Raw genomic sequence first — 71640 nt, 5'->3', positions numbered from 1 at the left:
GCTCGGTGGTAGTACAGCATTGTTTTACAGATAAGGAAACTGAGGTTTGAGGAGCCTTGTTCTAGGTCATAGAACTTGGAAGTCAGGACCATAAAGAGCCGTGGATTTGGAATCCAAGTCCCAGATCCATTCCTTACTGCTGGAAAGAACTGGACAAATTATTTTTTTTCCTCTCTATACCTCATTCCTTTCATCTATTAAATAGGAAGGTTTAAATAGATTAATTCAAGATTTCTTCCAGCTTTAAAGTTATTGGTCTGAATCTCTTCCATTTCTCGTCTGTAAAATTAAATGATTGGACATATTGATCTCTAAAATCTCTTTGGATTATATATTTTCAGATCTTTATCATGACGCCATATTCCCTCCCCGTAGTAAATAGGGCTGGGCAGAGATCTTAGAGAAGTTCTATATATAGTAACCCCAGCCCCCCTCATTTCATAGAGGAGTAAACAGAAACCTGTGGAATGTTCCTGATTTGTCCCAAGTCACACAATCACACTCAGTGACAGAGCCTAGCCTCACACTCAGACCTGGAGGCAGAATTTTTTCTCTCTCTCAATAGTATTCTATTTTTCCAACTATATGTAAAGATAGTTTTCAACATTCACTTTTTAAAATAAAAATAAAAATGGGGGGGGCAGGGCAATTGAAGTTAAGTGATTTGCCCAAAGTCACACAACTAATAAGTGTTAAATGTCTGAAGCTAAATTTGAACCCAAGTTCTGCTGACTCCAGGATGACTGTTCCATTTAGCTATCCTTCATCATTCATTTTTTAAGTTTTTGAGTTCCAAATTTTTTCTTTCTTCCTCTCTTACCTTCTTAAGATAAGCAATCTTACATAGGTTATACATGTACAATTATTTTAAACATATTTACATATTAGCCATGTTATAAAAGAAAATCAGAACAAAAGGGGAAAATCAAGAGAAAGAAAAAGTAAATAAAAAAGGTGTGTGTGTGGAAATAATATGTTCCAATTCACATTTGATCTCCATAATTCTCTCTCTGGATGCAGATGGCATTTTTCATTGGAATTATTTTAGGTTAAGTCTATCATAGTTAATCATCACACAATCTTGCTATTACTGATACAATGATCTCCTGGTTCTGCTCACTTCACTCAGCATCAGGTCATGTAAATCTTTCCAGGCTTTTCTGAAATCTGCCTGCTCATTATTTCTCACAGAACAATAATATTCCATTACATTCATATACCACAACTTATTCAGCCATTCTCCAGCTGATGGACATCCACTCAATTTCCAGTTCTTTGCACCACAAAAGCAAGCATGATTTTTTTCTCCAAATCTATCTTTCCACTCAACATAGTAAACATTTGCTGGTTTTATTTATTAGGTTAATGGTTCCAGAGTTCCTATCCGGCTTATGGGGAGCATCCATTCTACTACCAGACAGACACGGGGTGACTATAAAAGGTTGCCCAAACTCAGAAGTGATGATGACTTCCTCCCACTGGAGCCCTTTGTCAGCTTGTAAAATGGAAAGATAATTCCTCTCTGCAAGCCTCTCAAGGTGAGGGCAGACTCTGGGATGTCTGAAATGTGTAGAACAAGGATGTGCTAGATAGAGTGGGTCAGTTACTTGGAAGACCTGATTACAAACTTAAGTTTTATTATGACTAGTTTCATGATTTTATGGCCTTTTCTCAATTACTTTTGTCCTTCTTGACTTCTTAGTAGCCTCCGACACCATTGGCCACCCTCTTCTGGATACTACTTTCCAGACTTCCATGATCCTCCTCTTGCCTAGTTCTTCTTTAGTTCTTCTTCTTGTCTGATTCTTGTCATATATTTAATCATTTATATGAAAATTTATTTTTGAGAGGTAATGCTATTTTTGATATCCTAAGGGTATCCACAAGGGTTTATCCTAAATAATGTGAAATTTCAGTAAAAGCTGAAAGTTTGCATACAATAAAAACTTCACCTCAAGTGGTTTTGCATGTGGCTTGCTGTCCCCAGGACTTATGGGGCCCTGTCTAGCGGTGAAGGTAAAAATGGAAAATGTATTCCAGTCTTTCTATGAGAGACATTTGAGAAAAAATCCATTGCAGCTCATAAAAGAACTTGGACTAAGTGATGAACATTATCTGTATCTGGACTGAAGTAGAGTAAGCCTGAAGTTTACTAAGGAAATTGTAGGTATTAACCAGGAAGTGGACCCTATGGCATGTCCATACCCAGAGGTCATTTCTGTATCAATACTGATTAAGACCAACTCCAGTTCATACTGGCCATATATTGTAAGCAGTCAAGTCCACAAGCAATTATTAAGCACCTACTATGTTCCAGACATTGTGTTAAGTCTGGGGATAAAAAAAAAAAAAGGTGAGTTCCTGTTCTTAAAGAACTCCCAGTTAAAAGGGAAGACTAGCAAGAGTGGACTCAGTATTTGACCATTACACTTGTGCAAAAAGGAAGATAGAAGCAGGTGGTGAGAGCAAATGATCCCTGATTTCTCCAGTGCCAGAATAGAACCCCAGAAATTCCCACTGGGGGCCAGGCAAGCCTAAAGGATGACATGAAGGGAGCAGCTGGGGAAGTGACCAAAGTCTGTTCTCTACATGAGCTACCCAAGTGAGGTGTGGGACTGGCCTGAGAAGCAGTGCTGTGGAACAATGAAAGAATCCACTTCGGGGACTCTTTTTCAAGAGAGGTCATACAGTCAATCAAGCAGCATTATTAAGTGCCTACTTGTTAGGCCCTGTGGTAAATCTGGGGATACAAAGAGGCAAAAGAGACCCAGTCCTTGGGAGCTTAGACACTCACGGAGGAAATAAGATGGCCACAAATGGATACAAAGTAGCAGGGTCATTGAAGAATTCTCTGAGAGCTCGCTGACGTCATCTGAGAAGGGCTCATCAGTGGCTCATTTGCATCACTACTTAAGTGACCCAAGATTAGATCCAGATATGTGCAGACCCCTTATAAATCCATCACTTCTCTTTCCGGAGGGGGTAGCTTGTTTCCTCAGGATCCTCCAGTAAGGTGTAGTTGATTATTGTGTGGATCGGAATTCCTAAGCCATTCAAAGTTAAAAAGCCTTTCTATTTGATAGTAAATCCATTGACTCTGTCTGTAATACTTGAGATAAGTTTTCTTTCTCAAGGCGTGCTCCAGCAGCTGCAAGGTGAACTGCCCGCCGCCCTCGTGTCCAGCCAGAGGCTCAGCACAAAACTACAACTCCCGGCATGCCAAGGGATGCAGGTGTGGAGAACGACTTCACCCGCCTTCTCCCCGGGCCGCTTCCTCTTTGGGACCTTTTACGCTCGCTGATTGGTCCTAAGGACTGTCTATCGGTGACGAAACTGGTCAGGATTGGTCCGGGAGGCCGGGCTATGGCGCGGAGACCTCGCTGGAGCCGGAGAGTCATTTAAAGGTCCCGGTGGGGTTCGGGGTCCGTCCTGTCCTAGGGTCCGGTCCGGCTTGTGGAGGGGCTGCCTTCGCCGCCAGGATGGTGAGGTTGGGGCTCGGGGAGGGATAAAAGCAGGACACTCCTACCCCGAAGGCGAGGAGGGGAGGAGGGAGACCTCCGGTCGATGATAATTATGATAATTAATATTAATAATCATCTTGCTAGTCGCTGACATTTACATAACGCTTTAAACTGGCTGAGACTTCTCGTCCGCTAGCTCTCAACCACTCCATGGGTAGGTGGCGCTGTCGGGAGGAGGGTAATGATGATTAGTCCCATTTTACAGATGAGGAAACTGAAGTTCGAGAGGTTAGAGGTGCCTTCCTTGGGTCACCCAGCAGCTGGCAAGTCTCTGAACCCCAGTCCAGGAGAAGGTTCTCTGCACCAACCCCAAACCCCCTCTCAGCCTCCCCCTCCCCGCCCCCATTCAGGGGGTCCCCACCAAGAGAGGGGCTGCACTTGGAGTCGGAAGCCCGTAGGAGCAGAGTGACCCAAGAAAGGTGGCACCTCCCCGCAGTACCCGCTCAGGAGGGGTTGTGCGGACCCCGGGGGTGCTATTATTATCATTACTAATTTTACCACCTAGACCAGCAATTTTCTAACTTTGTGTTCTCAAGACTCCTTTTCACTCTTAAAAATTGAGGACCCCCCCAAGAGATTTTGTTTGTGTGTTTCATCTGTTCACATTTACTTTGTTAGGAGTTAAAACCACTTAATATTATAATGAAAAGTTTTGACGTGAGGGACCCCCTGAAAGGATCCTAGGCTAGAGACGGGGTCCCCCAGGCCACCCTCCTGGGGAGCCTCCCAGTCCAGAAGAGCATTTTCAAGTTCTGTCTGGATGGTCTCCGTTGAGTGCTCCTGGAAAAGTCACCTAACCTCTCTCCGAGGTGTCTCAAATATCCATGAAATCGCAGATAAGGGAAGAAGGAAGGAAAGAAGGAGAGAAGAGAGAGGGAGGAAGGAAAGAGGGAGGAAAGGAAGGGTTTTAGGCAAGAGGAGGGATTTATTAAAATGAATAGAGGTTAGCTTTATAGAATGGAGAAAGGGGTTGGAGCAGGTTTGGGGCCAGCAGTGTTCCTAGCCCGTGGTTGCCCAAAATGCCAATCCAAACTTTTTGTGTGTTAACTTTGGCTGAAAAAAATATTACAAAGTAGAATTGGAAACCCAGTCACCCTGTTGCCTAGACTGAGCTGAATTTGGGGGTGAGAGGAAAGGAGTAAGGAGCCCTTTGACCAGGAGGCTGGAGATTCCTACACCCCCTCCTGCGGCTCTCCCCAAAACTGAACTCCTGCTGGAGTCACAAGTCACAAGTCACCCCCTAATCTGTTGTGCTGCAGGTTTTCAAGACAAAAGGGCCAGGCTAGGAGGGAATAAGCGGGGGGGTTTTCATCTGGCCCCCTGGCTTATACAGTCATCATACTCATTGGGGTGCAATGGCTCGGGGTGGGGTCTGGCACTGTTCAAACATCTCACTTCTGGAGGTCCTGGTTCGTAGCCCAATGACTTCTTTCTCCTCCTCCACCTCTTTACCGCTGGGGGCCATCTCTAGCCCTCCTACAGCTGGGACTGTCTGTGGCTTGGCTTCCCTGAGTCCTTAATCTGGCCCAGGCTTCACTGGGCCCAGAGGCTCTATTAATAGTCCACCCCAAGGCTGAAAGCAGGAGCAGCCAGGGCAGGCAGATCTGGTTTCTTGGGTAGTCAGTTCTGCAGCGTAGCTTTTGTTTCCCTACTAACATAGGGCTTCCTCCCCCAGGCGGTCATGGGCGTCCAGCTGGTCGTGAGCCTTCTCACGGCTAGCCTCATGCACAGAATGGCCCCACATTTCTCCTTTGCCCGATGGCTGCTCTGCAATGGGAGGTGAGACCCCTGTTTCCTTTCCTCCTTCTTGAGGTCTCCCCCACATCTGATGTTCCCTCCTGGCCGCTAAGGCTTCTGAACCCTGCCTCCTTCCCCACTGGGTGCCCAGCCCTCCTCCTGCTAGCCCTCCTTTGGGTCCTGAGCCTGTCTCTCTGAACCCTTCTGGATGCGGTGCCCACTGCCCTGTCCGAGTTCAGTCCTCTCAGCATCTCTCCATCCCCTGCCCATGTCTAGCTTGTTCCGCTACAAACACCCGACTGACGAGGAGCTTCGGGCTCTGGCGGGGAAACCGAAGCCAAAAAACAAGAAGGAAAGGTGAGCGGCTTTTTTCTGTCCCTGCCACCCTGGCCCCAGTCAGCCTCCGGGTCAGCCATCCAGGACTGTCCTGAGGAAGCAGCGTGCCTTGTGCGGGGAGGAGGGTCAGTAATCTGTGGTGGGGGATCCCGAGGGGCCTGAGCCGTCCTTCTCTCTGGCTCAGGAGGGCCAACGGCCTCAGTGAGGAGAAGCCTCTGTCTGTGCCCCGAGACATCAACCTTCAGCTGGAGACGAGTCCCATCACAGCCATCGATGCACTTGGTACTCACAGCCACATCTGCCCCCAAACTCTGAGTGTGGGAGGGGGCACCCCCTTTTTGGATTCCCTTCTAACCTTTGAGGGGGGTGGGCTCACTGAATGACGGGATGAATGGATGAGCATCTACTGAGTGCTTACTGTGTGCCCGAACTTCCCTGAGTGCTAGAGCTCATGTTCCAGATCTTGCTTTAGCAAGAAGGGGCCTCGGAGACCAAGGCCCAACCCCCTCATTTTTGCAGTTGGTGAAATTGAGAGTCAGGGAGACCATGCAGCGCCTGACTGATAAGCAGGTTTTGAACCCAGGTCCTGTGACTCTGGAGCCAGGGTTCTCTGCATTGTACTGTGTTGCCCCTAATGATCCCTTGAGTCCTTGACAGCAACAGAGCCTGTCTGCCCCTTCCTGTTCTTTCCATGGGGTTTGGGGTGAGCGGGAGAATGGGGAGCCTGCTGGCCTGGATCCCTTGCCCAGCCGTCAGCCAGCCTCCCTCCTGACTCCTGCCCCAGTGCTGAGATACTTTTCTGAGTATCAGTGGTTCGTGGACTTCGCACTCTATGCCTGTGGCGTCTACCTCTTCACCGAGGCCTATTACTGCGTGGTGGACCCTGCCAAGGAGGCCAACATCGGGGTGCTCTGGTGTCTTCTCACCATCATCTTCTCTGTGTATCCTATGGCTCGGGGAGGGGGCAGAGAGGGAGCATGGCAGGTAAAGTCGAGAAGTACAGAACCCCAAAGCAGAGAGAGTGTCAGCAGGAGGGCCCTTAGAACCCAGGAGGTCAGAGCTGGGAGGGCCCTTAGAGCCCAGGAGATCAGAGCTGGGAGGGCCCTTAGAACCCAGGAAGTCAGGGCTGGGAGGGCCCTTAGAACCCAGGAAGTCAAGGATGGGAGGGCCCTTAGAATCCAGGAGGTCAGAGCTGGGAGGGCCCTTAGAGCCCAGGAGGTCAGAGCTGGGAGGCCCTTAGAACCCGGATGTCAGAGCTGGGAGGGCCCTTAGAGCCCAGGAGGTCAGAGCTGGGAGGGCCCTTAGAACCCAGGAGGTCAGAGCTGGGAGGGCCCTTAGAACCCAGGAGGTCAGAGCTGGGAGGGCCCTTAGAACCTGGGATGTCAAAGCTGAGAGAGTCCTTAGAACTCAGGATGTCAGGGCTAGGAGAGCCCTTAGAACCCAGGAGGTCATACCCTCATCTCTGACCTCCTGGGTTCTAAGCATCAGACACCTATACCCAGGTCTCCTGAGTGTTACGTCCAGGCTTTCCCCCAGCTTCTTGAGGGGTGCACTGATATCTCACTTGGAATCAGGTAGAGTAGGAAGTAGTCTACCTCTGGCAGCCTCCCAATCCCCATTGCTCACCCCCATCTCTAGACCTGCTCCCTGTGTTCCTCCACCCCACTGTCCATCAGACAGCCTGAGCAAATCCTTAGCTGTTGTCCCCAGCAAGGTGTTCCTGACCGTGATGCGCCTGTACTTCTCCTCAGAGGAGGGGGGAGAGCGCTCTGTCTGCCTTGCCTTTGCCTTCATCTTCCTGCTTCTGGCCATGCTGGTGCTGGTGGTCCGGGAAGACATCCTGGAGTTTGGACTGGAGCCAGGTCTGTGGGGGCCATAGGGGCCATGGGGCTGGGCCAGGGGAATCTGAGGTGGAAGGGACTTCCAAAGGCCTCAGGTGCTGTCTGTACCCCTGGGCAATCCTCCTCTAGTATCCTGAGGAGGAGTCATCCTGCCATTGCTTGGAGCCCACCACAGAGGTAAACCACAAAGGAGCCTTTCCCCTTCATAATGGCTACACTAGAAAGCTAACATGTCATGTTCCCCCCACGTCCCCCTGCTCCATTAATCCAGCTTCTGCCCCCCAGAACCTAAGAAAGTACCTGCCCATTCACTAAGGCGGCTCTCACGCTCCCGCCAGAAGTGGGGAGCTGCACCATGATGGGCATGTGCGCCATGAAAGATTAAGAGGAAGCATTTTGTATGTTAAGCCAGGAAAGGCTTCCAGGAGAAGATAGTCCTTGAGGAGGGAGCGTCAGAGGGAGAGAGATGAAGGGCCTTCTGGGGATGTGGGACGTGGGATGGTAGGAACCCTGTCCCGGCTCAGCCTGGTCCCTCCAACTGGCAGTTGTTGATGTTAGCTCTTTCCCATTCCATGACAGGACTGGCCAGCATCACCCAAAAGTTAGAGCCCGTGCTGAAGAAACATGGCTGGGACTGGTGGTAAGTAGGTGAGCCGGGAGGGAGGCTGGATTAGGGGAACCTCACATGTTGGGATTTCCTGATACTTCGGGTCCCTTCCAAAAGGCCCAAGGAACAAGTGTCCTAGAGTGCCAGAGCTGGGAGGGGTTGGTTTAATTCAATAAGAATTCACTGGGGGCTAGATGGAACAGTGGATAGAGCACCGGCCTTGAAGTCAGGAGGACCTGAGTTCAAATGTGACCTCAGACACAACATTTCCTGGCTGTGTGACCCTGGGCAAGTCACTTAACCCCAATTACCTCAGGCCCCTTCCCCCTTAAAAAAACATTTATTAATGAGTTAAGGAAAAACTATTTGTTAGGTTAAGTGCCGGAGATGTAAATAGAAAAATAAACTTAGTGAATGGGCAGGTGCTCTCTTAGGTTCTGGGGGGCAGGAAAGTGACAAGGTCCAGTGGACTTGAAAGAATAGAAAGGTAGGCACAGTGCCATGCTCACTGGATCTCTCAAACACAGCTGGGTTACATGCTAAAAGCTTAGCACGTAGTAGGCACTTAAAAAACATTGACTGACCAACCTCGCTGTATTCAAGAGGTGTGAACACTGCTTTGTGAGGTCTGATGAGGAACATTGCTTTCAGCTGGGGAAGATCAAGGAAGGCTTCCCGGAGATGGCATTTAGGGCATGATTTGGAATTCTGAAAGTGAAGAATGGGGGGAGAGAGGGCTTCCCTAGCATAGGAAACAGTATGGGTCAAGGAATGGAGGTGGGAGGTTTTCGGAGGGGAGAGTTTGCAGTGTGGCTGAGGGAATAAAGTGAGGCAAAACTAAAAAGTACCAGTGTACCAGTGTATCAGGCCTTGAATGCTAGGTAGGGGAGTATGAAATCATTTCTAGGGAGTCAGGATCCTCTGAAGATAATTTAAGCAGAGGAACAGCATGATTGGTTTCAGGCCCAAGAATGGCTAGGAGGGGGAGGGGGCTCAGGACAGACCCTGGGGTGGCTCTCCCTCCATTGAGTCATGGAGAAGATAAAGAACAGCTCAGATTGGTGGCAAGGGAGAGACTGAAGAGGCACGAGAGAGAGGGGATGATGGCTGGGGCAAGGTCTTGGAGGATACGAGGGTCAAGAGCACAGGTAGAGGGATTAAATGCAAGCCTAGGGATGTCTTCTGTGGCCAGAGGGAAGCAGGAGAGAGAAGTAATAGTGAGAAATTTGGAGGAATGGAATAGAGGGAGGGCCCTTAGAACCCAGAGTGTCAGAGCTGGGAGAGTCCTTAGAACCCAGGATTTCAGAGCTGGGAGGGCCCTTAGAACCCAGATATCAGAGCTGGGAGGGCCCTTAGAACTCAGGAGGTCAGAGCTGGGAGGGCCCTTAGAACCCAGGAGGTCAGAGCTGGGAGGGCCCTTAGAACCCAGGAGGTCAGAGCTGGGAGGGCCCTTAGAACCCAGGAGGTCAGAGCTGGGAGGGCCCTTAGAACCCAGGAGGTCAGAGCTGGGAGGGCCCTTAGAACTCAGGATGTCAGAGCTGGGAGGGCCCTTAGAACCCAGGATTTCAGAACTGGGAGGGCCCTTAGAACCCAGGAGGTCAGAGCTGGGAGGGCCCTTAGAACCCAGGAGGTCAGAGCTGGGAGGGCCCTTAGAACCCAGGAGGTCAGAGTTGGGAGGGCCCTTAGAACCCAGGATTTCAGAACTGGGAGGGCCCTTAGAACTCAGGAGGTCAGAGCTGGGACAGCTTTTACATCATAAAATGTGGAAGCTAAAAGGGATCTTGGGAATCACCTCATCCTCCCTATTTGTACTTGAGGCTGGGGATGTGGAGTGACCTGCACTGTCGCAGTTCATGGGTGGCAGGACCTCAGGCTCAGGGCTCTTTCCCCTGCCCCGTGTCCTTTGATGACTGCGTGCTGTATTCTTCCTGCAGGATCCCCCTTACCAAGCTGACCTTCCGCCTGGCCCTGGTTGCTGTGTGCTCTGTCCTGGGGGCCTGCCTCACATTCCCCGGCCTGCGCCTGGCTCAGACCCACCTAGACGCGCTGCATCTGGCAGCTGATCGACCCCTGCTCCAGTTATGTGGCTTGGGGGAGGATGGAGCTTCACAGGGTCTGGGGGAGCATGGGAAGAGTGGCCCCAGGAGGGCAGGCCCCCCATTGCTTTGGGGATCAGGGAGGTTCCCCCCTGCTTACCTTTCCTGCCTCTCCCTGGAACTGCAGGCTCGCCCTCCATACGAGTTTCCTGGCTCCGGTGCTGATTTTGTGTCTGTGGATCAAACCCATTGCCCGGGACTTCCTCCTGCAAGCTCCTGTGGGAAAGACAGCCCCCATCCAGCTGTGTGTATCCTGGGCTGGGATGGTGGGCCAGGCTCTGGGGACCACAGGAGGAAGGGAGGGTTGGCAGGGTCTCCTCAGGGGCTTTGGGACACAACCAAAGTGCACTCTGCTGCCAGAGCCCCCGGATCCGCCGCCCAGTGCTTGGGTGACTTTGTCCGTGTCACTTTTATTCTCTAGGTTTGGGTCTCCTGTCAGTTCTCTATAAGTCCTGAGAGGAGGCAGATGCTGGAGGCTTTGCCCTAGTCAGGGTGGGCTGGGCTGGGGACCTTCGGCTGGAGCCCAGCCCTTCCAGGTGCCTGTGGAGAGGCTGGCTCTGGGGCCCCCCTGACGCCCTCCTTCTCCTTGCAGACTGTCTGACTCTAACTTTGACTCAGTCCGCCTATGGCTGGTGCTGGCCCTGTGCCTTCTGCGGCTGGCCGTGACCAGGCCCCACCTGCAGGCCTACCTGTGCCTGGCGCAGCGCTGGGTAGAACAGATGAGGAAGGAGGCCGGGCGCATCGGTGCCCTGGAGATCCAGCGCAGGGTAGGGGGGCCCTGGGGCAGCCCGTGGGGCATCCAAGTGCACGTCCCATCTAGGAGAGAGCTGGGGGGTCAGGTGCACGGGCTGGGCAGATTCCAGTTTTGCTTTAGGCCCCTCTTCTGGCCATGCTATCTCCTTTCTATTGAGTGTGATTTAAAATGACAATAACTGGCATTCATTCAGGTAGTTGGGGTCTCAGGGGATAGAAAGCTGGACTCGACGTCAGGAAGAGCTGAGTTGAAAAACTATCTCAGTAGCTGTGTGATCCTGGACAAGTTTCTTAACCCCTATCTGCCTCAGTTTCTCCATCTGTAAAATTGGGACAATCCCAGGGAAACAACCGATAGAAAAATTGTACAGAACTTTGGAAACTCAGATGATTTCATGTAGCATTGAAAAGCTTGCCATGACCTCATCTGATGCTCACAAGAGCCCCATGAAGGAGGTTTTTATCATTGTCAAACCCTTAGTGCATTGGAGTCACTTAGATGAGCTTTGTCTGAGGCAGGATTGGAACTCTCTGGCCCCAAGTTCAGCGCTCTGTCCGCATCTGACAGATGAATTCCCTTCGCTTGGTTGAGAATGGGAAATGATGAGCGAATGATTCAAATGCGTGGTTCAGACTTGGCGAGTCTCAGGGGGATTCGGAGGAGGATTTGGGCTTGGCCCAGTTTGGATCTGGGTGGTAATGGAGAGCTTCTTGGGGAAGCTGGGAGTAGAATTGGAGAGAATGAAGAGGAGGCGACATGAGGGTATATGAAAGGGTGGGAGGTTTGGAGCTTTCAGAGGTTGCTAGGGACAGCCATTGCAGGGTTTGAAAGGGCCGGCTGAGAGATGCATATTTTCTCCTTGGAGTCCAGGGGAGCCCTAGCAGATGTGTGAGCAGGAGAGAGGGAATGTAGGAGCAGAGGAGTTGGGCTTTGGGAAGATGCCCCTGGGAGCGTGGGCAAGAGTGTGGAAGTGGGGAGGCTGTTTAGGATCCAGCGTCGTCCAAGTGAGAGACCAGGAGTGGAGTTGGGTCTCGGGATCCATGGAGATGGAGAAGACTTGGGATGCAGTGATAGCTATCACTTTCATATCACTTCAAGCTCCCTTACTTTCTTCTGGTCGGCCCTTTCATCCCTCAGTCATAGTTTTCTGCTCTGGAGTCCCTCAACTCTTTGCCCCATCACCTCTTGCCAAACCTGGGTTCTGGGTTCCTCCCGCCATCTGCCTCCTCCTCTTCTCGTGGGCTCTGAGCAGAAATGGAGAACGTGGCAGAACTTTGCTGACTGGTGATTATCGGTTAATGTTCCCCAACTCCAGCCGGGCCCCGCTGCAGAGGACAGTCCTTCGGTTGCTCCTGACTGATCCCCATCTCACTGTTCCAAAAGACTGAGGCTAGAGCTTACTTTTCTTCCAGTCTTTTCACCACAAAGCTCCACCACCACCATCTCCTCTTCTTGTCTCCTTTCCCTCACACTGTCAGAGAAATGGCCCTTCCCCTCACCCAGGCCACCCCCCCACTTCTGATCCCATTCCCTCCTGTCTTTCTGAGCAGATTACATCCCCCCACCCCAACTCTTTGTAAAAATGTGCCTAAGTCGTGCCCCTAATGACCTTTGCTAGTTGGGGCATTCTGGAGCTGTTGTCCTGTATCTCTTCCCTTTGTCAACTGTCTAGTCTTGCTTTCTAGGGGGGAAAAACTCCTATTTGCTGTTTTCACTTACTCCCACTTATTTTATCCTGTCTTTATCTTTGCCCTCCCCCCGGATTCTCTCTTGTCCCTGGTTTTTCCCATCATCCTTTCCTGATCCCCTCTTAGCTGCTGAGACACTCCTCGGTCCTCCTTGCTGCCTCTTCAGGCTGTCCCAGCCCCCCATATTCTGCCCTCGACCCCTCCTTTTCCCTCTCTGTTATCTCACCGGCTCCTGTGGGGTTAGCCCACAGATGGCTCTCAGCTTCAGTCTCTCTGCTCACCTACAATTTTGCATTTCCAGTGGCCTCCTGCATGTCTCCAAGGAGTCCCAAGCTCCCCCCTTTGTCGGCTCCCTTCCTTCCAGCCCAAGTGGTAGTGGAATCAGCCTGCCAACCTCCCCACTGCCCCTGACTCCTCACTCTCTGGAGCCGATCTGTGTCTGCTGCTCTCCTACCTCTCTCCTCTCCATGGAAGTCCAGACCCTCCCACCTCTCACCTGATGATTGCGGCAGCTTCCTACTCGCTCTTCTGCCTCGGGTCTCTTCCCACCCTCCTCTTCCTATTCCCTGCTTCTGCCAAAGGAACTCTTCTGAAGGGCAGATCTGCCCAAACAACTCTAAGTGACTTCCTCTTGTCCCTAGGACGAAATGTCAGCTGCCTTGTTTAGCTTTGAAAGCCCTTCATCGCGTGGCCCCCACCCGTCCAGTTTCTGGGTATTGCTTCCCTCCCTGCCGTAAAGATCCAACCAGAGGCGACTCCTCTCTGTTCCTCTCCCACGACGCCCTCTCTCCCATCTCTGCAGTGGTGGGCCCCATGCTGTCTCCATGATGCCTTTCTTGTCCCCTTCTCCTACCCACCTGCCCAAGCTCTCTTTCATTGAACCACTTTAGATTTTGTTCTAGAGACATTTATGTAGGTACTGGTCGTCTCCCCCATTAGAAGGTCGGCTCCTTGGGAGAGAAGTTAGTTCATTTTACTCCATTTATCCCAGTATCCAGCACAAGGCCTGGCTTATAGAGTAGACTGTACAAACTTACCAGGGATCTTTCTGTGTGCCCTTTGATTCTATTCCCTTGTGGGCAATCCCCTAAATGATTGATTTCCCTGTGAAATAGAATTATCTCCACTTTATAGCAGAGGAAACTGAAGTGACTGGCTTGAAAGGTCACGTTCTTGGTCACATACCCATCAATCTGTTGGTCAGGCATCCACACCTACTGTGCGCCAGGTCTGGGCCAGGGGCTGGCAACACAAACTCAAAGCTTAAAGCCCCTGTCTTCTGGGAGCCTACATGCCCTTCTATTAGGGGAGACATACATATGTGTGTGAATACATACAAACTCACACATATACATGTATGTGGGGGGGGGGAGCGTGCACTCCAGTCATGGGGAATGGACAGGTGGGAGGAGATGTAGAAAAAAGGCCCGCCGGGAAGGGTAGAGAGGCTGGAGGGCTGGATCCAAACTGTGAAGAGCCTGAGGAATTAGAATTTGGCCTTCAAGGTAATAGGGAGCCACTGGTGTTGCTTGAGTAGGGGAGAAGCCCACTCTGACTTGTATTTTGGGAGCTCTGGGGAGGAGGGCCTGAGCTGGGAAAGGATGTGAGGTAGGGAGGCCATTTAGTGAGGGTGGGATCCCAATCCAGGACTTGGGAGTCTGGTTCATTTCCCCATTCCCCATTTTCGGGACCTTGAGGCAGCACAGTGTAGCATAGATAAAAATGTATTTGGAATCAGAAACTTGGGTTCAAATCCTGGCTCCATCACTGGAGCAGCTTTGGGACCTTGAACAAGTCATGGATGTCCGAACCTCAGTTTTTCCATATGGTCCAGAAATGTCCTCCTTACCTCAGGGGGCTGCCATGCTTTATCAGACTGAAAAGTGGGAGCTGTACTTCTTACTATTGTCACCGTCCCTGAGCTTTCCCCTCACCTTTCTGCCTGTTGTGGGCCTCCCCTGGAGGCCTGGCCAGCAGCAGCGGCCTCTGGGACCAGGTGGAAACACCTTGACCCTTGCTCCCCCTCCCCCAGATCACCCGGATTTACTGCTACGTCTCGGTGGTGAGCTTGCAGTACCTGGCCCCCATCATCCTCACGCTGCACCTCACGCTGTTACTGAAGACTCTAGGTAAGGCTGGGGGTGACTGGGGGCCGGAGCAGACTGGTCCCCGGCTCCGTGCCCTCACCACCCACTACCCGTCTCCACAGGTGGCTACTCCTGGGGCCTGGGGCCCTCCAGCCATCCCTCCAGGCCGGCCCCCGCGCCAGCCCCAGCCTCCCCCCCTGGAGATGACGAGGTGCAAGCCACGGTCTCCCAGATCCTGGGTGCCCTGAGTGGGCTCTTCTGCCCTGCCTTCTGTCGGGGCCTCCTGGCCTTCCTCACCTGGTGGGCAGCTGCCTGCCAGCTGCTCACCAGCCTCTTCGGCCTCTACTTTCACCAGCGCCTTGCGTCTTCCTAGGCTCCCTCGGGGAGGGCCGGGCTCCTGTGCCTGTTCAGCCTTCCTCTCCAGGTCTGCCGGGTCTGCCACTTGGCCCAGTGTGCACCAGGGCAGACAGGGAGCCTCGGCCTTTCGGCATTGAGTGGGGCTGAGGGGAGAGGGTGGCCGCCACCTCTGCTCAGGACTCCCCCTGCACAGCCACCAGTTTCACCCACAGTGCCTGAGATCATGGCCCCCCAGAGCTGCTGCCCTGGCTCAGACCCCACCTCTTCTCCCTCCTTTGACCTCTGCTGACTCCTGGAAGCTGGGCTGGTCTCTTGGACCTTTGACCAGGGTGGTGAGAAAAGGGGTCACGATGAATTAGCCTTCCCAGAAGAGGGACCGTTGGATGGGGGTTAGAGCTGGGGGAGATGAGAAACCCCCATTTCTGGCTCAGAAATGGAGGGAAGGAGGGAAAGACTGACAGACAGAAGAGTCTCCTTGGCATGTGGAGGGTAGCTGAAGTGTTCTCCTCCTTCCTCGGCTGAGTTTGCTCCTTATTTTAATTTAGGGGCTCGTAACCATTTATTGTATCCCGGACCTCTTTGGCATTCTGGTGAAATCTATGCACCCCTTTCTCAGAGTAAAGTTTTTAAATGCATAAAATAAAATACATAAGATTACAAAGGAAATTAATTATATTGAAATAGTAATCAGAATTTTTTTTTTAAGTTCATGAACCCTTGGTTATGGGCCCATTTTAGTTCAAGAAAGGAGAATAATGGTTGCTGTGTAGAAGGTTGTCAAGGCCATCATTCCTTGGGTCAGGAGGGTCTGCCCTGCCTCTGGGAGTGCAGTGAGTCTGAGGCTTATTGTAACAACATTTATATATTATCACATATATATAAATATATATATATATTCATATATATATATCAAAATATGTCTAATAATAATTAGATTGTCCCTTTGCTTATTATTGTCCCTTTGCAGTAATTCCCTCCCTTCCATCTGTAGCCTGCTCCTGGTTCCTCCAACTTAGGACATCTGGAACCTTAGATTTAAGAGCTGAAAGATGGGATTTAAGGGAGGGGTTTGGGGGCTGGGGTCCTCTTGAGGCAAGAAGGTCCCTGGCTTTTGTCCTGATTCAAGCCGCATAGGGCTGAATCCCATCCAACATGGCTTTGGACTGCGTAGGGTCAGTCAGAAAGGCTGGAAGCGGGGGGTATCCTGAGCTTCCCCCTACATTCTCTGCAGGTCCTCCTTTCTGTGCCTCTCTTTGGGGACACTCTGGTCTGATCCACTCATGAACCTGCTTGGCACCTGCTGCCTCGGGCTAGAGATCCCCTCCTCAGCCCCCACTGCCCCTGAGAGCTCTGCACCCTCATCTGCAGCTCTGCAACCTCAGGGGTCTTCCACAACCAACGGCCCACTCTAGTGGGCAGGCCATCTTTTGTTGGTTGCACCCCTGAAACAGGAGGAAAGGTTTGCTTCCCACTTGTCCCTCCCTAAGCCCAGAGTACGCTGTGCTCTCTAGGTCTGGCCTGGCTGCCATAGATCTGTGGTACTGGAAGAAACTGTAGGATCATCTAGTGACCCATTTTACAGAGCAAGAAACAGGCTCACAGCTTAAAGATCATACAGGTATCAAAGAGAAGGGCCTTTGGACTTCCCAAGGAGGAAGGGCTAAAGGGGACTAACGAGTCAAGAGTTCGGCAGCATCAGTGCCTATTGGAGCATCCCTTCAGAGGAACCCTGGCAAACTGGGTGGAGAAGGGGCTGGAGCCAGGCCACGTGGGGATCAGCTCGGGGGAGGGGGATAATGGAGGAGCAGAGGGGCCCGAGGTGTCACTTTTGGCCCCAGAAGGCTGCCCTAGGAACAGCGAAGCCGGACTGATTGGAGCTCTGGAGAGTGGGCTGGGCTGCTTCAGGAGGTGGCGAGTTCCCGTCACTGTCAGAGAGGTTGAAAAAGGAGCATCCCTTTCAGGGTGGGTCAGACCAGATGCCCTCGGAGGTCCCTTCCCTCCACCTCCCTGGGAAGGGACAGGCCTGATGGCTTCTATATCTAATTCCCCTCGTTACCCACGGCCCTGGGAGGACAGACAAGGCCAGGGGCCAGACCCGTTGCCAGGAGCCTTGTCTGCACTGCCCAGCTATGCAGACAACTGTTCTCCTGGGGCTGCCCAGACATGACCTCTGGGGCCCACACAGTGCCTGGATAGAGAATGGGGGAAGAAAATTTCACTCAGACTGTAATTAGACCATGAGGATGGACAAAGACAATGGGGTGGGGATGGGGAAAGGAACAGAGGAGGGAAGAGAGCAGGGGGCTGGAGCCAGGGACTGCCCGTACCGGGGCCTCCTGAGCTCAGCCCTGGGACAAACCTGCCGGCAGCTGGCCCAGCACCGCCCCCATCCAGCTGCCCCCTGTCATTTGCTGCTAACGTCACCCTGGCTGAGAGCTGGGAACTCCCTGGCTCCAGACAAAGACAACTAGAGGATGCAAAGTTGTCTCTGCTGCCAGGAAACCAAGTGAGATTCGGTACCCAGGTGTCTGGGCCAACTTCATCGCTTCTTCCCCCATATCAACGTGCCATTACCATTTTTTTTCAGGGCTCTCAGGTTTTAGGAGCACGTCTCTCACTTCCTTTCCCCTGTGACTATAAATGGTACATACAAACTCTGTTAGTCTCATTCTATACAATGCAGGAAACTCAGACTCCTGAAATACAACAACTTTCTCAGGACCAGTGTGTTTTTAATACACATTGTTTTATGAATTATGGGGAAAAAAATCAGAGCAGAAAGAAAAACAAAACAGAAAAAAGAAGTGAACACAGCATGTGTTGATTTCCATTCAGTCTCCTTCATTCTTTCTCTGGTTGCAGAAGGCATTTTCTGTCCAAACTCTATTGGGATTCCTTTGGATCACTGAACCACAGTTGCTCATCGCACATTCTTGCTGTTACGTACACAATGTATTCCAGGTTCTGCTTGTTTCGCTCAGCATCAGTTCGTGTAAATCTTTCCAGGCCTTTCTAAAATCAGCTTCTTCATCATTTTTCATACAATTTCCATTCTCTTCATAAAACATAGCTTGTTCAGACAGTCCCCAAATTGATGGGCAACCACTCCTTTTCCTTCTTTGCCACCACAAAAAGAACTGCTACAAACATTTTTGCCCATGTGGGTTCTTTTCCCTCCTTTATTTCTTTGGGAAACAGACCTAGTAATGATATTGCTCGCTCAGAGGGCATGCACAGTTTGATAACTGGGCATAGTTCCAAATTGCTCTCCAGAATGGCTGGATTCTTTCACAACTCCACCAACAATGTATCAGTGTCCCAGTTTTCCCACAGCCCCTCCAACATTCATCATTATTTGTTCCTGTCATCTTAGCCAATCTGACAGGTGTGTAGTGGTATCTCAGAGTTGTTTTAATTTGCATTTCTCTGATCAGTAGTGATTTAGAGCACTACACACACACACACACACACACACACACACACACACTCACACACAGATATATATTTAACTACAAATGGCTTTAATTTCATCATCCAGAAATTATCTGTTCATAACCTTTGACCATTTATCAATTCGGGAATGATGTGTATTCTTCTCAGGACCAGTTTCTAAAAGGACTCTCAAACTAGAGAACTCTTTGCTGACTTCCTCTTCTAACTTAAATTGTCCTGTTTTATCTTGAAATCATTTTGGCTTCTATGAGACCCACTCCACCCCAGCCTATTTTACCATCTATAAAGGAGGGCTGGTAGGAGATTACCTTTCCCTCCTCTGCCATGTTTGTCCTTAGGACTTGCTATGATGTTTTTGGTCCTCTTGGAAAGAACATTAGATTAGCAACCAGAGGACCTGTGTTCAAACCCTAGCTTCAGGATCACTGGGTCTTTTCTTGGGCCTCTGAGGATCTTTAGGGTGGATGCCTGGAATGGTGGGTATGAACTAAGCACTTTATAGATACTGGCTATGAACACCTGTTCTAGAAGGTGCTGCAAAGCACGTGGTGAATGACTATCCCCACTACCTAGAACAATGCCTTGTCCATTGTACACTTACTAGTGTTTGTTGTCAAATTAGGTTCATGGAATCATAGGTTCAAACCCGGAAGGAACTTTAGAGGTAGAATCCAGGTTCTGCTATTATGGTCTCCATTTTATAGTAGGGGAGAATGAGGCAGACTGGTTACAGAGAGACTCACAGCTAATAAGGTTCTGAGACTGGATTTAAACTCAATTCTGCTGATCCAAGACTCAGCCTCCTCCTGGAGACACCTAAGCTGCCCCTGGGAAGTACATTTTTTGGTTCTAAAAAACTCCTCCCAGAGAGGGGTGGACTTCTGCCCAGCTTATTGGAAAATAGGGGGTGGGGGAGACCCAAAAATAGTCCGGCAGTGCTCCATCAGCTACTGTCTAGGACACCCCAGGCTCAAGCATCCCTTAGATATTCGGGGCCTCAAACCTTTGGTCAGATGACAGACTCAGCAGCCCCCACAAGCCTGGCTGCCTTCCCTCGTTTTGGGAGAGGGACAGAGAAACAATCCATTTCTAAGGCTAGTGTAGGAAGGAGAACTAACAAAGTCAGGCAGGGCAGAGATGAACAAATAACATGGCTTACTGGGGACAAGGACAGAATATCTCTCCCCAAGAGATGGGGAGCAGAGTCGAATCCTGCCTTTGCTACTAACTTCCTGGCTCAGCTTGGCTTGTTTTAGGGAAGTCCTTCCCTGCCCTTCCTTTATCTATAAAATGAAAGCATTTAGACTCACTCTTCCAGCTTTAAAACTATGGCTCCATGACCTCCGATTCATCAGTCACACATTTATTCTTCCCCCCCCCTACATTTTCAATAGTGTTTTATTTTCCAAATACATGTGAAGATAGTTTTCAAACCACACGTTTATTAAGTTACTCTTTACAAGGCACTGGGCTAGGTGCTGGATATACAAAGAGGGAAGAGATACAACACATGAAATTGGATTCAACAAGTGCCTGCTGTTCACCAGTTCTGGCTCCTACCTCAAGGTGCTTCCTGATTTGGGGGAAAGAGAGGAAGCAAGAGGCTGAGTCCGGGTTCCTGAATCCAAGTCATTTTTGGCGCCTTCCCCAATTAGGGCACGGTAGAAACAATATACACACAGAGAAGTAAAGGTAGAAGGGAGTGGGAATTAGAAAGGGCTGTATGGGAGGTGCTGCCCCAGCAGAATTCTTGAAGAAAAGGAGGAATTCTGAGAGGTTTGCCCCCCGATTTAGGCACTGGGAGCGTGGGGATGGGGAGATGGTTGGATGGACATTGTGTGCAAGCACAGGCCAGGGCGATGGAGGTCGTGTGGAGTTCTTGTACTTTTCTCTCATCCTAGGACCATCCTTGACAGATAAGAGGTGCCTCGGTGGAGGTGGCCCAGGGGCTCACCAAGGGGTCGGGCTCAGCAGGGCGCTAACGCCTCCTCGTTGCCATGAATAGCTATTAGAAGCATCGCCCTCTGGCGGCCAAGGGCCTGACCTCCCACAAAGCTGCACCTCCTGATGTCGAACAACTTTTTCTAATTCATGTTAAAGTTTAAAGTTAAAGTAAAGTGGGATTTCCACATGTCTTTGGATAGTTGAAGTATTATTATCCCTGTTTTAAAGAAAAGGAAATAGGAATTCAGAGAAGGTAGATGATTTGGCCAGAGACATAGCAGATAGATTCTTCCTCCATAAAATGGGATTAGAACAGATGCTTTTCATGATCGTCATGGTCAGTAAATGGTAGTGCCCCTTAAACTAAAATGACTTAGAAATCATAGGATGAAGGGATTTTTAGAATTCACTTTGGAAATTTCCACATTTTATAGGTAGGGATACTGGGGGCTAGTGGGAAAGCTGGTCTAAGTTTTGGGGGCACCTTTGACCATAAAGACCATTGCTCTTTCCCCTGACTAAAGACTTTCGTATTACTCTTTTCATTTTTGTATTTGCATCTATTCCTAGGCCAGGAATGATCTGCAGTCCAAGAACTGGTCTTAATCTGCTGACCAAAGATTTCCAGGGTTGCATGATTAGATTTCAAGGATGTCTATTAACTTGGATAGAAAGTTACATTTTTATCGTCACTCATCTGTAACTGAAATGGAGCCTTTTAAAAATTATATTCTAAAGTCTTATAGGTTTCCCACAGTACAGAGCTGAAAGGGTGCAGGACCAAAAGGCTTAACAACTAGCCCATCACCTTAAATAGAAGTGCTTAATAAATGCCTATGGAATATTTACAAATCTTCATCAGGCAAAACCACACTTACTCACCTAATGGCTTCAGGTACTGGGGCTTAGGAAGCATATTGCCAATATAGAAACCAAATAGCTGAGACAATGCAAGCTTTAATGACATTTTCCATGTGTGATACACCGAGAAAATGCTAAATCTGTTAATAGAAAACTCAAGTATGAAAACTACTTTTGCCATTCTAACCTCAAGCAAGACGCTTTTCTATCTATTATTTCCAGAAAGAAAGGTGCTGGACTAGGATCTTTTAAGTCTTTTGCAGTTCTAAAATTCTTCGCTGAGCCTTCAGATTAAAATTGCTCTAAGACACCGTCCCCAATTGCATTTTAAATCTTTTGTGCAGATTTCTAGAATTGACCTTTAGGTTTATTTACATCTCATTTCTAGATTATAAATTATGTTTTGTGAGGATGGATTTTAAATTGAGTTAGTGCTCAAAGGGATCATAGTTCACTACTGCATTTTTCAGTTAAAGAAAAGATAAAAGATGAGTTCCCAGTGACATTGTATGACTTGTTCACTTGACTTGTTTATTCTGGTTAGATCAGGCTCTCCCCTAAAGAGGAAGGAGTGGGTACATGTAGACAGAAACAGCTGTAAAAACAGAATCCATTAAGTAAATCTGGGCCTACCCAATAAAGGAATTCTACCAATCCTAGTTCATTCAAAAGTGTCCTAGGGCCATTGTCCAATTGATAAAAGATCAAAGGATACGAACAGGCAAAGTCTCAAGGGAAGGAAGCCAAGGCATCTATGGCTTTATGAAAAAAATGCTTTGAATCACAAATAGTGAGAAATGCAAATGAAAACAATTGAATTTGGGCAGAATTGACCATAGAGGTAAATTACAAATGCTGGAGAAGCTGCATAAAAAGGCACACTGATATACTTGGAGCTGCAAATTGATCCAGTTATTCTGGGAAGCCATTTGGAATTATGCTTCAAACTATGTACTGAATTGCACATGGGCTTTAACCCATCAATACTATTATACCTGTTGCATCCTACCCCATTCCACCACCACCATTACTCCAATCCCAAAGGAAGGAAAAGGTTCTACATGTACAAAGATATCTGTGGTGGCAAGGAACTGGAAATTAAGAGAGTGCACATCAACTGGAGAATGGCTAAGCAAATTATGATATATGAAGGTAATGGATGGACTGGTTTCAGAAAAATATGGAAAAACTTATATGAACTGATGCAAATTGAAGGGAGTAGAACAAGGACTACAATTTGTGTTATAACGTTGTAAAAATGATTTCTGAAAGGGGTAAAAACTCTGACCAGCCATGGCCTGAAGATGGCACGCTTAACCATCTCTTGGCAGAGATGACAGACTAAATATGCAGAATGAGATTTTTGGACATAGCCAATATGAGAGTTTGTTTTTTCGTCTATGCAAATTTGTTACATGAGTTTTTTCTTTCTTTATCTTTTTTCAGTGTGACTGGGGGACAAAAGTAAAAAACTAAGTGCCTAATTTTAAAAAAAGTACTTTTAAATAGTACTCTGAGTTTCATTACTCTTGACTGGTAGATTCATAAAAGATTTCAATTCCTTCTATATCTCCCTCAGTTCTGAAACTTCACACCTTATCTGTTGTTCTGAAGCCATTCAAAATGAGCCTGCAATTCTGGGTAGAACTGATTTCTAATATGTATGCAGCTTCATTCCTCAGAGACAGAGCCAACATTCAGACCCAACATTCAGGTCCAGTGGGTTACTATGACAGTCAGGAAATCTACCTCTGCAGCATCTTTTGTCCACGAGATTGTTTTCCTTACTTGTGGAGTTTATTTATAGCATTCAAATCAAAGTTCCTTGAAATCCTGGCCTATGTTGATGGAAGCCTATGGTAGGCAGGATGGTATAAACTTAGGTCTTTAGTCTACACTGCAATAGTCAGGACTACTGGTTCTCCAAGATTGGTTCTCTTTTAAATCCAAGTCTAGACTACTGACAGATGAGAAATTTATGAAGAATTGTCTTGATTGCAGCTAGTCTTGACAATGAACAGGCATCAACTTACAAGGCTACTCTGACAACATGGAGCCATCTACTAGTCATCCACTAACCTTTGTTGATAAAAGATCTTATTGAATTTCACATGAGTAAAAAGCAAATTAACTTAGTACTTTTCCTTTTTCTTTAATAGGGAAGAGAAAATAGTTTCCGTTTACCTTATTTTAAAAATTAGCAATAGATGATAAATTATTATTCAACAAATATTTTAAGAGAAACTTCAGATTTAGATTATGGTCAATGATGTGCAAGAAGAGTGGGAATGGAGGAGAAAAGACAGAAAAGAAATCAAATTTTTATTTTTATTAAATATATTCTCTTGGCACAAATCTTAAAATATAAACATTTTATATATATATGTATATATAAACAAAGTATTTTCACTGCATCAAAATATAACTCCAGACCAATAAAAGCAATCAAAATTGACACATGGACAGCAATAACACATTTTTACAAAAGGCATTTAACAGTGTCATGTGTTATGTGCATAGGCAAGCTAGGTGGACAACAGTGTCAAGTCCCTGCAAAACACAGCATTTGGGGAGAACCAGGCATAAGGGAGTTGGTTATTCAGAAACGCAGCATAGGGAGGCCAAAAGACCCAAGAGTACCTGATTCTAAAGCTCTTGAAAGGTTTCGGGACCAAAATCTTTCTGTCTGATCCAATTCGGAAAATTGCACTTTTTCCAAGAACATCTCACTCACAAAGGCTACTCACACATGCACATAAAGCACCTCTTGCTCACTCGCTTGTTCACACACTCCCACTGTTAGATATACTGGTTCTGAGATAGCATCACAGCTGATGTGGACTCTGGGCTTGTCCACTGAAGAACAAAATGCCACATTCTCCTCTCCCCCCCACTCCTCCATCAGGTCCATGTCTTCCTGTATTTCTTCTAGGGAAGTTGACTTCTGGGGTGGATTGCTGTTTAAAACAGGCTAAACTAACCAGGTTCATTCAACCTTTTTGTCAAACTGTTCAGCAAAATATCCCAAAATTCTCCCATGAAGAACAGGTCTCTCTACTGGCTGTACTTTCCCTTCCAGTAATGTTGAAAATTTCTACTAAAGCTTAGCTCAACCAGAGTATGAGGAAATGGAATGTAACCTGGCTTCAAATATCCAGCATCACATTTCTGTGGTCTGGCTGGGCTTCAGAAACTGTTAACTCATTTATAGCCCTGGAGACTAAAAAGGCCCAAAGGGAAGCAGCTGCCATAGCAGGGCAAAGAGACTGGGGTGCTGGTGTTCCTGGATCTTCCTTTCTAAAATCTGTTCCCTGATTTGCAATCTGACCAAGAAGATGCTTCACCTGGAAGATGTATGGGGGAGCTTTGGACAAGTCTTGGGAAGAAAAAAATGACCCTCTTGAATGCTCCATTTCCATTGAAGGAAGGATCTTGCATTGGATTTCTGCTATTCAGACTCAAAATGTGCACAGGATCATTATGGCGAACTCCTTAAAAAACAGACCTTTCCTGATAGCATTTGCTTAAATGGAGCAGGGGCACACAACAATTTCAAAACTGTTCTCCCTCGGAAACATGCAGCTTGGCCAAAATGCCTCCTGGGTAACAAAATCCCCGAGAGCACTGAGGTCAGAGGGAGGAATAACAGGATAATGTAACATGATGTGCTTGGCAGAGGATCTACAAGAGGCCAGAATACAGCACAATCTCCAACAACAAACCCATGGAGAAAGGAAGAGATGCTGGGCCAGTAGAAGAGAATGAGCTGAGCTCAGAAAACAGTGGGGAGGAGAGTGGTGTGAAGATCAGAGCCCTTGCCTTCCCACAAAAAGCTTGCAGCCTGGGGGGGAGTGGGAAGACTTCCCCTTAGAATCAAGACCCATTTCTGACTCCTCTGTTCAGGCAGGACTAAAATTACAAGATAGGCATGCCATGTGCAAAATGTGAACACAAAGAAGGCTCTTCACACCCATAAGCCAAGCACTAGACAAGGAAAAAAAATCTCTATTTAAAATGCATGTAAGAAAAACACAGAGATTTTTACTTACACACACACACACACACACACACACACACACACACACACACACACACACACACATCTGCAGCTACTTTCATACACAAAGAAAATTGCAAAGTTTCCTTCAATCCCCAACCAAAACTATTTCAGGAAATGAGACTAAAATGATTAACTTTGTCATGTGAATAAACATGAGGATCAGGGAAATATCTTGCTGGAAAGAATATCTGAAAAATGAATTTCTAAGGCCCATTATAACTGCTATTATATCACAGGAGGATTTTCACATGTATTGTTCAGTAAAGACACCACCTTGGGCTACCTCCAAAGTCCATCTTTTTTTTTTTCAATTCCAGTTTAAACTTCTGAAGGACACCATAAGGAATTGTTGGAGATTGCCCAAATGTGATCTCATTTCAGGCCAACAAATGGTGACACAGCCAAATTAAGCTCCTGTCTTTTCTACCTCTATTTTAAAGCATGACACAAAATCCTATGGATGCTAGTTTCCCTAAAGACGGATTTGGGAAGTGTTACTGGAAGGGGGTGTCAAAACACAGCACTCAGAAACAAACACAGCACAAGACTTAAAAGGGCCACTCAAAGCAAGCTTTGGCTTCCCAGGTGCCTAAAACCATATGAGATAGTGCTGGGCTGGAGGGGGCTCAACGGGGACAGACAACTGTCATCCCCTTCCTCCTGCCCTGCCTTTTAGGAAAGTAAGCTTATTTTCCTCAAGGGTCTGGGAATGGCACTTTCCATACCATATCACTATTTCTATACTACTACCTAGAGTCAATGCTTCACCAGGGACACCTTCCTAGTAACAGGAAAGTACAACTACAGGACCTTGTGATGATAGAGAAATACTTAAATATCCAAGTTGATTGTCCTTGGCTGAGTGGGACTTGATTGCAAAATGGGAGCTCATCCCGTTAGCTATTTGGCTTTAAAGCAATCTCTGTCCAGAGTGCAAAATCAGAACCAAACACAAGGGCATTCAAATTTCACTGACTGTGCAATGATCTTCATTCTACACTAATGAAGTCATGATACAGATTTTGACCTTTAAAAAATCATAGTTAAAAATATCAACATTGGAAAAGGACTTTCTCTGCACCCTGTGATTTATCACGTGCAGTCCTTTCCATCTGAGCAGCAACCCTCTGAGAAAAGAAAATCTCTTTCCATGCCCCTTCCTGCTTCTGGTATGTGCTGGGCCTCCTCATTGTAGGACCCTGGGACCCTCTAGGATGTGGGACCCTCTCTTGTGTTTCTTGTGCTCCAAGATGTTGTTTAGGATAATTTGATATGTTCCCCCTCCCTTTAAAAGTGTGGGTGAGTAGGGAGGTGCTAAGCCAGAGATGCAAAACCTCTCCAAGAAATACCATAGTGGACACTTCAAAGTGCCAGGCTGTATGCCAACTCCTCAAAGTGGCCCCGAGCGAGGCCTTGTTCTTCAGGCTCCATGGCCCATGGAGAGCTGGGGAAATATGGCACCCGAGAATGAGATCAGGTGGCAGTTACATGACTATGAGTCACTGTGGGAAGGACCTATTGGAGGGTACCATTTTCTATGAGCAAATCCAAGATGAGCCTACTCTATTTTAAGTACAGAGGCTGATCTACCCACCAGCTGTAAAAAAGCATATTGATGAGTAAACTCCTAAGAAAACAAGGATTTACATTCCTTGATCTGCTATGTCTGGTGAGAGACCAAATTCTTCTTTAAGCTGGTCACTTAGCAGCAATTATATTCAATGAAGGAAATGACCTATGATTTTCAAGTTTACAAAATTCCCTGTTTAAAATCTCAAAAAATTTGACATTTCCAGGGAAATAAGGAAGTTCATGGTACTCACACATCAGACAATGAATTCTATTCAAAGAATGAAAAGCATTTGAGGAGGGATATGGTAGAAATAGGAATCTACACTTAATTTCTAGTAACAGTTTTGCAAGACTTAGGAGGGCTCAAAGTATATTCATCACATGCTATTGGGATAAAATTTACCTATTTCCAACAGCTCATGAGCAGAAATTTAAGGTGGTCCCACAGACCCTTTAATCCCATTGACTTTTTTTCACAGCCATGGACAGATTAAATGCAAAAGTCCTAGACCCTGGATAAGAAAGAATTTGGGATCCTTGATTTTGATGAATCCTTCCCTTCTGGGGACCAATTTTTAAAAAATGAATAATAGAACTCTTGAATTTTTTTCTTTTTTCAAAAGAATATTAATCTCAATTCAGGTATCTAGTAGACAACCAAACTTTCAAAAGTGAAATACTGCACTTTGTAGGATATTTAAAACCAAATACTAAGTTGCATTCCCTAAACACCCTTCAGACAGTGAACATTTTAGGATCTCCTAATCCCTGGATGCGCTCTGGGTCCAGTTCAGAAGCATCGTCCTCTTTACTAATTTGAGAATTAGACAGTTTCAAGGGAAGAATTCAGAGGGCAAATGCTGCCCAGAGCGCAGATTACTTGCTGCTCTAAGAGAACTCGGTGTTAAAGAAGATCAATCTTAAGTGCATATTTTCAGAACTGCAAATTCAATTATTTAAAAAAATAAAGTAAAATTTCAAATCACATTTCACAATAATGTAGGGGATAGCACTAGCATTTTCTACATATACACATGTGCTTCAGTAAGTATTCTGGGTGGATAAGCATTAGAACATTAGCTCCGATTACAACTTCTGTCATCTAATTTACGAAGAAGAATCTGCATTAGGTCAAAAGTAGTAAAACTGATTCCCACTGCTATTGGGCCTTTAAGCCAGTTCATGCTCAATCCCTTATATAAACCTTGGATGACTCCCTCTTCCCTGACAATGTCTTGCAAGGTACATAAGATGCTATCGTAAGTCTGCCCCTTTACTCCTGCTGTCTGCATTCGTCGCCGTACCACGTCTAGGGGGTAGGAGGCTGACTGGCCAATGAGACCGGCACATGCACCAAAAATCATTCGCTCAACAGGATATGGCTGTGATCGTCCACTGTGTTCTAAAAGAAATGAAATAAGAAAAATAAACAAAATTGCCTACTCAAGACACATTATGTATGCTTAATAAATGCTTGTTGAGATGAATTTCTAGGCAGAGATCTAGCCACCAAAAATATGACTGGTGCTATTCCAGGTCCTGCTTTCATCTTGCCAGGGTACATTTTAGGTATTTAGAAAAGCTCAGTAGGCTCTGAATAAATTATAGACTCATAAGTTAAACAATTTAGCAGATGTCTCTGGCAAAATTCTGCTCCATAAAATATGTACTTGTAGGTTACATTTCCTGGATGAGCAGGAGCACTAACAGAAAAATACCCTGGATAAAGTCTCAGGGCAAAAAAAGTAACTCACAAACCATAGCACAGACCAGGAGAGCAATAACCAAACCTCTCCTTAGATGATTCCACTTTGGAAGAACTTAAAACAAACAAACAAACAAACAAACAAAAAACCCAAAAAACTACAGACTCATAGAGCTAACAGAAAACAGTAGCACAAAAAATGCAAAACTTGGAGATATCCCCTCCATTTGGGGAGTAAAGTCCAACTTTAACAAAGTTAAAAGACAAGAAATAAGCTGAAAAATGAGCAAACAACAATAAAAAGACACTGACCATAGAAAGTTACTATGGTAACAGGAAAGATAAAAATATAAATTCAGAAGACAACAATGTCAAAACAGTTACAGGCAAAGTCTCAAAGAAAAATGTGAACTGGTATCAGCCCCACCCTCCCCAAAAAATTCCTGGAAGAATCAAAATGGATTTTAAAAATCAGATAGGTAGAAAAAAATTAGGAAAAGATATAAGAATTATGCAAGAAAATCATGAAAAAAGAATTAACAGTTTGGTTAAAAAAAAAAACCACAAAAAATGCTGAAGAAAATAACACCCCCCCACACAAAACAAACAAACAAACAAACAGAATAGTCCAAATGACAAAACAGCATGAAAAGCCGCTGAAGAATATAATTTTCTAAAAATCAGTACTGGGCAACTGAAGATAAGATTGTTTCATCGAGAAACAATAAGACAAAATTAAAAGGATGAAAAAGAAAAGAAAACTATCTCACTGAAAAACAAAACTGACCTGGAAAATAGATTGAAGAAAGAAAGAATTTAAGAATTACTAAAGTATTTGAAAGCTATGCGCAAACAAAAGAGCCTAAACATCATATTTCAAAAAATCATCCAGGAAAACTGCCCTGATATCATAAAACCTGAAGGTAAGATATAAAATTGGAAGACTTCATCTATCCCCTTCTGAAAGATCCTTAAACAAAAACTCACAGGAACATTATAGCCAAATTTCAGGTCAAGGAGAAAATATTGCAAGCTCTCAGAAAGAAACAATTCCAATGTCAAGGAGCATAATCTGCAAGATTTAGCAGAATCTGTGTTAAAGGATTGGAGGGTTTAGAATATGATTTTCTATGGAGCAAAAAAACTAGAATTAACAATCAAGAATCACCTACCCAGAAAAACTGATGCAAATTCAAATAACTCTGAGGCACCACCTCACATATAAAAAGAAAATGACAAATGTTGGAGGGGATGTAGAAAAATTTGGACAATAATGCAATACTGGTAGAACTGTGATTTGTTTTTTTGTCTCTCTTCTTTTACAACCTGACTAATAGGGAAATATGTTTTGCAGGATTGCACATATATAACCTATATCAAATTGTTTTTATCAATGAGATAGGGGAGGAAGGGAGAGGAAGGAAGGAAGGAGAAAATTTGGAACTGAAAATTTTAAAAAATGAATGTAAAAATGTTTTTTAAACATGTAATTGGAAAAATATTAAAGTATTCAAAACCCCCCACATCTTATTGCATAGGGACCAAAAAGCATATAAAAAAGGTATCTTCAGGGGAAAAGTGCTATCGCAGGTCTGGGGAAAAAAGCTTCCAAACCTAGTCTGGACATACCATTTCAAATGAGCATCAAAATCAATGGTGAATATTTGTTTTTTAAAAAACAAAACAAATCCATTCCCTATTCAGAGTTTAGTACTTTTCTTTAACCAACCCTTTTATCCTCAGAAGAAACATTCCCACACCATTTTCTCAAGGCCCTCTTTACCGTGGTGAAATTTCTTTAGTGTTTCATAGGTGAAGAAACTCAGCCCAGCATAAGGAATGACTCCAAGAATTGTTGGCATAAAGCCCCTGTACAAAGATTTTAGCCCTTCTTCACGAGACATCCGAATGAAGACATGAAAGATATTACTGTACCTGTCAAACAATAAAATCATTAGTGTCTTATATTTTCAGAAACCATAATAATGGCCCTCATGGGTCACCTGCTCAATTATCAGAATCACTGGAATATAGTAGAAACAAAAAAAACCAAAAAGCCCCACAGGATTTGAAGTTCTAAGACCAGGGTTCAAATGATCATAGGTGAGTCACTGAAAAATGGAAATAATCATATTTGTACTATTTACTCCATAAAACATTTTGCAAAGTGCAAAATGATTATATTTTAATTCAATTACAACTCACATTCTCTACAATGGGATTCAAATAGTCCAAACAAATATAGTCCTTTAGAGTCAATGTACCACTTCCAATAACTAAGGTTTATTAATTGCTTCCACCAACTTCCATCAAAATATGTTAGGTAAAATATTATAAGAAGTAGTTAGTTCCACAGAATGACATTATAAACAAAAAAGAGGTTCCTGAATGAGAAACATTCAGATTATGAAAACTCTAAAATAGTTCTTTCCTGATATCTGAAATAATTCTGAATTCCCAGAGTTGAGCAGAATCAAGGGAAATAAAGGAAAGAGGTGCCGAGACTCTTGCTGTCACCAGTAAAGGGGAGTCAGGGCCAGCAAGAACAAGAAATGGCTGCACTTTTGAGTTCTATGGATCATCAATCTTCCTTCTGTCTTATCAGGAAGGGAAGCTTGGCAGCCAAGAGCAGTGGACTACAGAAGGAATGATGGGTGGCTGCACCGTGCCAGACATAGGGGAAGGTCCTCCAAGATGGTCGACTTCCTGGATGGATGCACTAGGACATTCATCCCTCTGACCTTGTCAAAATCTGCCCTTGTGTACCAAGTATAAAAAGACTTTCTGCCATGTTCAAGCAACTGCACAATTTTATTTCCTTTTTTTTTAAACTGTCCATATAATTTGTGAGAATAACAGAAAGCACACTCAAATGAGCATCAGAATTAAAGTGCTACCTGTGTGAGCTGATGAATTTTATAACAGATTTTGTGACATTATAAGATAATCTGGTTAAATGCCTAAACAACACTGAGCCAATTCTTGCTTAACATAAACAGACCATTCCACAGACCTTCTCTTCCTCTTGAAGGGCTCTGCTCCACAGCTCTGTCCCCCCCCCCAGCTGGAGCAGGTTCAGGACCCCTCTCCCCCCAGCCAGAGTGACTTGAGAATGACCTCTGGTGAAGGGCTGCACTGCGGCTGCTGCCTGTTAGAAGCCGGTGTGCAGACTAGGCCAGCATAGTTCAAATTTCCATAATATAAATTTACATAAAGCAAGATTTGTACTATGAAAAGAATGTCATGGACAATATTCCCAAGTATTAGAATAAAACTTCAGTATCTAGGACTAGAGAGACAAAATATTTGGTTTGAAAGTTTTCTATCTCTGTTTAACACAGGATTATACTTAAAACGTTTGATTCAAAGATAGTGTGCCAATCAGCATGAAAAAGCAATTATTGTCTTTCTTACTTTCTTCCACTACCTGCTGTGCCCTGTGCCAAGTCTATGCATCATACCTCAATGGGTGAGGAGCTTTGGGAAAGAGATCTTCAAACTAATTTAGTTTATAATTAGGAGCTGATGTTCAAGATCCAGAATCATTGCTGGGTTCCTGGTCACTGAGATCCAGAATCTCCAACTCAGATCTGGGGCTCTAAAAAAAAAAGGGGGGGGTGGATCCAGTCTTGAAGACTTGGTTTAGATTCTGCTTTTAGATATTTAATAGCTGTGTGAATAAGGGCACACCATTGTACCGCTGAGCATTGGTTTCCTCCTCTGTAATTAGGGGGTGAAAACTGCTGGAGTAATTTTACCTTACAAGGTGACTGTGAGGTTCAAATAAGAACTTAAGTAAAGTGCTTTGCAACCTCAGAAGTGATTCTGTAAAATCTGTAAATTAGTTATCTATCATGTCTTCAAACTCACATTTCCTTGTGTGTGACAGCCATCCGGGCTCTCACCAAATCCAGTGGGTAGGTTACGGAAGCAGCCGTCATACCAGCCAGTGCACCGGCAACAAGTCTTGGCCAAGGGGGCAAAGCTCTGAATTAAAGAGAGGGAGACAAATGAGAAGGGAATATAAGAAGCAGTAAGTCGCCTCGATAATTTACAACCTAGAACCTGAGCTATTCTGTACATAACCTCTTGGCAGCAGTCATGGTCAGAGTCGGCCCTGCTTGGGTCTTGTGGCAGTGAGAATAACAGAAAGCACACTCAAATGAGCATCAGAATTAAAGTGCTACCTGTGTGAGCTGAGGGCAAGTCACTTAATCTGAGCCTCAGTGTCCTTATCTGAAAAATGGGATGGACTCCCTTTTGGACTCTGTGCTTCTGCTCTGCAGCCATGCTCACTGTGGAGGCCTCTTTTCAGGTCTGTACCTTTCAGAGATTCCTCTGACATCTGAACTTTTCCTGACAGCAGTATTTTGTACTAGTTGATAAAGGCCCACTGTCTCTCCCTGTTCATTCCCTAGTTTTGCTTTTCCCCTCCCCACACCCACAAGAGAAAGGCAATACAATGTCTCCTCAGGCCAGCTCAACAACTGACTCGCCCTCTCTGGAAAAGCCCAATCTCTGTGAAGCAGCTCCAGGTCTATTTACACTGGGGACAATGCTGTCAGTGCTTGCCTAAAATCAGCAAGAACTAAGGCTGCTACCCTTCCAAGTCAGCCCCATCCCATTTTCAGGGAGCCATGAAATGAAGAAGGAAGCCCCTTCTGCCTTACTCGCCCTCGAAGCCATAGTAACGGCCCAGGATCAATTTGTACTCCTCGTGAGCACTAAACTGGATGGCAGCATAGGGGATCACCCGGACCATGGTGGCAGAGTTGCCTCTCCACAAACTGAAGAAACCTTCATTGAGGTAGGTGAAATAGATGAGCTTAAAGGCTTCCTACATACAAAAGAAAATGAGAACAGGGAGTTAGTGGGTTGAAGAAAAAGCACCAGATCTTGCTTTGCTTTTTTCTTGCTTTGCCTTTTAAACATTCACTTGGGGTAGAGCAAGTCCCTGCAGGGTGGGATTCCTGGGCTGAAAACCTGAACAAACCGGAAGTCATTAGCCACTGACACTCTTCCCTTATGGCCCTAGCACTCTGGAGAGTAGGCTAGCTCACCGTGTAGCTGCACATATTCAGACACGCAAAGAAAGCCCAAGCTGCAAAGAGATTCTCAAGACCCGTAACAAGAGACAGTGTCCCTTGAAAGCTCCACACCGTCACTTCTCAGTCTGAGCAGTGGTGGCACCAATCACACCATGCAAGGTAGTCACACCCTCTACCTTAGGCCTAGGGGGTTATCATCAGGTCCCTGATCAGTCCCTGAGATTTAGTTTGGGAAGGAAGAATAAAGGGAAAACTGCATCTTTCAAAGAGTTTTCTTTCCTGCAACATTTTATAAGAACATATTCTGCAAACAAAATACAAGCATGATAGCTGTTAACCACCCCAAAGTGGAAGGCTTTGAGGGAGCTGGGAAGCAAATCCTTTAGGTCAGCATGGGTTATGTACTTTGCCTCACCTTGGCAGAAAATCTTTTTGAAGACACTGGAAAAAACACAAGAATAAGAGACTGTTAGGACTTGTAGGACTTGTCAGGAGCAAGATCGAAGTTCCATGTAACACCAACACAAACCATTTCTATCACTGACTGAATCAAAGTTTGAAAAATGTGCAGTATTACTGATGAACTATAAGTATAGGACTATACTCCTTTTATGACTGGAATCAGAATTTTATTTGACATTCTTAAAACCAAAAAACTAAAAATTCCCAAGCTCTGCAGCTCATTAGAAATGAGGGCCTTCCCTCTCTGTTCAATTTTCTCCTTTCTGGCTGCCCTCACAAGATTCTGTCCCCTGAAGGGCAGCTGAAGGCTCCCAATCAAAGGATGGGCAGTGATTCACACACCCCAGAAAGCCATTACCTATTAAAGAACAAGACTGCCTCAGGGAAAGGATGCAGTCCTTTCTGCCCAAGCCTCAGCAAAGCCCTCCCTCCTTCTCTCTATAGCTCCTTAGTCTTGCCTCTTCTAGATGACAGGGAAGCCACATGAAGCTGGGACCCCACATGGCACCTCACATCTCTACATTATCCCTGATGACTCAGCAGCCCTGACAATATGGCCATCCCAAACCTGGGAGCCCCTTGAGAGGTCTGGTCCTGAGACAGCACTCTCGACTCCTCTTCCAGGTAAATCTTGTATTTCCTTCAACCTTCTCTTTGCTCAAGCCAATGTGGCACAAAGGTGACCAGACAAGGCAATGAATTCTCTATCACAGCATTTATTTGAGTGCTTACTACATGGTCAGCATATATATGCAAGATATACTTCCCATCCCCATAGAGCTTACAATTTGGTCAGGGAGGTAAAATACAAACCCTGAAACAGTGCCAAACAGTGCCAAAGTGAGCAGAACAAATGGCTGGTGCTGAGAGTCTATAAACTGAACAAGAATCCCTTTATTCAAATAAAACATCTGAAGAAACAGAGTCAAGCAAAAGATATGACAGAAGTTAAAAAAAATTCCACTCTCTTACAAGAGACTAATTCTGGAAAGTTTCATGCTGAGAGAAAATCCTTGATCTCCACTGAAGGACCAATAATACTTCCCACCATTCTGAAGGGCCCTGCATTGATCCTGCTTAGATAAGAAGAACTGACAAGGCCTCAAGGAAAAGCACGAAGACAAAAAGTTCTGGTTGAAAACTGATTATTCAGAAGCAACATGATAGTTTACCATGAAGCTATAAAGAAGTGGCTAGGTGGATTCGTGGACTGGAGTCTGGACAACCTGAGTTCAAATCCAACTTCAGACACTTCCTGGCTGTGTGGCCTGTCAAGTCATTTTTCCTCTGTCTGCCTTAATCCACTGGAAAAGAAAATGGCCAGCCAAGCAGTCCGACATCTGTGCCAAGAGGACTCCATGGACAACATGGTCAACCCACAGGGTCACCAAGAGTGGACACAACCAAACAACAACAGGAAGCCATAAAAAGTTCTAATCACCTAAGCTGGGCCCATCCCCGATGAGAACATATGCACCAGAGTTGTGCCCACAGGGGGCATGCAGAACCCAGGACAAATCACACTGAACTGGTTTTCATCATCATCATCCTTACATCGGATGAAAAATAAACAAGTCAGTCTTAAAGGAAAGATCATAGAGGTTTATTGACTGAAAAGAAGAAACGACTCAAGAGCATGTATATTTTGAACTCTTCCACCTTGAGAATTGGGAAGTTAAAATGATGATATTCACATATGATCAGGACTTTTTCAGCATGAGCTGGTCCCTCCATCTACCTTTTTTGGGTTACTGACCAGTCACCAAGAGAGAAAAGGGCTTAGTTGACAAGCATAACCTTCCCTCCAAGCTTGGACACAGGAGTTACTCAATCACAATCTGTAATTTTCTACAGAACCTTTGGGTTTGACAATCTTAGCAGTGATAAGGGATCTAAGATTTCACTTGGTCCAATCTCTGACCTCTTAACAGTTCTAATGGATAAGTATTGGGCTTTCATTCAAATATCTCTATGAATAAGTCAGTATCCAAGTCTATATGTTTATGCTATGCCTTCCTTAAAGAGGTGCTGCTTAAACTTTAAGGGAACCATAATAATAATAACAACAATAATAGCAATAACAACAGTAGCTAACATTTCTATAGCACTTATTCTGTGCCAGGTGCTGTGATAAGCTCTTTAAATTATTATCTCATTTGATCCTCACAGCCTTTGGAGGTAGGTGCTATAATTATCTTCATTTTATAGATAAGGAAACAAAGACAATTAGGGTTAAGTGATTTGCTCAGTTTTACACAGCTAGTAAGCGTTTGAAGTCACATTTGAACTCAAGTTTTCCTGACTCAAGCTCTGGCACTCTATCCATTAAACCATTCCCACTTAGAAATTCTTTTAAGAAGAAAAATGCTATAAAAGCAAAGAGTACTTTATGGCTCCAAACTAATGTAACAATGAAAAGCATTCCACTCATTGCATAGCCAAATGTTTGAGCAGAGAGAACTGCTGGTTAGTGATGAGACAATTATAATTATTAAATTTGATACTGAAAAACCAACTAGCCCCTTCAAGAAATAAGGGATTCCATGAAGCACTGAGCCAGAAGGCAATATGGAATAGTAGAAGCAGGCTCAAATTCCACCAATAATTGGCTGTATGATCTTGGGTAAAGCACTTAACTGTGCTTTGATTTTCTGAAGAAAATGGACTAGCTCAGTAGTGTCAAAGGCAATTAGAAGCAGATGCACATCAACTTAGAAAATCTCAAATTAACATTTATGTTGTATTGTATTTTTACTTATTTTGTTAAACATATCCAGTTACATCTGGATTTGGTTTGGGGCACACTGGGGAGTTCTGAAGGACCTCATTTGATACCACTTGAACAGAGGATCTCTAATGGAACTTTCAATTGCAAAATTCTCTGTATTTGATCTTTTAAGTTTCTTCCCACTCTGGCATTATATGATTTCTATGCTGGAGACCTTTCCAGCTCTACTAAATTTGCTGAACTTAATTAAACATTGTCTATTTGGTGACTCTATGATTCAGCTTTCACTGAATAACAAGGTCTCCTAAACATGAATCCTAAATATTTTGAGCTAGAGTTTCACTGTTTGATTATAAAATATCAACTTATCTAAGTTTAAAAAGCTCCAGCTTTATGAGCCTCTGACTACCAAGTTGCAAACTTCAACAGGAATTTGCTCATTATGCTATTGATGGCCATCTTTGGTTATCTGAAGAATTGCCAATGGAGGAGATATTAAATTTTTTCTGTTTAAATCAAATATTAAGCACCTATTATATGCTAGTCACTGAGGATACAAATACAAAGGATGAAATATTCTCTACTTGCAACAAGTTTATATCTAATGTTTGCCCCTACTCCCAACCCTTATAAGAGCAGAACCAGCAACAAGGGGAAAGCTGCAAAGAGACTTGACATCAGAAAAAGCAAACCAAAAAACCAACAACAAAAAAGAAATCTAACAATTCTCAGTGGGCTAAAGTTGAATGAGCAGCATTTGAGAGCTGGATATGTTCTTCTGCTTTGGAAATCTTCAAGAAGGTGGATGACACTTACTTGGTGGATATGTTATATGAGGGATTTCTTTCACGTGAGGCTTGGACTCTATGGTCACTGAAGTCTCTTCCAACTCATAGATTCTCACCAAAAAAGCTCTAAGGTAATATGGAAGATGGAGTGGAGAATAGGCAGGGAAAGTAATAATGCAAATGAAAAGAGGCAGCATAGTAGTAGTCTAAAAGTCATAGTGTGATCCGTAATTTCTAGCAAGTCAGTCATTTACCCTTTCTAAGCTTTATTTTACTCACTCTTAAAATGCAAAGAGTTATACTGGAACTAAGACAAACTGAAATGAAATAATGCGAAATAGTTTAAAAGTGAATAGAAGTCAATATGTGAAATCTTAAAAGCCAGACAAAAGAGTTTGTATTTTATCCTAGAAGCAACATGGAGATTCTCTGCTATGAGCCATGTCATGGATGAATTGGGGAAGGAAGAGACAAATTAGGAAAATGGGTCAAACACCACTTTACTAGAAAGATACGCCTTTCTCTACGATATAAGAGGATATAAAGAATACATCCTTTACTGAGGATGGGGCAAGATGTCCTGTAACTGTGTAATATGTGGAAGACAGGAGAAACTATGAAGGTCTCAGTAGTTCTCCTGTGCAGAACTCAAGGTGCATTATCAGGGAGATAAAATTGGGGTGAATTAAGCATATGTTAGGGTGAAGTCAGAAGGCCTAGAATCTTGGGTCTAGTTCTTATGATCTATGTAACCTTGGAAAAAACCTTAACTTCTCTGAGTTTCCATTTTCTGATTTAGCCTCCAAGTAGAAGGATTAATCATGTCTAAGCTTCTTCCAGCTCTTTAAAAAGCTTGGAAAATGGATGTGCAGAATCAAAGAGGATGCTGAGAAGAACCTTTAAAATTATATTCAAGCCTAGTTGTAGAAGAAGGACACACAACTGAACATTCAAACTGTGTAAGATACAGACTATATCATCACAATAAATGACAGTTCCATCCTTTTCTAGGAGATCATATTTCTAGAGAAGGAAAATACAGAAGATAGAACATAATGAGGAAGATGGCCAAAAGACAATGTTGTAGGGAAAAGTAGGAGAGAAGACACTTTTCTGATGGTAGACTTCATGGAAAACATGAGCTGGGCCCTGAGGTAAGAAAAAGAGAGGACATTCAAGGCATAGAGGATGATTTATGTGAATGCTGATAGGAGGCAGGAAATATGATGAATTAGAGGAAGAAGTAATAGTTCTCTTCAGTTTGATTGGAACTAAGAGGTGAAACAGAATAATGTGAAATAAAGTTTTTTAAGTGGGTTGAAGCCAAAATGTGAAGTCTTAAATGCCAGAAAAAGAGCATGTATTTATGAGTTGGGGAACAATGTAAGCAGAATTATAGTTTATGAAGACTACATTGGAAGGAGCTTTGTCAAGGAAGTATTAAAGAAGAATTGGAAACACATTAGGAATTTAATTCTACAGTCTAGGGGAAATGTGACAAAACCACTGCAATAGGACCTGGACAGTATGAAGGAATAGGTTTTCTGGAATATTAAGGAGAATGTCTATCTAGCTGTGGCAAAGAGTGAGAGGAGTGACAATTTATTAACCCCTCATACAGTCTGCACTAATGTGATGATGATGAAATGACAGTGAAAAACACTTGGAAGGAATTTTGGGGATCACTAAGGCTAATCCTACCTGAAACACGATGTCCTTCTCCAATCCAATTCTTTCCCAATACCGGGAAATGACCTCTAGTGACAAAGACCTCAATTCCTCCTCAGGGAGGTATTTCCATTATTGGACAGTTTACATCATGAAATTCTTTGTTCTATTCAGTAGAAATGTCTCCTTATACCTTCATCCAAGAGCCCTATTCTGATCTCTGATGCCAAGCAGAAAAAAGTCATAGCACTTTAATTAAATGAAGATCAATAAGTCAGGTGTCCCTTAAGTCTCTGTCCAAGAATGCCACTTTTAATACCAGAAAAATCTAACTGCAGATCTATGAAATCTATGAGGTTTTTCTTTAAACCAGAAGCAAGTTTTTGATAATCTTTTCATTTTCTCCTGGATACTCTTTCTATCTACAATTAGAAAACTTTCTCATTCAAATCAACTTAATACGATTATTTCCAAACTAATCATATAGAGAAATTCTTTGGGAGGCCCAGAATAAGGAGATATACACGCCACATTTCTTCACACCAAAAAAGGCAGTCTCATCTTATAGGGCTGCATCTACTTCTCAACAGAGGTTAGGCAGAGATGGGGTATGTTTGAATGTGAAGTCATTTGCTAAGGCAACCACAGGTGATAATGATCAGAAAGCTAGGTACAACAACCCACTGCTTGAATTCTATAAGTTGTTAATTTTGTATGGTCTATGAATAATGTTATAAATATTCAAATGGTCCTTGGCAGAAAAAAGGTCCCCCACCCTCCATTTAGGATGAAACTAGTTTAATTAGAAAACTTGTATAAAAATACTGGTCAGGGACCTTTTAGAACTTTATTATTATCTCTCCTCAACTATATTTCTAATTAAGAAGGAAGACATGGGAAAATGTCATCCTAGGAGACATTAAAGGTGACAGCCAAAATCTGACTAAAGGAAGAGAGAGTAAAGCGGGAGCAGCAATATCCTAAGACTGATCAGAGTATGGGAAGTAAAGGCAGAAACAAGAAACCAGCTTCCCTAGGAAGTGGCCCCTGAGGGCTGCAAAATTTGTTTCCAATTCCATCACAGAGAATCTGTCATCAGAGCAGGCTGAGAGGCCAAGTTAGGATCAGGGTAGAGGAGAGGGCCAGGCCAGATGCTAGTTAACCTGAAACTTTATTGTCGGTCTTTGGGGATAGGGAGAGGCTACCTCAGGAGAAGACTCCTTTTGCTCTGAAACACCGATTCTGAGCTCTGTGAGTGATTTTGCCTTTTTCTTCTTAATTCCAGCAAAGTACTTTTGAAAATGAACTTGGTTTTTTTTTTTTTTTTTTTTTTTTTTTTTTTTTGGTGAATTAAGAAAACAAAAAGGGGCATATGTGGGATGGATGAGGCATATGTAGGATGAGCGTTGCAGGTAGATCTTGAAGGGTTATATGTATTGAAATGCCTTTTCAAGTAAAGGGAAGCAAAAATCAAGAAATTCAGTAGTAGAAAAGAAAATGGACCAAAACTCCTAATAGAACTAGAATCTGTTCAGTCTCCTTTCTTGCCCAAGGTTCCTGTTTATTCATATGATACTGACAATCTTTTAGAAGCTGCTGATTCCTGTACTTTTTAGGTAAGCAAAGTTGGGCAGAGTAAACAGGGGAAAAAAGATGACTGAAGCAAAAGCAGCCAGATTTGGCAAGAGATTCAAAAATATTTGACATCTAATTTGGTCAATAATTCTTTTAAAATACTGACATCTTTTGGGAGGGTTAAAAGAGAAGTCAGTCATTACATACCTTAATATGAATTACTTAATTATAATTAATAACAATAATCTATTCTTATGTGGGGAAAACTGAGGGAATATAAATTTTGATAGAAAGAAGGAAATAAGGTCAGGTAATGCTGACACTTTCAGAAGGTGGGCTCACATGAAAAGACTTTGAGCAGCAAAGTTGGTGAGCAAGAGAGAACTCAACCAACAGAGAAAATTGGGAAATCCTTTTCTTCTCTCTTTCTTCTCAGCCTACACAGTGGCAGTATGGGTAAATGTGATGGGTTTTATACAGCTAGAAGACTCCAAAGCCACAGAAGAGACCAAAAGTAGCATAATAAATGATAGAAGAAAGCTCATGCAGGTACTGCCTTGAAGGTCAACCTATATGGAGAAGCATCTCATACAAAAGGGATTATCTTAGAAAAAAGTTGGTGTGGAAGCCAAATTCTGCCATTGGGAAGTATATGAGAGTCTAGCTGATTAAGAATGACAAAAAAAAAATTCACTATCTCTGTTCCCAATATTGGCTGCTTGAATTTTATTGAGGAAAGTAACATAATTTTGGTTGCTGGATTTGTTAAAAACAAACAAACAAAAAAACAAGGTCATAATATTCCTATAGTATGTTTCAAGGTTTTAAAAGTTGCAAATGTTTCTCTTCTGGCCTTTTGCAAAGGCAAGAAGGAAAGATCAAGATCATAAAAATTGTATTATATTATGTTTTTGTTACAGTAAAAAAAATCATGTAAAAAAGAAGCAGGAAATAATTCAAGGTAAACATTATATGTGCTCTCTAGGGATGCCTGCAAACAGAGTACTGAATAAGCCATTGGCCAAAAAAAAAAAAAAAAAGTGATTCGAACTCTGAGGAGTCTACCAGTATAACTAGTCCTCTTTCCTATCTATGGTGCTACTTCCTCACATCTCAGAGGTGAGGTCCATCAAAGCTGCTGAGCCCTCTTTTCTTTTCTTTTTTTTTTTCTTTCTTTCTTTCTTTTTTTTTTGTCTTTTTTTTTCTTTCTTTCTTTTTTTTTTTTTTTTTTTTTTTTTTTTTTTTTTTTTGAGGCTGGGGTTAAGTGACTTGCCCAGGGTCACACAGCTAGGAAGTGTTAAGTGTCTGAGAACAGATTTGAACTTGGGTCCTCCTGAATTCAGGGCTGGTGCTCTATCTACCTAGCTGTCCCTGCTGAGCTCTCTTTTCATAACTCAAGGGAAGAACATGGTCAGGCACATCTGTGTTGGTGGTCAGCTTGCTCTAATCATTCCAAAAGTGAAAATTAATAAAACTGTTCTGCACAAGGCAGTTCTGTCACTCCAGTGATGTAATCAAAGAAAACAAAGATAAAAAGTGAAACAGTATTTGTCTATCTGAAACATCATTTCTTACTAGAAAACTACAACTCTTAAGTAATCATGATTAAATTGTTCTGTTAAAAACTATGCAAGATAATTTAAAGTGAGGCTTTTGTGAGAAAAGCCCAATTTCTAAGAAGGGAACACCCACAAGAGGGAAATTTTACCCATTTTCTTTTAGATCTTGTCTTTCCCCTTTGGGACAGGGATAGGAAAGAAAATGGTTGAGGAAAGAATTGTAAATTCTTCCTAGAGAATTTTAGAGCTTAGAAGGACCTCAGAGATGCACCCAGAAACTAAAAAGGAATCTTCTCTAAAATATTCCTAAGGGAGTGACTCCCTGGACACATCTGGTAAGAAGGAATCAACTACTTCCTAAAAACACACACTCCATTTTCAGAATTCCAATTTTTTGTTTTCCTTGTCATCCAGGTGAAATCTGTCCCACTGTGGCTTCCTTCTATTTCCTTCAGTTCTGCCTCTGGGGTTAAGCAGAACCCAACTAATCCCTCTTCCATATGACAGCCCTTCAAATATTTGAAGATGAGGAATATGTTCTCCCTAAAATTTTTCTTCATTAAGTTAAACATTCCCCCCACTCTAATGGCCAAGAACAATTACCTTGAAAGATGATTTTGGTTCTGTCCAGGGGAGCTACTGCAGTTTTAGCAAGAGCTCCTGCCAATGCCCCAGATAATAGAGAGTTGAGAAGTTTTTTTTTATCATCCTACAACAAAACCAAAAAAAAAAAAAAAAAAAAAAGACAAACACTGAACAATCAGTAACAAAAGAAGTTTATTTTGCCACAATCAAATAAAATTATCCATTAAGTTGAGATACAAAACCTTTTGTTTTCAAATAATTATGTAAAAATCAGTTGAATTGTACCAATTTGTTTCAACCATAGCTTCAATAACTGTACAACTTCAATTAAGTAACTTCTCTAGGTTTCAGTTTCTTTTGCTGTAAAATGAACAGGCTGGGGGTCTTAACATAAGTCTGTAGATAGATTTCAGAGGGTCATGAATTTGGAGAGGAAAAATGATAAGATAATTTCAAAATAATTTTCTTTTTAATCCCATGTACTTTATGCTTTCAAATATAATATACTGAGAAATATTATGCTATTTCAGACACAAAAAAAGATTAAGAACTCCTAGACTAGAAATTTCTAGACATTAAACTTAGATTCTGTAGCTTCTATTGGCCTAGTACCAATTAAGGTCAAATGAAATTAAACTCAAAAGTCTTTCTTGGCAATATTAATTACCTCAATTATCTTAATGAAAAGGAAGAAAGCATCTGGCAAGACCCTGAAAAACAGAGATGACTAGACCTATGAGGTACAAAGTTCTCAGATCACTGACCTGTGAACAGACAAGGCGCTAGTCTTTTTTTTTTTTTTTTTTTGACTCATTCATACTAAACAAAGAAGTAAACCTTGACTCTTTCTATTTAAAAATTATTTTGAACCAAACGCTTAAAAGACAAACATAAAGAATCTTCCTTCCTTTAATTTTTTCAACACCCCCCCCACAGAGTTCACCACTACCACCATCATCATCATGCTTTCTACCCTTGGCCACAAGTTTCTTTCTATAAGGCCCAATTAGCCCCTACTGTTCAATGGCTACAGTCTGCACATTTATCTAGACAGCCTTTGGCACAAAAAGTTCATTTGAAAGCAAAAATCCATCACCACTTCTAAAATGATTGAACTCTCAAAGCACATGCTATACTGGTAAACAGTTCTCAAATGCCATTAGTACACTAGCAAAAATACACATATTCAACCCACAGTGCTTAATGACTCTGGGGACATAAAGAACATTCAGCAACAGTGAGCAGTAAGTTATATCAATTCAATGGATCACTACCCAAAATAAGAGCAGTTAATGCCACTGGGCTTAGACTATCTCTGAGCATCATGTTTCTCCACTGACATGAAATAATAATCACAGTAGAATTTTGAAATATGGTGAATTTTGGTTATAATGTATTATGATGTTATATAAAACAATATTGGTCAAGGTATGCATGTAGTATCAATAAAATATAAAAACTCAAAGTTCAAAGATGATTCTAAAACTGGGATATGTCACATTAGAGTAGACAGGAAAATAACTTAATGAGTACATCCTAGGTAAAAGAAAGGGACAGGAACTAAAATATTAAATGGAAGCACATTTGGAAACTTCAAAAAGTAGATTCATAGAATTTTGGTGTTTTAAATAAAAAGGTTGATTTTCAAATATAATCTTCTTTCCTCCTTTTCCCAGGAAGCCTCCCCTTGTGCTAAAGACTGAGAAACAAAAACAAAACAGTTCAGCAAAACAAAGTAACACATTGACTCAGTTGGGCAGCATGCACTGCATTTCATAAACATAGTCTCCCACGTTGGAAATAAAGAAGAGTTCATTTTCTTTAATCTTTCTCAGGGGCCAATCTTAGTACCTGTTCTTCCATTTTACATTGTTGGAGTCATTATATATATTACTTTGCTGATTTTGCTAACCTTCCTCTGTTCTTACAGTCCAGAACACCTCAAGTCAGTTCCTGACTCTGCCACTTAGTACTTATGTGACCTTAATCATATTTAGGACATGCCTAGACTTAGTACCTTACTACCTTGAACACTTTACTTTATCAGCTTCAGTGTCCTTAAGTTTAAAATGAAGATGTTGGACTAGATGCCCTCGAAGGTCCCTTTTCTCTCTCAATCCATAATTCTATGACATAAGTCTTCTTTACAGACATCTTCTCTGAACTTTTCACATATATCATTGACCACAGGACTTCTCCATTATAATCACTGATTACAATTAACTTAGCTTTTTCTCAGAAGACTACCTACTTCTGTTTTTAGTTTTTCACAATTATACAAAATGCTGCAAATATATCATATATCTATATCATATATCATATATCTATATAAAACCTTTAGTTGGAAGATCCTTGGAATGTAACAGCAAGATCTATGGGTGAAAGGATTTGGTTTGTTTAGACACCAGACTGATGCTAACTATCAACTATTTTATAATTTAGTCTTAAATCTCAGTAATACAATGATCCAAGACAATCCAAAGAACTCATCCAGAGAAAGAACTATGGAGTCTGAATGCAGATCAAAGCATACTATTTTCATTTTCTTTGCTTTTTGTGTGTTTTTTTCTTTTGGTCTGTTTCTTCTTTCATAACATGATTAATATGGAAATATATTTTACATAATTGTTAATATATAACCCATGTCAAATTACTTACTGTCTTACAAAGGAAGAAGGGAAAAGAAAGGGGGGAGAAAATTTGAAACTCAAAATTTTTTTCAAACTGAATGTTGAAAATTTTCTTTACAAATAATTGGAAAAAATAAAATACTATTTTAAAAAAATTAGTCTTAAAGAGTTGTCTAAGGCACAGAAAATTCAAATGACTTGCTGAGAGTCAGTGCTAGTTTGGGCCAAAAAATAGATTTGAATCCAGTCCTTTCGACATTCTACAAGCTCTGTATCCACTGTCATACTACTCCAAATGGGTCAAAGGATATAGTCACATTTTTTAATAAATGATTTTTAGTGATATTATTTGTTTCTATATAATCTACATTTCCCTCTATATTTCTTTTCCTACCTTCTCCCAGAGAGCTATCTTTATAATAAAGGGAGGGGGGGCAGAAAAGGTCTGGCAAAACTCAAAAGCATGCTGAAGAACTCTAATGTTACACAGGAAGTACCCTATAACCCAGAATACCTAGCTTCCAAACAACAGCATATTTTCTTTTTGTGTTGAGTATGATCACATCTATTTTATGTAATCCTTGACCACTTTCCAGAATTGGGATCAATTCCCAGTTCTACCAACAACTATTAGATATCCTGCAGTTCTGATTATTTCCATCATTTGTCATACTTCCAGTTTATAACATCCTCACTTTACAAATTAAAAAACTGACTCCAGAGAGAAAACAGGATGACAAATTATTTAGTAAAATCCCATCATTTTACAGACAGGTAAATTAAGACACAACAAAGTGAAATGACATGTTTAGGGTAAAAAGGTCAAACAACTGTGGATAAAGAAGGACTGAAACTTATACCCAAGTCTCATATCTGGACCATACTGTGCAAATTTTCTGACTCTCAATCTGATATGCATTCCCAAAAACCTGCTATACCACAGTAAGATCATATTACACTACAGCCCCAACTATATCCTGAAACAAAGAAAAAGATAAGCAAAAAACAATGATAAGATTTATATTTTCAGATTAATTTATGATTTGTCTTGTGGTCAGTTATTAGGATCAAGAATTTAATTCAGTGAGCATTTATGAAGAATATAGCAAAAGAATAGAAAATAACACAATTCCCACATCTTGAAGGGACTATATACTCAAACCTTTCTGGTAAAGTTTTCATTTCTTTAAGGTAAAATAAGAAGTAATTTAAATATTCACATCTTTAATTTAATTTAAATGGTTAAAATGTCTTCCTCCACTATTCAGGTGAGCTGTTTCCAATAATCATTAACCAGAAGGCTAGGAGGATGTAAAAGAGCACTGCAATGAGTTGGCCCAAGAATAATAAAACAGGAGCACTGATACCCTATAGCGTTCTCTTAAAGGCTGGCAAAACTTTTACAAACATGGTCTCCTCTCACTCCCACAACAACCCTGGGGTGGGTGGGTGTTATCGTTTTCCCTGTTTTATGAATAAGGATACTCGGCAGACAGAGTTGTGAAGTGACCTGCTCAGGGTCCCTGAGGTGGGATTCAAATTCAGGTCTTCTAGTCTTCAGGCTCAGGACTCAGTGCACAATGGCACCCCCTAGCGGCCTATTGGTGGCAGAAAAACAGGAAATAGTAGATACCCAAATGATGGGGAATGACAGAATACACAAAGGGCAGAATACGGGAATTAATGTACCAGAATGCTTTTTGAACCATAAGAAATGATAAATATGAGTATTTTAGAAAAACATGGGGAGACTTGAACAAACTAACAGACAGTGAAGAAGACAGAACCATGATACAAAATGGTGACATCAAAGTAAATGAAAACAGCTCTAAGAAACATTAAAATTCAGATCAATAATGATGAGCCTTAATTTCAGAGGGCTGATGGTAGAAACATACTCCTTTACTTTTGAAATAGAAAAAATGATAACTGGGCAGTGTGGATAGCCACACATAGACTACCCCACATAGTGAATGTGCTGATCTGTTTTTCTTTGGCGCAGGAGGTGTTTTAAGAAATGACAATGATATAAACCTCCCCAAAACAACAATAAATCATTTACTTAAAAGGGAAAGACATTGATCTTAGCACCAAAAGACCAAGGTTAGGCCTTGTTTTGGTTATTACCTAATTTGCAAAATGGGAATACCAGTACTTTTATTCCACTTTCCCTTGATGTCCCTGGTAAGCTCAAATGAGACAAATGTCCACAAAACACTACATATATAAACACAGATTCTCCTATGCTCTTCAGTAAAGTAAAATGAAAATTATATCATTAAGTAAAACATATTTTACTTAATGATATAATTTTCATTTTTAACATTAAACATCTGCTAATGTTCTTCTCTAATGTGTCATCATGGTCTAGAAATAACCCTTAGTATTTGAAAGCTATCCCAGAGAAGAGTAAATTCTTGCATGTTATATCAGGAAAAACGTAGATAAAAGGCCTAATGATGGAATATATGTCTGCTGGCCAAGAAACAACTTAGTTAAACCAGAAAAAAAGTTAATCACCAAATTGGTCAGAAGAGCATGAATTTTTCAATTAAAACAGTTCTTGAACACGTTACTAAACCGTTATAAAAGAGACTGTGATCAGTACTTGTGGAGGAAAGACCCACACCAACCAAATCACTGATCTTTGAAATGTTATTATTAAAATAAGCCCTATTAACCTAAACAAAAAACAGATAAGCAAACCAATCTGTTTAAGGTACATAATGCATACACATGCCCAGAGGTATATATACATACATATGTATACATGTACATACATAATTACATTTATATATACCATACACATGTACATATATGCATCATACACACACACACATTTTTTGTACTGACAACCATGGAAAGTATATGCTATTTCCAATTACTATATCATTCCTTCACAGAAGCATCTTTGAGGAAAAGCATATTTGCCTGAACAGATCTACAAATTAAATAAGGCCATCAGGAAAGAAAGCATTTGTTATACTTACCCCACCAGTAACCGGTAGAATGGTTTTCACATCCTTCTCTTTTAAACCCACAGAAGCTTCTTTCACACCATTACCCATACCAGTCTTGTTGATAAAAGAAGATGGTATTCCTAGGTTAAAACAAAAATGTTTAATAATAAACACAGAACTCATATACCTCAAGTATGGAAGCTAATGATTTTTAAGGACCACTTTCAGTTCTATGATCCCAAGGCTGAAATCAAAGCAGACTAAAGGATGGCCTTTTCCATCCCAAACAGACAATAGGAGCTTTTCTAAGGTAGAGTGGTGCTGTGACAAGAGCCTAGGGCTTTAGGTCAGGAACCCAAGGGATAAGTACTAGCTTTGCTACTTACTAGTCAAAGGAGACTGTAAGCAAATTATTGAGCTTCTTTTTGCCTCAGTTCCCTTATCAATAAAATCACAATAAAAATAACTTTTCATTTCACAAGATTTCTATAAGTAATTTGTAAACTCTTAATACCCTATAAAAATCATAATGAAATTACCAACCAGATGGAAAAAATGCTCCAAAATCACTAATAGAAAAATATAAATGAAAACAACTTGGCAAAAATGTTACAAAAAGAAAATGGTGGCTCTTCCAGGGGCTAGGGAAAGGCACAATAAAATATTGTTGATGGAATTATAAACTGCTTTCTGGAAAGTAATTTGGAATTGTACTTACAGTGTCACTAAACTGTGACTTTAACCTAACTTATCATTTCTAGATTATATATTATACTTCAAGGAGATAAGGATAGATAGAAAGGATTCATATGCACCAAAATTTTTATAGCAGTAAAAAAATGGGAAACAAAATGGGTACCAATCAGTTAGGGAATAGCTGAACAAATTATGGTAAATAAATGGAGGCATAAGAATATGAATATGGTATGTGAATGAAGGGGATAAGGACTACACTAGTAATTTTGTGGGTATAGGAAACTCCTAAATGAGAAAATTTTCCTTCTGACAGAAAGGAGACAAACAAGGCCTATATAAGAATTTTTTGCTTGTCTATATTTTTTATTATAACTTTTAATTTACAAGATATACACATAAGTAATTTTTCAGCATTGACAATTGCAAAACCTTTTGTTCCAACTTTTCCCCTCCTTCCCTGCACCCCTTCCCCCAGATGACAGATTGACCAATACATGTTAAATATGTTAAAATATAAATTAAATACAATATATGTATATATATCCAAATGGTTATTTTGATGTACAAAAAGAATTGGACTTTGAAATAGTGTACAATTAGCTTGTGAAGGAAATCAAAAATGCAAGCAGACAAAAATAGAGATATTGGGAATTCTATGTAGTGGTTCATAGTCATCTCCCAGAGTTCTTTCCCTGGGTGTAGCTGGTTCAATTCATTACTGCTCTATTGGAACTGATTTGGTTCATCTCATTGTTGGAGAGGGCCACGTCCATCAGAATGGATCATCATATAATATTGTTGTTGAAGTATATAATGATCTCCTGGTCCTGCTCATTTCACTCAGCATCAGTTCCTGTAAGTCTTTCCAGGCCTTTCTGAAATCATCCTGCTGGTCATTTCTTTCAGAACAATAATATTCCATAATATTCATATACCACAATTTATTCAGCCATTCTCCAATTGATGGGCATCCACTCTGTTTCCAGTTTCTTGCCACTACAAAGAGGGCTACCACAAACATTCTTGCACATACAGGTCCCTTTCCCTTCTTTAAAATCTCTTTGGGATATAAGCCCAGTAGTAACACTGCTGGATCATAGGGTATGCACAGTTTGATAACTTTTTGGGCATAGTTCCAAATTGCCCTCCAGAATGGCTGGATGTATTCACAATTCTACCAACAATGTATTGGTGTCCCAGTTTTCCCACATCCCCAACATTCTGCATTATCTTTCCCAGTCATTCTAGACAATCTGTGCTTGTCTATATTTGTTATGAAGGATGGCAGGAGTTGATGGGTGATGACAGTGATGAAGAAAAAAAAAACTTTCATGAGACGTTTTTAAAATACACATGAGAAAGCAAAAGGAAATTCAGAGGGATGAAGTTATACAAATAGGACAGAGGTTGAGTTATTATCATATTAAGTTTAATCTATCCTTTTGTTTAAAAAAAAAAAAGCCTTACATATACAGTTACATATGCAACTCTTTTTTTTTTTTTTTTGGTTTTTTGCTGAGGCAATGAGGTTAAGTGACTTGCCCAGAGTCACACAGCTAGTGTCTGAGACCACATTTGAACTCGGCCCTCCTGACTTCAGGGCTGGTGCTCCGTCCGCTGCACCACCTAGCTGCCCCTACATTATGATCCCACAACATTCTTTTTCAATTACTTTGCTGGAGTTTTCCTTTTTTTTTTTTTTTTTTTTTTTCCACTTAACTATTTCAGGTTTTATTTAAATCTTCCTGTGTTTCTCTACATTTGATATTGTTGTTGTTTGTTCTTTGTCCTTCGTTTTCAAAGAGGATCAAGACATGAGGAAGGTGATGCCATGACTTACAAGGGAATTGGATTTCAGTGAGGGAGAGCAGTGTAAGGTCACCTGCCTCATTTTTCTCTTCAGAGCCATCTGGGTCCAGTGACCAGATATAGATCAGGAGGACTGGGGATGGCTCTGGATATTCTCTGCATTTACCATGTAATGCTAAGCTATAGTGTACAAAGCAAGCCACAACTTAGGTAAAACCATCTCAGCAGAAGGGTTAGAGTAGGTTGAAGATAACTCACAGGCCTCAAACCTGTTGCTGACTTAGGGGGCTTTCTACCACTATTATGTGAAGAATTTCTCCAGAGAAATGGGTGAATGAGAATAAATTGTTCCAACAGTCAAGAAGAAATCAAAAACTCCAAGGTCACTCACTGGTCACTCATCCACTGGTAACAAGGGCATTGTCAGCTATTCTTTATCTTATTTTGCCACTGAACTTCAATGATAATGAAGAAAAAGTGAAGCTGACAACTTTGTGCAATTGTGCTTCACATAAATCTTATTCATCCATGAATCAAGGCATCACCTCATGATGTCATTGGTCCTCTTCAAAATGAAAGATGAACAGCAATTATCTCCTATATAATTTCCTTCAGCACAGTTACTAGTGGAATCCAGATATAGAGCTGAAAGAAACTCAGAAGCCACCTGGTCCAATTTCCTCAATTTACAGATAAGGAAACTAAGGTGTAAGGCAATTTTATGACTTAGCCCAAAGTTACACAGATATAAAGCATCAGAAGCAGATCCTCCGACTTTGGAGCCAAGGCTCTTTCCATTGTGCCATGTGACTTCCTAGAGGATATTACATTTCTGTACCATAATGTACTTATCAATTCACAAATCAATGGGCATCTCCTTTGTTTCCAGTTTTTTGCTACTACAAAAAGGGATTCTATACTTTTAAAATACTTTTTTACTTAACAAATGCTTACTGAATGAATGTTAAATTAAATGTCTAAATCCACTGAATAAGAATATAATGGAATTATATTGTGCTGCAATAATGAATGAATAATACAGAGAAACCCGGGAGAACTTATATAAAATGACAGTGTGAAGAAAGCAAAACAAAAAAATATTTACCTGACTTCAACAATGTATGAAAAGCAGTCAAATTATAACTATAATGTATAGAATCAATAAAATTATAATGAATAACCTAAAAATTTAGAGAATTTCTTACTAAGACCACCTATCTTCTTCTTCTTAGTAGTGTGGTGGAAGCTATAAATACAGAATTTAAAGTCTACAAAAGAATGATTTGTCCTACTGGCTTTAGTTGAATTTTGCTATTTTCATATTAACAAGAAATGAGGCAGAGGGTAAGAACAAAAAGCTAAGATTATAGTATAAAAACAACAGACAATAAAGAAAAGTAGTGATGTTCTAAATTAGTGATGGCAAGAAAAAAAAGTAGGTAGTGAGTTTCCCATCTCTGGAAGTCTTCAATCAGGGACTGCATGACTACTTTGGGGCAAATATTTTTACAGGGAATAAATGTTTCAGGCAAGGCTAAGAATACTTTTTTGAATATGATATCCCTTCCTATTCAGATGTTATATAGTAATTATATAGAGAACAAGAATTATATTATTGGTCTAATTCCATTAAATATCTACATGATAATTTAATTAAAACAATAGGTAATATGATAAGAATAATGGCTATTAAAGCTAGCATTTATAAAGTATTGTAAAGCTTGCAAAGTACTTTATAAATAGTATCTCATAATAAAAAAGGAAAAAAGGTCCCACATATACAAAAATATTTGTAGCAGTTCTTTTTGTGGTGGCAAAGAATTGGAAATTGAAGGGATGTCCATCAACTGGAGGATGACTGAACAAGTTGTAGTATATGAATGTAATGGAATACTATTGTTCTATAAAAATGATGAGCAGGTAGATTTCAGAAAAACCTGGAAAGATTTACAAGAACTGATATTGAGTGAAGTGAGCAGAACCAGGAGAATATTGTACACAGTAAGAACAAGATTATGTGATGATCAGTTTGTGACAGACAGCAATACAGTGAGCCAAGGCATTTGAAGTAGACTTGGGATGGAAAATGTCATCCACATCCAGAGAGAGAACTATGGAGACTGAAAGACTGAAGCATATTATTTTCATTTTTTTTCCTTTCTCATGGTTTTTCCCTTTGTTCTGATTTTTCTTTCAAAATATAATATGGAAATATGTTGAACATTACATATGTAAAAAAAGATTTAACACAGGTTTTTCTTTAAGTTGTAGCAAAAAAAATTTATTGTATAGAGAAGGAAGTTTTCATACTCTCTCTATTCTAATTGTATTGTGGATCTAAACTCCTACTCTCCAAATAAAAAAAAAAACAGCCTCCCCAAAACCCCAACCAAATATTGCTCATTTGAACTTCACAACAACCCTAGGAGGTAGATGCTATTATTATCCTCTTTTTATAGATGAGGGAACTGAGGCAGACAAATGTTTCTGAGGTGGGATTTGAACTCAGGTCTTCCTTTCTTCAAGTTCAATGTTCTATCCACTGTGCCACCTCGCTGTCTTGAAGCTTATACTTAAGCTTGCTCTAAATTTAATCTGTTTAAGTTTCTATTTACCAGGAATAAGTTCTTTTGGCTTCCACAGTTCCTTCCAAGAAATAAGTCAGTATTATCTTAGCCTAATGTCTTCACTTAGCCCCAAGGTGCCTTGCTCATGACTAGCCAGAAAGAAGTCATCAGCATTTTTTATTCAGTATTCCTCTGGGATGCAAAACTGTTGCTACAGGGGGATTTTAATCATTTAGCAGGAAGAGAGTGGTCTAGCCTGCTTTATCTATTTAGCCTTCCTGCCCCTAGTATTCTGGAATTTGAGGTGATAGATATATAACTAATTAATTGGATTGTGGATTTAGTGGGGGTTTTGGTGGCTTCATCCACTAAAGAAAGGTTTGTTGAATGGCATATGCTCCTGAATCATTTATCATTCTACCCTATAAAATAACAATAAATTATCCACTCTCTATAATGCAACTCAAAGATCTCCTATCTCATATGTCTTTTTCTGGTTATCTCTTACTAATAAGGGAAATCAGAGAATCCAAGCTGGAAGAGACCTTGAAGGTCATCTAATACAAATCCTACTAATTGCTGACATTTATATAACACTACAAAGTTTGTAAAATGCTGTCCAAGTATGTTTTCAAGCCTGTGAGGAAAGTATTGTGGATATTATAAACTAAAGCTCAGAAAGATATGCCTATAGAAAACTTATATGATCTGATACAAAGTGAAGTGATTAGAACCAGGAGAATAATCTACACAGTAACAGTAATATTGTAAAGATAATCAACTGGGAAAGATTTAGTAACATTGATCAACAAAATAATTCATCACAATTCCAGAGGACTGATGAAGAAACGTGTTATCCATCTCTAGAATGAGAACTGATGGCTTCAGAATATAGATGGAAACAATTTTTCCCTTTACTTTTACTTGCTTCCCACCCCAAAACAAGCTAGTCCATAGCATGTGATATTGGCCTTTCTTACCCTCCCATACTCCTTTTTTTTCCCTCTAGTTGAAACATACTTAGACCCTTCACACAATATTCATATGGTATGCTCTTGGGGCCCCTCCAAACTTCTTTTTCCTCAGATATAATACCATGCCCCTGTCCCTGTCTTAGTTACCTATGAATACTCTGTATGTCATCTATTTCTGTTGTTCTATTATCTACTACAAAATCTGTGGTTAGCACTTTTATCTAATAGTACAATGCCCTGAATTTACAAGGTGCTTAACCAATGTTTCCTAAAATGAATTTACTGAAATAAATTATATAACCCATAAGAACTACTAGAAATCTGCCTGCTTCATTCATACCATCAAAGTTTGGCCCTTTCCACATGCCTTTTACAAGCCACCTCATATAAGTGTTACAGAGACTAGCCAACAAAAACAAGTTAATCAAATACTGATCCATTTCCCTAGTTACTGTCAGATGTATTCATAAACAGGGCTCAGTAGTTTAGGTACTTTCTTATATGTGTTCTAGTGCTATGATCCACCTTTCCAAAATAATATATATGACAAACATGACAAGCACAGTTAATATCAGCTATATTAGTTTACTTGTTTCTTGATCATCTGTTAGGATGTCAAAGCCCAAGGAGGTAGAATTTATAATAACTACTTCATTTGTTTACCAACTTATACTTTTGTGTAAAAATTTCCCCTCACTTTCAAAGTCACATGGAGAAGTTATTAAATGGGATAAATTAGTCAATGGCAACTTTTTCCTCTGGATAAAAAGTCCTTTGGAAAATACCAAAGCAAGTTGTTGAAAGGTCTCTAACTTTCATATTATCATGCACCTCTCCCTTAACTTCTTATATTTATTTATAATTTTATAATACTCTACATTTTTCTCTTTTTGTGTGTTTTAAAATCCTAAAGCACTTCCCAAAATGAATTTCAAAGAACCATTGTTAAAAACGCAAATGACTTACATTTCATTTCTGCATGTTTCTTGAGGCTTAAAAAAATAAAAGACCAAAACAAAATTTGTGTTTATTTGTGCAGTAAAATCATACCACTTAATTTCCTCAGCAAAGATAAATTCACAAGTTTTTAATAAAGCAGAGTACAAACTATGCTACTACATTCCCAGATCAATGTTCAGCAATGACTGACAAAAGTTTTATAAAATCAAATTGAACTGACAGAGATTAATCTGTAATAGTGGATTTTCTGTACAAATTAATAATAAATTGTAAATGTAGTATTTGTATTATATAGACTATGCCTTTCTACATATATATATATATATATATATATATATATATATATATATATATATATAAACAAAATCATCTGTTATAAGCACATCCTTACTACAACCATCTGAATCTTTTTAGGCTCTCCATTAAGATAGCCTACTTCTGGGCATCTTCTTGGGCAGCTCCTCTTTGCTCTATACTCTTAGAATTCCTTAGCTCCTGTAACAGATACCATTTCTCCTCAATTGTATGTTCATGGATCCTTACCTCAAACTGCTTAAACCAGTTAGTTTTTTATATTTTACCAATATTCTTTCAGAGAAAGTTTTGACTAGAAAATTCCTTGTTAGCATACTTGGAACAAGTTACATATCAAATGAAAATTCTATCTACCTCTCTTTATCTTTGTTAATATAACTGAAATAAAAATATATCGATATCATCTAACAACTCTTTTACACAAACAATCAAAGCAAAGGAATCTTATAGTTCAATCTCGGATTCTTAAGTATAACAATGTCAAATCACTTTTAAATTACTACCAACAAAAATATAGTTATGGTTCTTTACTTCCTAATACTTCAACTAGGTCTGATCACATTATTCACTAGTTAAAAGACCCTTAGAAGCTCCTCACAGTCCATAATATAAAATATAAAACTCTTGCTTTTGTTGATAATAGGTCTCTCCTAATTTACCCCAAACTACCTTTTTATCATTTCATAATGTTCCTTCTGGAACACTGTATTGGGACTCCTTGTTCCTTGAGCTTGTCTTATAGCTCCTGCTCCCATGTATTAGAATATTTTCCCCCACGCCTAGCACATACTCTTCTCATTTCTGCAATTGAAATTCTTCTTGATCAAGGCCTAGGCCTACCACTTCCTTATCAAAGTCTTTCCTGATGTCTTCAGTTAGAAGCAATCCCTGCCTCTCTCCTTTTCCTTCCATGTTTGGCCTCTCTGATGCATATCACACTCTACTCTAATAATTATATGTGTGTAATTGTGTACAATAATCTGCTTGCAGCAGGATGATAGAACATGCAGCAAGTACAAAAAGACATGCCCTTTTCATCTGTAGCAACATTAGATGGGGGTCTGCCCACATCCACTTGTAGGTAACCTAACCTCATCTTATCATTTGACTCATTCTCTATGCTTGGAATTTTATTTCTTGTGAATAAATTTCTAATCTCATTAGCATGAATCAGTACAAATTCCTACTTCAGTTCAACAAATATTAGCAATTAATGAACTAGGAAAAAAAAAACCTCTCTTTTCAAAAGTAATTTTCCTTATTTCTCTATGTTTAAATATAAAATGAGAGAATTCGGGCAATTTGCAAATAGATGGAAACAATAAATATAAGAATATATATGTATAACTATTGACAATATATTGGCTATGACAAATTGTAAGGGCCCTTTAAATGGGCGGTACCACAGCGCAACGGGAGATTGAGTGCCCTAGGAAGTAATCTCTGTGGATATTAGGACTGCCCAGTGGGTGGGATCTTGGCCACATTGAGATAGCTTCGTAATGGGTGACTCTCTCGCTGATTGGCTTTGTGTGTGACCTCACAGGCCCTTTAATTCTCTTACCAGATTTTCTTGTCTCTCCCTGCACCAGTTCCCCAACCCAGTCTCCCATCTCTAGCTCTCATCATTCTACTTCCTAACTGGTGTCCCTGAGCTTAGCACAATGCCTGCCTGGCACATAGGAGACACTTACTAAATTCTGGATAATTGTTGACCAATTGCTTGCCTTCTGTCACTTGTACTTCCATCCTGCCCAGTTCCTGGAAATCCATCTTCTTAAAACATTACTTTCATTACGTCTGTTTCCCATTCAAAAAATCTTAAATGGCATTCCATTGCTTCATAGGTGCAACTAGGTAGTGTAGTAGGCAAAGCGTTGAACTTGGAAGTCACAAAGAGCAGAGTTTAAACATGATCATGGTCTGCTGGTCGGTCTCCTTGTCTTGAAATTCTCCCCACTCCAATCCATTCTCAACTGTCAAATTAATCTTCCGAAAAAGCTTAAGTCTGAGCAGGTTACCTCTAGTGGTTATTACCTCTGGGATAAATATCAAATCCTGACTGACCTTTAAAGCCCTTCATTATCTGACCCTTTTCGTTCTAACACCACTCTCCAATGACTGAGGATTCCTAAATACTCCTTGTGCTTGCCATTCCACTGCCCCATTGCAGGTATTTTTGGCTGTCCCTCATGCCTGGCAGTTTCTTCATCTCCCAGTGGTTTTCAAGTCTTAGCTTAATTTTCAACTTCTGCAAAAAAGCTTTTCCCATTCCTCCTCAAATATAGGGCCTTTCCTCTGAGGCTATCTCAGATTTATTCTGCATTTATCTTGCTTGAACATGTATGCAAGTTGTCTTCTTTATTAGAGTGAGCTTCTTTTTGGTGCAGTAAATAGAGCATCAGCCCTGAATTCAGAAGGACTCGAGTTCAACTCTGGTCTCAGACACTTAACACTTCCTAGCTGTGTGACCCTGGGGCAAGTCACTTAATCCCAGCCTCAGAAAAAAAAAAAAAAAAAAAAAAAAAAAGACAGCTTCTTTTAAGTAGGGACTGGGTTTTTGTCTGTTTGCCTTTTTACATATTGCCTTTGTTTAGCATAGAGCCTGATATATAATATTTACTAAGTGCTGGTTGACTGACTGTGTGACCCTGGGCAAATCACTTTAACTGCTGTCCATTTTGGTTTTCTCATCTATAAAACAGGGATGATACTGCCTACCTTCAAGTGTGATTGTGAGGATAAAATGAGATATTTGCAAACCTTGAAGTATTACGTGAATGCCATTACTATTATTATTATTACCATTACTAAATAAAAATGAAACTCTGCAATTTGGTATTTAAAGAGCCTTTTTCAAGTTTTTCCCCACATAGTTCCAGCTCAAAGTGATCATATTTGCCTCTATGAACACCTATAACACTATAATTAGGCAGTACATATAATTAGACAAAGAGCTGGGTCTAGAGTCAGAAAACCCGAATTCAAATCTAGCCTCAGACACTTTGTAGTTGTATGACTGGTAAAATCAGTTAACGATGTCTGCTTCAGTTTCCCCAATGTAAAATGGGGATAATAACAGCACTTATATCCCAGGATTGTTGCAATGCTCAAATGAGATAATATTTATAAAGTGCTTAGCATAGTGCCTAGAACATAGTATGGACTTAATAAGGCTTGTTTTTGTTTCCTTCCTTCCAATATTATACTATTCTGTGCATATGTTAATTTCAACTTTAGTACTTGATTAAGTGGATTCCTGTTATTCTAAAATGTCACATTTTTCCAAAAAGATTTTAGTTCACTGAAGGCATGCCCTGTACTTCTTTGATATTCCCTTCAGTGACTAAGATAGGTGCTGAGTGTCCTAACAAGTGTTCAGCCAATACTTATTGAATTGAAGATATAATTAGAAATCTGTAGTCAGTAAACATTTAGTAAGAGGAAAACCTAGCAAAATACTTTGATTTTACATTCAAACAGGATTTACATTAGCAAAGAATACAAAACTATTTTTTAATAAGTCAAGCTTTTTAAACCATGATTTCCTATAAGGAAAAAAAGAAAAATGGAAGAGAAGATTACCAGGAGGCTCAAACTTTATTTGATGCTGAATTCTTCAACTAAGACAACCCATGAAATAAAAGAAAATATAAACTATCCCTCAATTTCTAAAAGTCTCCTTATGCTTCTGTAGAAGCAGAAAAGATGAACAGAATTTTAAAGAATCAAGCAGTTTTCAGAAGATCTGTACACATTACCTTAGCTATTGTTATCCTAAGCATGAAATCCCTGTTCAGTGATTGATCAGCTTTTAAATTCATGCTACACATTTTTAGAATGTTTTTATTTTTCTCAATTACAAGTCCAATTTCATCCTTCTTTTCTATATTTTTTAAATTACAAATTCCTGCTCCCTTTTTCACCATACTCTTTGAGAAAGTAAAGATTTTGATATAGATTATACATATGGGGTTATGCAAAATATTTTTCCATATAAACCACATTATAAAAGAGACACAGACCAAAATAAAGTAAGAAAAATATGCTTTGACCTGCATTCAGATTCCCACCAGTTCTTTCTTTGGAGGTCAATAGTGTTTTTCATCATAAATCCTTTGGCACTGTCTTGGATCATTATATTGTTGTGAATATCTAAATGACTCATAGTTGATCATTGTATGATACTGCTTTACTATGTACAATGTTATCCAGATACAACTCATTTCAATTTACATGACTTCATATAAATCTTCCCAAGTTTTTCTGAAACCATCTTGCTCACCATTTCTTATAGCACAACAGTATTCCATTACAATCACATAACAATTTGTTTAGGTATTCCCCAACTAATGAGCATCTCTCTTCAATTTCCAATTCTTTGCCACTATATAAAAAGAGCTGCTATAAATATTATTGTACCTCTTTGGGATACAGATGTAGTATTGGTATTATTGGATTAAAAAATTGATCATCGTTGTCATGTATAATGATCTCCTGGTTCTGTTCATTTCATTTAGCATCAATCAGTTCATGTAAGTCTCGCCAGACCTCTCTAAAATCATCCTGTTGGTCGTTTCTTACAGAACAATAATATTCCATAACATTCATATATCATAACTTATTTAGCCATTCTCCAATTGATGGGCATCTACTCACTTTCCAGTTTCTTGCCACTACGAAAAGGGCTACCACAAACATTTTTGCACATGTGGGTCCCTTTCCCTCCTTTAAGATCTTTTTGGGATATAAACCCAGTAGAAACACTGCTGAGTCAAAGATATGCACAGTTTGATAACCCTTTGGGTACAGTTCCAAATTGTTCTCTAGAATGGTTGGATCAGTTCACAACTCTACCAAACAATGTCTTAGTGTCCCCGTTTTACCATATCCCCTCCAACATATCTTTTCCTGTCATCTTAGCCAATCTGAAAGGTGTGTAGTGGTATCTCAGAATTGTCTTAATTTGCATTTCTCTGATCTATAGTTATTTAGAGCACCCTATGAAAAAATATTCTAAATCTCTATTGATGAGAGAAATTCAAATTAAAACAGCTTTAAGCTACTTACCTGTAAAATGTGAAAATTAAAACACTAAGATACTATTGGTGTAGCTGTATACTGATTCAATGAATCTAGAGAATAATTTGGAACTATGCCCAATGGGCTATAAAACCACTGCACCTTTGGCCAACAATACCACTATGTTTATATTCCTAAGAAATAAAAAATAAAGAGGAAAAGGACCTAGGTCACCAAAAAAAATATTTACAGTAGCTTTTTTAGTGGTAGCAAAAAATTGGAAAGTAAGGGAATGTCAATCAATTGGGAAATGGCTGAACAAATCGTTGCATACGATTGTGATGGAATACCATTATGCTTTAAGAAATGGTGAACTTCTGTATCCCAAGGAAATCATAAAGGACAAAATATTTGCAAAAATGTTTGTAGCAGACAAGATTAAAAGGGAAACAATAAACTGGGAAAACATTTTTATAGTCAAAGATTCTGATAATGGCCTAATTTCCAAAATATATAGAGAATTGACTCTAATTTATAAGAAATCAAGCCATTCTCCAATTGATAAATGGTCAAAGGATATGAACAGACAATTATCAGACAAAGAAATTGAAACTATTTCTAGCCATATGAAAAGACGCTCCAAGTCATTAAATCAGAGAAATGCAAATTAAGACAACTCTGAGATACCACTACACACCTGTCAGATTGGCTATATAAAATGACAGGGAAAGATAATGCAGAATGTTGGAGGGGATGTGGGAAAACTGGGACACCAATACATTGTTGGTAGAATTGTGAATACATCCAGCCATTCTGGAGGGCAATTTGGAACTATGCCCAAAAAGTTATCAAACCGTGCATACCTTTTGATCCAGCAGTGTTACTACTGGGCTTATATCCCAAAGAGATTTTAAAGAAAGGAAAGGGACCTGTATGTGCAAGAATGTTTGTGGCAGCCCTTTTTGTAGTGGCAAGAAACTGGAAACAGAGTGGATGCCCATCAATTGGAGAATAGCTGAATAAATTGTGGTATATGAATATTATGGAATATTATTGTTCTGAAAGAAATGACCAGCAGGATGATTTCAGAAAGGCCTGGAAAGACTTACAGGAACTGATGCTGAGTGAAATGAGCAGGACCAGGAGATCATTATATACTTCAACAACAATATTATATGATGATCCATTCTGATGGACGTGGCCCTCTTCAACAATGAGATGAACCAAATCAGTTCCAATAGAGCAGTAATGACTTGAACCAGTTACACCCAGGAAAAGAACTCTGGGAGATAACTATGAACCACTACACAGAATTCCCAATTCCTCTATTTTTGTCTGCCTGCATTTTTTATTTCCTTCACAGGTTAACTGTACACTATTTCAAAGTCTGATTCTTTTTGTACAGCAAAATAACTGTTTGGACATGTATACATATATTGTATTTAACCTATACTTTAACATATTTAACATGTGTTGGTCAACCTACCATCTGGGGGAGGGGTTGGGGGGAAGGAGGGGAAAAATTGGAACAAAAGATTTTGCAATTATCAATGCTGAAAAATTACCCATGCATATATCTTATAAGTAAAAAGCTATAATAAAAAATTTTTAAAAAGAAATTATGTGTCAAGTCTTAGAAATTAAATATGTCAAGAAATGGGGAAAATGTGGCACAGAGAAGAAAAGGGCACACACAGAATGTCAAAGCTAAAAGGAATCTCAAAGAAGCCACCTGCTCCTATAACTTTGTAGAAGTAGAGGCAATGATTCTGGAGAGCAATTTGGAACTATGCTCAAAAAGTTCTCAAATTGTGCATACCCAGCAGTATTACTATTGAGCTTATATCCCAAAGAGATCTTACCCTTGCAAAACCTTCTGAGGAACTCAAAACTTAAAAAAAGGAATGTGAAAATTATTTACATGCAACTGAGAAAAATAAAATATTAATTTTTAGATAGAATCAGGGGAAAAAAAAGAAGTTTCACCTTTGACCAGCTAAAAAGAAAAACTAGAGTATGCTCAAAAGCTGATTTTAGAAAAATGATTCTCCAAGGGTATCCTAAAAGTTAAGTGATTAACGCTCTGTTTGATGAAGCAAAATGTAAACTGAAACTCACTTTGAATTTTGTAACTTTTATCTTATTTGGACATTTTTCTATTGTGTAAGAATGCTCTAACTTTCACTCAGCAATGGCTAAGGGAGAACGAGATTTTCAGAATCAAGTGATAGCTCTTTCCATCTCTGTTCTCTCTCATAAGCAGAAATGCCTGGATTAGAATAAACTGAATTAATAAGAAGTTTCTGGCAGGCTTCTACCTAAAACAAAAGTACAGAACTTTCTTTCACACAGTTTTCAAGCCTAGTAGAAGGGAAAAGATATTAAATGATTGCTTACTGAATATATTGTGGTAAGGGTTTCTGTTCAGGTTAAAGGTGAACTAAGTGGCCCATCGTGTACCTTTCCAAGGTAAAAAAGCAGGACACAGGACAGAGAGTATTAGGGGACAATCAGTGAGGGAAGAAGAAAGACAGAAATCTAGTAAAAGAGCTAGTTTAGGATGATTGGTCAGAAAGAAGATTGAGGAGGATTAATAAGAGTTGTGGAAAGAAATGGAGAATTATACTCAGGAGAGAGCAATGCCACAAAAACTCATAGATGAGTTATTATTTAGGAGGGAGTGCTTAATAGTGTCAAATGCTGTAGAGATGTCAAGGAGGTAAGCTAGTAAAAACCATAGAATTTATTAATTAAGAAATCACTGGCAACCTTGTAAAGAGCAGTTTCAACCAATAAGAAAACTCCATGCCGGAATGACTAGGGTGGAGAAATGAGATAAAAGGACTCCAATCTGTGAACGTAGTTAGCTTTTTCTAGGAATCTGGCTTGAGGGAATGGTATAGAGTCTAGTGAAAGTTTATTAAGGGTGAAAGAGACCTGGATATGTTTGTAGGAAACAGGAAATAAACTAGGATAAAGAAAGTTTGAAGATTAAAAACAGAAAGTAGATGATTGAAAGGGTAAGATCCCAAAGGAAATGGGAAGGGACAGGATCAAGGAAATAATCAGGACTAGCCTTAGAAGAAAGGACTATCTTCTTCCCCCAAGACTGGACTAAAACAGAAGAGAATGGACGATGATGCTATGGGGCCATTGGGCAGATAACTAGAGAGGAGTTCACAAGAGGAGGCTTTGATTTTCTTGGTAGAATATATAATAAGGTCCTCTCCTGAGTTCAGAGTGGAACAGGTATGGTAAGTGGCTTGAGCAAAAAAAGAAGTTTAGAAAATTTTATCTGGGGAATGTGTTACAATCATGGAAAGGTAAAAAGAGCAACGTGTAGCAGTGACGGATCAACTGAGACAAGATCATTTTGTACTGAATCAGCATGATTCTAAGACTTTCTACAACATTATTCAGCAGAATATCAGTAGAAACAAAGGTGGATGGTGGGTGGAATAATTTCAGGTTGGGATTTGGAAAGGACTAAATGACCAGACTGGTGATAAGGAGAAACTCTAGCATGGAAGATGAGTAAACTTGGAATGGTCCTCTATAGTAGGGCTTAAACTTCTTCCACTTATGACCTCTTTTCACTAGAGAAACTTTTACATGACCCTGGGTATATAAGAAAGATATACATATCAAACATTTACTATAATAAATAATAACTTCATGATCCCCACATTTAGTTACAAGACCTGCTATGGAGTCACAATCTATAGTTTAAGAAGCTGAGATCTATAGTACCAATATGTTAGATAAAGAAAAGGAAACCCAAAGCAAGGCTGGAAAAGCAGGGAGATAAGATGATCAGAGACTGTAGTAAGGACAAAAAACAGATCTGAGGGGTGAGCAAAAAGGAGAAAGGGAAAGAAAGGATATAGTCATAGGAGAAACGTCAGAGTACTGAGTTTTAGAGGTAGAGCATTTTGGGGTGATAAGATCAGGTGTCAGAGTTATGTGGGTGAGGTAGAGTAAAGGTACAATTCATGGGAGTTGAAAAAGTTAATGAACTGGGAAACCAGGGGTATCTGTAGCCAGTTCTTTCAGTTCCTAAGGATATTGTTCATCTGGCACAAGAGATCTGAATTCATCAAGGACAACGAGGTATTCTTTTTTACTATTAAATCCTTACATATGTTAGTTGTTGACTCCCTATTAGACATCTTTTGTTCTGTTCTTTCCAGTTCAAAGGTTATTCTCTTATGCAAGTCAACAGAAGTAAAATAATAACTGAGTAGCTCAACTTTCTATTATCAGCTGTCCTCCTATCCAATTCTAGCAGTGGTCTGATTCTTTATTTGATTTTTCCTTTTCTCTAATACAGCTTTAAAAAAACATTCTTCTTCTCTCAGCTTTCTGCAACATCCAGTAATCATCATAAACTAAAGCAATCTTGATACTACAGTATCAAGCTATGATTTTATATTCACTTTCCATTACCTGCTCTTGCTCTACCTTCTGAATATACATTGTTAAAAATCTATATTAGTTGGAGAGTTCTGTGCACATCCTTGTTTTTAAGATAATTCCTCTTTTTTCTCTACATTGGTATAGGTCCAGTCTCTGTAACAGATTAGATAATATGTTAATGCACAGAAGCGAACGGAAGGAATCAGACCAGCAGGAAATCTTTGAAAGTTACATGCTGAATTTATTGTGTATTTTAGATGAAAAACAAACCATATATAATAGAGATCTAAAGTGTCATGCACAATCCCACCTCCTTTTTTCCCTTTTCACTTGGTATTAACTTCAGGATAATAAAAAATAAAATTTTAAAAGCCATATGGCTATAAGCAAAACAATTAACCTCTTAGCACCCTAGGAAACTTAAGATTGCAGAGTAGTTGATGAGTCCCTATCACAGTTCTTGGGCAAAAAAAAAAAAAAAAAAAGGCAGTTGTTTAGTTGTGTCCAATTCTTTATGATCTATTTGGTGTTTTTCTAGCAAAGACACTGAAGTATTATGCTCATTTTATAGATGAGGAAACTTAGGCAAATGGAGGTAAGTGGCTTGCCCAGAGTCATATAGCTAGGAAGTATATGAGGGCAGTTGAACTGATCTAATTGCTTAATAATATTGTATAATAATCTTGCTTTATTAAACTAAGGAAAGAGAAAAACGGGATGTAAGATGACTACTTTTGAAATATTGTAGAAAGAACAATGAATTTAGGTTTAGAACCCAGAAGATCTAGGTTCAAAGCCTAGCTCTGTCAATTAGAGGTATTTAGGCAAATCACCTTGAGTTTCCTCAAAAGAAAATGAAAGATTTAGGCCAGATGATTTCTGAAGTCTCTTTCAGCTCTAAATCACATAATGACTCAATCATATTTAGAGATGGAGAGATTAAATGACTTGCCAAATTCATACAGGCAATAAAAAGTAGAAAGGAGATTTGAACTTGCCTTCTTTACCTCCTGACAGGAAGTGAACCTCAGAAAATCTAGCCATTTAATAACACAATTTACTTAATGATTCTGAATGTTACCATTGGCCTCTAAGACCTCTTCACAGGCTGATTGTACACTATTTCAAAGTTCAATTCTTTTTGTACAGCAAAACAACTGTTTGGACATGTCAGTGTTGTAAAATTACCCATGCATATATCTGGTAAATAAAAACTATTTAAAAAATTAAAAAAAAAAAAAAGAAATGTCTGTCTCTAAGCTTCTCTTTGAGTTCTCAGAATAACTTGGTGAATTAGAACAGTATTACCCACATTTTCTAGAGAGGGAAACTTAAGGGCTTTTCTTCATGGCACAAAGGAAATTTCCTCCTTTCTGTCCCCAGCACGTCTTGTACTAGTTAAGTTAAAAGAACTCAGCAAAAGTTCTTTGGCCAAATCTTCACAAGTATAGCTCAGCAAACAAGGCAGGACAAGCAAAAAAGCCAATTTAATAACTGAATTTTTCAAGAAATTTGAAGGATAGATCAAAAGAAAAATGTGGGTGGGGAAATATTTCGGGTGATATGATGCACAGCTGGACAGAAAAGTCACTGACATGAGCTAAAGGAATATCCTTACAGCACACTATTTAAGGGACAAAAAAAGGTTAAAAGGAATGATTTTCTTTCACCGTGTAAGAAAAGAAACAATCACTTCTTGCTTTAAAAAAATAAAATAATAATAATAATAATAAAAGAAAGGAATTGCAGAAAATGTTGCTGAGCCCTCAATGGTGTGCACCTGTCAGTTAAAGGCAGTCTGGAAGAGAAAAAAAGTCAAGCGGGGGAAACACAACTGGCAGTCCGGATCCGCAGGTTTGGAGCACGAAAGCAGTTAAGCAAAGTTGAAAGGTCAAGGCTGGGAATACAAATGCCCCTCACCGATCTTTCCTAGAGTCATCACCACGAAGTCCGGCCCCCCTTCAAAATTCCGTCCGCAGCAGCGAAATGCTCGCCTAGGCCTCCCCCCCCCCCCCCCCCCCCGTCATTTTGGATGCTTTCCTCCCTGCCCCCACCCAGGATTTTATCAGTGGCCGTTAGTAGTCTGGCCCAATCTCTTTGCCTGAATGACTGACAGAGTGCATGGGTTAGAGTGCAGGGCGGGGGAAGAGGGAGATAAAGAGGATGGAGAGTGCCGTCCTCCCTTCCAGGACCTTCTTGGAAGGACTAAGGAACGGGGGGAGAGGAGCCTGCTCTCTTAGCACGGTGCCAGGCATAGGAGAGGTGTTTAATAAATGCTTCTTTCCCTCCTAATAGGGAGGGAGAGGTGGGGGGTGAGAACAGATGTGGATATTTGGGGAACCAGGGAGACAAAAGGTCCACAAGTTGGGGAGGGAGGAAAGTGGGGCTGACGTCGGTCATGTTTGGAGGATCCGAGGGGGAATATGGCCCGGATCCGAACATTAGGGGGAGGAGGGAGAGGAGGGACCTGGACTTGCGGGAGGCGGTGGCGGCGAAGAGCCACGTCTGGATGGAGGGCACGAGGGGCTAGGGAGCTAGATTAGGGGGCGGAGAGTGCGGACGTCTGTTCGGGCTTAATTATTGGAAAGGGTGGAGGGGGGGGAGGGGTCACTGCCCTCCGAGGGCTTCCCCAGGCTGGCTCCGAGGAAGAAGAGGGGAAGGGGGCGTCTCGGGCCCGCGCCGAGGGAGGAGCGCGCGCCCCTGTCAAGGAGGACGCGCCGCGCGCCACCTGCCTCGGGGGCGGAAGGGAGAGGAGACTCCGCGTCTCCCGCCTCCCACCTGAGGCCCAGACCCGCCTCAGCCCCTCACACTCACCCCGTGGCCGTTGCTCCCGCCGCCCCCTCGACTCTGCTGGGCCTGTCACCCACCTCAGGTCGCCCGACGCTCCCTCCGCCTCACTGGCCGGGACGCGCCGCCACTGCCATCCAGCCCAGCCCAGCCCGGCCCCGCCTCACGCACCCTGCGCCGGGGGCAGTGGTGGAAGAAGAGGGGGAAGGGCCGCGCCGCCGGGCCTTCCTATTTGTTGGCTCTCCCAGCCGAATCTGCCTATGAACCAATGAGAATGCCGCATCCGCGGGGTGGGGTGTCGAGGTGGGGCTCGCGGCGGCAGCGCCTAGGTTGCGGGGGCGGGCACAGGGGGAGAGGGCGGTCATTGGCGAGAGAAGTGCGGACGAGCGGCAGGCCGTTAACCAATCGCCGCGCCGCGGGCGGGGCTGCCAGCAGAGCGGGCCTGGGGTAGTGGGGAAAAGGTTAGCGGGCCGCAGCTGGTACCGGGCGGCGCACGTGTGCGGGTTCTGTGCGCGTTCTGCGCTCCCGCCGGGCACCGCGTCCCTCTTCTCCGATGGGGAGCGGTTCTGATTCAGTTCCTGCAGCGCCCCAAGCCTGGGATAGAGGAGACCCGGTGAAACAGCCCCGGCCCCCTGGCACCTGCGAGCGGCCCGGACACAGATAAGTAACCCCGCGGATATGCGGGCGCAGATACGGTGACGCTGCGTGCGCGGCGCCGGAGGGGGCTCGGACTCCCGGAGAGCCGATTGCGGGGTCCGGGCAGGTAGCCTAACCGCTGCCAGCCTCAGCGGAGGCGCTAGAGGCGCCCCCGCTTCACGCGGTTTTTAAGAGGCGCAAACGAGGGGAATGTGTGAAGCACCGACGGTGCCCGAGGACAGGAGGTGTTTAATAAACTGCGCGTCTCCTCCCGCTTCTCTTCCCCTGGCCGGAGTGTCACCGAAGTCCGGGCCCCCCGCCCCCCGTGGCCCGCAGGCCCTCGGACTCTGCGTCCTCAGTAAAACGGGGGGCCAAACTAGAGCGGGGCACACCTGGTTCTCCACAACCGGGGGCGGGGCCCAAAGTTAAGGTTTACTGTCAGCAAACTTTCGATGTGTCCGCCTGTTTTATACAATGAATAGAAAAAGGGGAAGAAGCACTGAATTAGAACATCTCCAAGGCGCGTTCTCGCCCTAAATCTGGCCTGTTGGATCATAAATGTGCTACTCACACGGACAAAATCAGAGTTTTTAGTGAGCCATACTATGCAGGACTTCCCCGGAGCCCCTCCAGCCAGCTCAGTCTCCCGTTACTTTACATTTTTCTTCCCGGAGACTCCAGTGAAACAGGTGACTTTGTGGGCCGTTGTTTGTTGTTCTTACTGCAGCAAGAAAACCAGCCGTTTGATGGCCATTCCCTCATCTGCCAATCAGCCACCTAGGGCAGACCCTCATTTAGAAAATCTAGCCACTTGTCTCTAGTCCGAGTCTCGTGACCCTCCCTCCCTCCCTCCTTCCGTGTGACCTTTCCCTCTGGGAGCAGTAATCGAAGCCGTGTTATCATTGCTGTTGGAAATAACAGGACAGTTGACCCTTGTCTAGATAGGGATGGTCTTGCTTTTACTTAGCACGAGATGAGTACTTTTCATTCATTCATCAGTTACCAAGTCCTTTCATTTCCACCTCTCTGAAAATCGGAAGCCTTTATTCCTTGTTCTCTAGTCCCACTGCCCCCACGAAATGCATGCCCTTGTCAGGACTTTCCTCTGTCTTTCCTCCTCTCCTTTTCCAGGCCTTCCGACAACCAGACAAAACCATCTTTCTTATGAATGGACCAAGCCACATCATTCATCATTCTTCTGTTCAAAAATTATCAATGACTCCCTTTTAACTTTCTTGAAAGATGAAAACTTTGTTGCACGGATCAATTTCCTCCACAACCTATTGACACTCAACCTTTCCAGCCTTATCTGGTCTTCCTCCCTTCCACTGAGTCTACATATTCCAGCTGACTGGAAACATTTGTTCTTTATTTCTTTTCTTTTTTTTTTTTTTTCTCTGAGGCTGGGGTTAAGTGACTTGCCCAGGGCCGCACAACTAGGAAGTGTTAAGTGTCTGAGACCAGACTTGAACTCGGGTCCTCCTGAATTCAAGGCTGGTGCTCTATCCACTGCGCCCCCTAGCTGCCCCCAGAAACATTTGTTGTACACACACCTCACAGCTAAGTGGAAAGAGCTGAATTTGGAGTTGAGCCAGACAACCCAGGTTCAGGAAGCAGCTTTGCCATTTCCATCTTGTGTAATTGTAGACCTGCCAGTCAAGCTTATTGGACCTCAGTGTCCTTCTCTGAAAAGTGAGGAGTTTGGCTTAGATGCCCTCTGAGATACACCTACCTCTAGATTTTGATGATCCCGTGTCCCCTGGAAGCAGCCAATTTGGCTTTTAGAAATATTAAGAAGGTATTTTAAACTTGTTCTAAGTCTTGAGGATACAAAGGAAGAGAACACACAAACAACTCTAGAAACGAAATGTAGATCGGGATACTTGAGAGATAAACAACTGTGGGAAGAGCCTGGCATTAAGGAACTAGTCAGACGCCTTGGTGAGAAAACCTTATCAGTTGTTCTTTAACTAGCAGTGCCCCACTCCCCTCTCTTCTAAATAGCTCCCTGATAGCAAGAAGTCCTCCCTGAAGTAAATAAAGGAAGTGATCAGGGAAGGACAAAATCCACCCAGATTAGGGTCTGAGGTCGGAAAACCACCGCACCCCATCTTAGTTTTAATAAACTAACTAGAAGAGAACGATCAGTCAGTCCAAAGATCCTAGACTAAGTGTGTGTTCCTATTAGGATGACTTTGCAAAAGAATCATGTTCAATTAGGCCCATGGTTCATCTGTACATTATCAAGTGAGTTGGGAAGAAATGGAATTGCAGAAATTGGAGTAAGCATGGTGTTCTAGGGAGAAGAAAATGTCCGAGGGGAAGAAGCTGAGGCTGAAGCTCTTCTTAATAAATGCCCCTTTTCTAAAAGTTACATTCTCAACTGACTGATTCTCAACTGATAATTTTTTGAGAGAAGAATACCAGTGGGGGCTCAAGCCAACAGAAGAGAAAGCTAAGCCATTGCCTTCCAGGGATATCTCTAGAGACCCAGAAATTGTGCAGTCATTTCAGTCGTGCTTGCTTCTGTGACCTATTTGTGGTTTTCTTGACAAAGATACAAGTGATTCACCATTTCCTTCATCCATATGAGACAAATAGGGTTAAGTGACTTGTCCAAAGTCACCCAGCTGGTAAGTGACTAAGGCTGAGTCCAGTGAACTCAGGGCTTCAGACTCAGTGCTCTATCTGTGCGTCAGGAGGGCACTCCCAGTAGGGAAGTGGTCAACAAGGTATATGGTTTTAGAAGGATGGTTCTCTGGGGGCATTCATAAAATTTTAAATGTATATTGTTCTATTAAAGGATGTAAAATGTTAACCTTAAATTGCCTAATTA

General features: G+C 41.7%; 2 protein-coding genes and 1 pseudogene across 5 annotated transcripts; 2 read left to right on the top strand and 1 right to left on the bottom strand.

Moving 5' to 3' along the window:
• The first annotated feature begins 3354 nt into the window (after positions 1-3354).
• TMEM161A (transmembrane protein 161A) lies at positions 3355-15690 on the top strand. Of its 3 annotated transcripts, XM_074303299.1 has the most exons (13): positions 3355-3482; positions 5197-5300; positions 5535-5615; positions 5779-5876; positions 6379-6535; positions 7305-7456; positions 8015-8075; positions 9977-10120; positions 10266-10382; positions 10731-10905; positions 14613-14709; positions 14790-14964; positions 14995-15185. In XM_074303299.1, the coding sequence occupies exons 1-13, from the start codon at positions 3480-3482 to the stop codon at positions 15038-15040; spliced, it is 1410 nt and encodes a 469-aa protein (XP_074159400.1). In that variant the 5' UTR covers positions 3355-3479; the 3' UTR covers positions 15041-15185. The 3 variants fall into 3 exon arrangements, with proteins under 3 accessions (XP_074159400.1, XP_074159389.1, XP_074159411.1); XM_074303288.1 differs by having other exon boundaries at positions 14790-15690; XM_074303310.1 differs by lacking the exon at positions 9977-10120 and having other exon boundaries at positions 14790-15690.
• Positions 15691-23592: 7902 nt separating this feature from the next.
• Positions 23593-68345, bottom strand: SLC25A42 (solute carrier family 25 member 42). Of its 2 annotated transcripts, none has more exons than XM_074303260.1 (8): positions 68196-68345; positions 48653-48762; positions 43051-43156; positions 34083-34108; positions 33290-33456; positions 32490-32606; positions 30403-30554; positions 23593-28316 (listed from the first exon to the last, which is right to left on the bottom strand). In XM_074303260.1, the coding sequence occupies exons 2-8, from the start codon at positions 48728-48730 to the stop codon at positions 27991-27993; spliced, it is 972 nt and encodes a 323-aa protein (XP_074159361.1). In that variant the 5' UTR covers positions 48731-48762; positions 68196-68345; the 3' UTR covers positions 23593-27990. The 2 variants fall into 2 exon arrangements, with proteins under 2 accessions (XP_074159361.1, XP_074159365.1); XM_074303264.1 differs by having other exon boundaries at positions 68249-68344.
• On the top strand, positions 41262-41831 carry LOC141562932 (small ribosomal subunit protein uS12-like; annotated as a pseudogene).
• Positions 68346-71640: the final 3295 nt, after the last annotated feature.

This window comes from Sminthopsis crassicaudata, chromosome 1 (assembly GCF_048593235.1).
Source record: "Sminthopsis crassicaudata isolate SCR6 chromosome 1, ASM4859323v1, whole genome shotgun sequence".
Lineage (NCBI taxonomy): Eukaryota > Metazoa > Chordata > Mammalia > Dasyuromorphia > Dasyuridae > Sminthopsis > Sminthopsis crassicaudata.
Note: the sequence above shows the minus strand (reverse complement) of the source record. Positions and strands in the feature narration are given on the sequence as shown.

Coding starts and splice junctions, on each gene's coding strand:
- TMEM161A (XM_074303288.1), top strand. Junction 8,076..9,976: donor AAACATGGCTGGGACTGGTG/GTAAGTAGGTGA, acceptor TTCTTCCTGCAG/GATCCCCCTTACCAAGCTGA. Junction 14,710..14,789: donor GCTGTTACTGAAGACTCTAG/GTAAGGCTGGGG, acceptor CCGTCTCCACAG/GTGGCTACTCCTGGGGCCTG.
- SLC25A42 (XM_074303260.1), bottom strand. CDS start 48,730: ATGGGTAATGGTGTGAAAGAAGCTTCTGTGGGTTTAAAAGAGAAGGAT. Junction 34,109..43,050: donor AACCAAAATCATCTTTCAAG/GTAATTGTTCTT, acceptor TGTTTTTTCCAG/TGTCTTCAAAAAGATTTTCT. Junction 28,317..30,402: donor ACTAAAGAAATTTCACCACG/GTAAAGAGGGCC, acceptor CATTTCTTTTAG/AACACAGTGGACGATCACAG.